The 72,089-nt window shown below is 48.4% G+C and overlaps 1 protein-coding gene and 1 pseudogene across 2 annotated transcripts; one reads left to right on the top strand and one right to left on the bottom strand.

Moving 5' to 3' along the window:
- Window positions 1-6,872: 6,872 nt before the first annotated feature.
- LPIN1 (lipin 1) lies at window positions 6,873-57,266 on the bottom strand. Of its 2 annotated transcripts, XM_057742505.1 has the most exons (20): window positions 57,023-57,219; window positions 56,230-56,325; window positions 52,560-52,867; window positions 50,246-50,371; window positions 47,966-48,073; window positions 43,972-44,101; window positions 42,328-42,643; window positions 41,134-41,227; window positions 40,318-40,508; window positions 39,147-39,240; window positions 38,337-38,406; window positions 34,698-34,790; window positions 31,559-31,638; window positions 25,933-26,059; window positions 24,575-24,723; window positions 24,137-24,223; window positions 15,763-15,915; window positions 12,867-12,981; window positions 11,510-11,613; window positions 6,873-8,295 (listed from the first exon to the last, which is right to left on the bottom strand). In XM_057742505.1, exons 1-20 carry the CDS (start codon window positions 57,212-57,214, stop codon window positions 8,136-8,138), a joined length of 2,793 nt encoding a protein of 930 aa, XP_057598488.1. In that variant the 5' UTR covers window positions 57,215-57,219; the 3' UTR covers window positions 6,873-8,135. The 2 variants fall into 2 exon arrangements, with proteins under 2 accessions (XP_057598488.1, XP_057598489.1); XM_057742506.1 differs by lacking the exon at window positions 47,966-48,073 and having other exon boundaries at window positions 57,023-57,266.
- Window positions 57,267-65,172: 7,906 nt separating this feature from the next.
- On the top strand, window positions 65,173-65,625 carry LOC130857698 (peptidyl-prolyl cis-trans isomerase NIMA-interacting 4-like; annotated as a pseudogene).
- The last annotated feature ends 6,464 nt before the right edge of the window (window positions 65,626-72,089 follow it).

The following is a 72,089-nucleotide window of genomic DNA, read 5'->3' on the forward strand; positions in this document are numbered from 1 at the left end:
ACGAGTGAGATCTCCTATGCGCACGCGGGACATGCTTGGTTTTAATGTCTGCCCTTTTTATATGCTCACGTTTTCATACACTGTACATTGACAGCCCTAAATTATTTCTTGTATCTGAATTTTTTTTTTTTTTTTTTGCCACACAGTGAGGGATGTGGGATCTTAGTTCTCCAACCAGGGATTGGACCCGTGACCCCTTGCAGTGGAAGCAGTGCAGAATCCTAACCACTGGACTGCCAGGGAATTCCCTGAATTTCCATTTTTGTACATTAGTTGATGATTTTACACTATTGTAAAAGGATGCTGATTGCCAGGTTCTGCTGGGAGAAAAAGTCAGGCCTTCTCTGAGGCCCAAGTCAAGGCCATTGTCCTCTCCCCACCCCCTCCCTACCCACCTCCAGAGGATGTCAAGGGTATCTCAGGAACCCAGGTCTGGAGATTTCGCATCAGCTGGGTGTTGCAGGGGTGAGGAGCTGGGAGCTCAGGTGAGATAGACACTAAGATTCCATTCACCTCCAGGTGTCAAGGTTAGATCCCTCCCCATCTTTTCTCTAGGTGCCCTGTGAATTGGAATAGACCTTGAGGATCCGGGAGCTGCTCAGCTCCCCTGCCCCAGTTCCTGTGACAGGAAGTGCTCATGGGAAGAAGTGCCAGGCCTGGTTCCCCAGTTCCTAGAAAAGCCATCCCAGGGCCCCCCAAATCCACGAGAAGGTTCTTACCTGACCACTCGCCAACTTTCTCCCAAAGCAAGCAAGACCATTCTTAGAAGTTTCAGAACAGCTTCGGCTCCCTAGAAACGAAATTGCCCACCTGCCTCCCTTAAAGCATGCAGAATGTGCATTTAGCCTATCAGACTCTCCCCATCGTTAGAGGGACGGCCGGGCTGCAGGTGCGGGAGGAGCTGCCCACAGGACCACTCCTCCCTGTTCCCGCTGGTGGGCTGGAGGGCTGAGTTTCTGCCATGTGGTAAGGGGTTGCAGGCCAGCTGGGCTCAAAGTGGGAGGCACATTCCCTTCTCCATGGAGCCAGAGACAGAAGGAATTTTCTAGTTGGGGGGTGAAAAGATATACTTAAACACTCCAATGAAACTTCGGGCAACATCCACAGCTTCTGTCATTTGGGGGAGAAAAGCTTGACCTGTGAGTGCCCATTTGATCCATTTGTGCTCCATCAGTCAGAATCCTGGAGGAGAGAAGGGTGATGGGCATCCCAGACCCAACCTCCAAGTATGCTGATTTTTTAAGTACCAAATGATGTCACATTATGTCCAAATGAAAATTCTATGGCACTTCGGAGGAGATTAGGATAATGGAATCTCGGTAGTGTATTCCCTGGCTAAACACCAAAGTCCCCATTTCCAAGGGTGCCCGCTCATCCCATCGGACAGTTTACTGAGGTGACCCCATCCTGTCGGAAGAACCTGCAATAGCTCATTAGCCGTCCATGCAGATGGAAATGGGTAATAAGAACGTTTTCATGACTGTATTTCGTAGAAGTCAGTGTTAATGACCATTTAAATGATGACCCACCATGCTCAAAAATCAAAAGACTCAAGCTGACCCATGAAACATAAAATGCAGATACTTCTACTATAAACCCAAATCCAGCATCATCTCACTAGCTTTAATACATCATTTTCTACCACATAACATTCAGGTTAATTTGAATTTCATGGGTGCTATAGTTTTATCTGCACTTAATTTTAAATGCATCTTGGTTTTATTATTGTATAAGGGCTACTGCTTTCTGTTTATGCATATTTAAATAAAATTATATAAAAATAATTTCGTTCAAGACTGTGACATTTTGAAGATCACTGTATTATTTGAATTGGAGGAAAGATGCTACATAGCATTTGTCCGCTTAACACATACTCTCTAATCCTAAGAAGTTCACCTATTTAGGTACCATAAACTGATTTCTGTAGAAAGTCCAGATGAAAACAATTTTACTGCATAAGAAATGCTCTTCATTATCACCCTCTGTGTACCACATGAAAGCAAGAACACGAACTTTTGTCCAGAACTAAATCTCCTTCAATAAATCCGAGGTTAACCGCCTCACACAATCAACAGGTACTGTTTATTTTTAGGATATTCCTGAAATATGAATCAGGGAGACAAAAGAATAAAAGTGAAACTATCAGGCCACTCTGGAAGGAAAAATATAAAGTTCCCAAATGAGTGTGTTCCTTGAAAATATAAACCATTTCTTCTTGCTTGGCTCTGTCATCCATCTCGGAAAAGGATGTTTTTACAATCAGAGCAGAAATATGACTGGCGCTCCTACATTTACATTTCTTTGTTGCAAAATGAATGTAACTTGTTCGGATTCCAGCAGTGGAGAAAGCGGCAGAAGTAGGGGTTACTTTCCAAAGTGAAACCTAAAACCACCATCTCCGGTGCACAAAAGGCAGAATGAGTCACCGGAAGAGGCTACTTGCTTGCAAAACTCATTAAAAGCAATGCAGGACTGAATGGACTTCCTGCACCAGTGAAAAGATCGCTGGCATCTGGACAGCACCTCAAGGCTCCAACAATCTACGGGAGGAAGGGAGGCATCAGAAATCTGGGCCCGGCCCAGGTCTGCTGGTTCACAGGCCCTCAGCTACCTAGCCTGGTCACAGGCACGATCTCCTCCCCACTGGCATCAGCGAACACTGAGATGCCCAGGAAGGTGGCTCAGGCTGGCAGCTGTGCATCAAAGGCTCAGGACCCCCTCGGGACTCAGTCGAGCCGCTGTATTGGGTTTCCAGGGCCCTCTCTCCCTTCAGCAGCTCCTTCCTATCGCCCTGACCAGGTCAGATAAGAATTCGATGTCAGCTGCTATAACACAGAAGCGGCTCCCTGGGAACAGGATCCGGGCCTCAGGTGTGTCCTCTGAACTTGCGCATGCATCGGAATCCAGGGGAGGGTTCATCCGCACAGACTGTGGGCCCCAAGCCCAGGCTTTGATTCAGGAGGCCCAGGGAGCTGCTTCCCAACAAGCATTCCTAACAAGCTCTGATGCTGGAGCCCAGGCCCTGAGACTACACTTTGAGAATCACAGATCTAAATGGTTCTTAGACCTGAATGACACACCGCCACAAACTGCCCCCTCCTCCAGGCCGGTTAGTGACGTTTGACCTTGGGCTGTGCCATGTGAAGGCCCTTCGGCACCCAAACGGTCCTGTGAGTTACTCCTTTTTCTCCCCATAAGCCCCCAACACACCTGGCTGGCCTCCAACACAAGCACTACAGCGAGGGGCCTTTGTCAGGACAGGACAACGTTTTTAAAGACTGAGCTGTCAAACCAAAACGGATTGCGCCCCCCGGTGGCCATCTGGGGGCCACTGACTTCCAGGGCCAACATCTGTCTGCTCGAATTCTGGCTTCCTGCAGGCACCAAGCCCTGTTGCAATGGTGGTGACACCCGCCTCCACTTGCCACTGCAGCGGGAGTTGAAAAGAGGGTCAGAAACAGGAAGGAGACTCTCGTGGCGTTTTTAACCACCTTCTTTTTTGTTCAGGGCAGAGACAGGATCCCCCCCACAATCCCCAGCCCCGTAGAAACAGGGAACAGGCCTTTGTGCAGACAGTTTTAAAGGGAGGCAGATGAATAAGAAGTGATGGGTGATGTGACAAAGCTCCCTGGAACAGCTGGTTAGGACAACACTCCTGCTGGATCGGGGAAGTCGGATTCCAGAGTTTAATTTATTTAAATGAGGCCTGTGTAACGTTCCTCCACACCTGTTCTCCTGTCCCAGGATTGTACCAGGGCTGCTTGATATTATTACCTTTTATAGGAAAGGTCACTCTGAGGTCCAAAGCCGGTGGCCACTGACCCATCGTCAATGTTCCTTGACACCCGACGATGTCACTGGCAAATCTGGTGGGGTATATCAGGGTTTGGAAACCAAGATAGGAAGTATTTTGAATATTCAGGTGATTACAGCTGAGACACGGGAAATTCAAGCTACCAAACTGGTTTCCGCTGCACACGTGTGAGGGCTGCCTGCACAACCGAATGGAAACAGCATAGCCTAGTGGTTCCACGGAGAGAAAGTGGTGATGGGCAAGCAGGTGGGGGTCGCCAGGCCCAAGACTGCAGTTTACACAATTTTTATTTTACAGATAAAAGCACCTACAACTTGAAATCAGGGTCAGAATAAATCTGTGCTGTTCAGCTCAATGAGAGTTTGTTTTGTTTTTAAGATACACAGGCATGCAGAGATGAACTGTTTGGATCTGGGCTTCATGAGGACCTCAGCCTAGTACCCTGTGCAGACATCTTTGAGGTATTTAAGGACCAATATTCTTACATTTATTCCAAAAACGCTTAGACTGATGCTCGTAGGTAAATCAATGGGATGTCTCAGGCATGATGAGAATGTGCAAATCCATAAGAATTTGGACGGTTTTCAAGTTATCTGGGTGAACTTGTCAAGGCTTTTGATTGATTTGTTCAAAACGAGAAACGAATAGGGTATACACAGAAAGAGGCCAAAAAACGAGGACAGTGGATGTGAGGCAAGGGAAGCTGTACTGTCTCTACCTTTCTTTTTTAATGTATATTATACTGTTTTGTGATCTTAAAAACCGTTCTAGGAGAACTCGAGGTATGGGAGGGGGCGGGAGGTGAAGGGGAAACTGAGACGAAGCGAGAGAGTAGCACAGACATATATATACTACCAACTGTAAAATAGTCAGTGGGAAGTTGTTGTATAACAAAGGGAGTCCAACTTGAAGATGGAAGATGCCTTAGAGGACTGGGGCAGGGAGGGTGGGGGGGACTCGAGGTGGGGGAGTCAAGGAAGGGAGGGAATAGGGGGATATGTGTATAAAAACAGATGATTGAACCTGGTGTACCCCCCCCAAAAAAAAAATAATAAAAAAATAAAAAAATAGTAAAAAAAAAAAACCATTCTGGCTGGGAGAAGCTAGCTAGTCACTCTTTACAGATGGCCAAGGGCCCACCTAGAGCAGACTGTGATACGCAAACTAGCTGATCCACAGCCAGACCTCCTCTGTCTGGCCTGTGCACCCCAGGAGGCACTGTTCCTCTGCCCTAAACAGCCCAGGGCCAGGCACCAGGCAACCAAGGGGCACCCCATAGCCTGGAGGCCACTGAGATGATTCACACTGGCCGGTCCAAAGCTAGGCCACTTGCCCTGCCTTTCCTGCAGAAATCCCAATAAAGGTCGTGGCCTGGGCTCCCCTGCCCCCCCTGGTGCTTCCTCACGTGGCCCTGCTGGCGAGCTGCCTCCCATTCTGAGAACCTGTGAGTATAATAAGCTTGGTTTCCCTGAGCCTCTCTTGTCTTTTCTCTTGTGGCTGCACCTGACTGCAGACACCCCATACAAGAACATGGAACAGCGCCTACCTGTGTGAGAGCCCCACGTTAAACAGGATTACAGGCCAGGCCTTGGGAGGAATCTCACGTACAGTGTTTACTGAACCCTCCCTGCTCCCGAGTCACTGCCATCAAGATGGGACAAGCCCAGGGGGCAGCCCTCTCCTCTCCGTCTTCACCCCTCCTTCCCTCCCAAGTGCACACAGAGCGTCAGTATTTCACCAAAGGCATCAGAAAAGACGGGCTCTTTTATTCCAAATATGGAACAGTCCATAAGTTTAAGAGGTTTTTTTTTTTGAGTAGAAAATATGCTTGATATCACACAGTAAGAAATCAGCAACTTACCAAAAACTATTTAAAATTCACACACCTGATTTTCAGAGAAGTCTTTCATTGGTCTCATTTATTACAATACATTCTAGTTTTGCATTCCAGCACAACGCAATGAAGTATTACAGTGATTCTGATCATCGTACCAGCATATACAAATACAGATCAAGTGTTGTAAATAAAATAGATTTAAAGGGGTGATCCAAACCTAAAATGGAAAAGGGAATTCTCTCTGAAGGTGTAATCATTTTCTCCAACGTACCAGGGGTGCACATTTTTCTTCATCACATGTGATGAACGTTTGTTGACTTGTCACTATGGAGGGAGCTGTTTCCATCGGGCAACTTTGAAATGTGTGGTCTACATACAGCACCCTAGCACACAGCTGTGGGGTCACTGAGCTACGGCCGTGTGAACACAGATAAACCAATGTGCACACGCGTGAGTGCTGCCTGGGCACAAACCTCATCTTCGGAAGCCACGCGGCAGGTGTGAATGTTACAGCCTCTCCAGGGGCCACACTCTGAACCTGACACAGACCCGAGAGTGTGACTTTCTGGAAGGTGTGCTATGTCAGAGGACAGCGGTGTGGAAGGTGAGGGTACATCAAAACGGGGGGTCCAAAGCTGCATGCCCTCGCGAGAGAGGACTACGGCTGGTCGTGCTGATGAAGGACGAACGCCCCGAGGGACACGTGGCCCAGTCTCACGGCCAAATTCCTCCCAGTGCAAGGGAGAAACTGTGCCGGCCAGCCTCTGCAGGCCCGTGCGCTTACACCTAGGTCACAGCCGTTAAAATTCACCCCAAAATACCCCCGTGGCAGAAAGAATGAAGGCAGCCTCTGAAGGTCCCTAATGAGCAAGCCCAAGTTAAGGCAGGACTATTTTAAATTATTTTTAATGCCTCCAAAAGGGCGGCTGCACATGCGGTTCCTGCTTCTGCGCAAACGTGCAATCAGCTACGCACAGGTGTTTGTGTTTCTCTGTGTGGCCACGCGGACGGCTCGGCAAAGGCGCCCGCGGTCAGCAGGGCCCACCGACGACAGCGAAGCCAAGCCTCTGGATTTTCTTTCACAGAAAGAGTAAAACTGCATTCAGCTGTCCGTGTGTGCCTCCCGTGACTCTGAGCATGCAATTTAAATAGGAGAGCATTTCAATCACTGGAGTAAAACGCTCTTTAAAAAAATAATAGTTTGAAAAGTAAAACAAAATCTTTTACCAAAATAATTCTTTCACTTTTCAAATTATTCTCTCCACAAGCCAACTGAATAAACAAGTAAAAGAAGCATCTTCAACTGACTTGAAGAATGTCACTTAAATGACGACTTATCCACTTGCTCTTAATCTGAGCGGGGCAAGCTAAGGGAAATATAAAGTATGACTCGTATATTCCAAAAGGTCAGTGTTGTGAGAATTACAAAATAAGGCTCTTTGGATGGTCTAACACGTATATCTTTTTAATGTACTACTGACAGTTATAATAGAAAGAATATGGCTAAAATGCTTATAACAGTAACCCAATCAGAGCAAAGTAATAAATAATACTATCTACAAAGAATATAATTTAACTTCTTCAAACTATTTTCTTAAAACCAACCGGTTTCTGTTGAGAGCTCCCAACAGAAACGGCCATCATCACCATTTGGCATAAGCTCTGTTCGAGCCCACATTTTCAGCAGCGCCTTGCTGGACAGGTTGCTGGCAGAGGGTCAAAGTGATTCGAAATACGGCCTTAGTAATATCTCCTATAATCCGAACTTAAGGCATTGCAGAGTTACAGGGAGCTGGACAAAGCGCATTCTAAACAAAACGTCTGCCACGGATGCATTAAGGCAAAAATATTCCAGCCTTTTGCCACAAAAATGAGGGGAAATATGCCAGTTATATAGGTTCGCTTTAACCAGAGAAATTAAAGAACTTATCAGCTAAACATCAGACCGGTCGGCAAATACTGCAAGGGGACATCCACAAGGTCAAGGCCCAGAACGGTGAGGTTTGGAGTCCCTTCCGAGATCTCGGGTTCAGGTCAAGGGACCCTCCACAGCCCTCCCACTGTGCACAGCAGACCTGGCACGAACCACCACACAGCAATGTGTCCCCACTCTCCCGGAGTCATGCTCGCCTGGCGCCCCTCCCTGGATCCCGTCATCCCAGGGACCCCCGGTTCACAGCCCATCCTGCCCACTAACTGCTCTGGCCTGGAGCGGGCTGGGTAGGGCAGCGCGGCAACGGGCTTGAAGCCACAACGGGGCACAGCCTCCACACAGGGACGCGCTTGATGCCCCACCCAGGACAGGACATACACCCTTCACACGCGGCTTAGAAATGTCAACCCCGACGAGGGGGACGGGGAGAGGCGTGCTCCTCGATTCTCTCTGCTCTTAAGTAAACGACTGCTCATCCCCAAACCTATCCTTTAATGAGGGGAGGGGGGCGCCCAGTCTTCACAGGATGTCAGGAGGTGGCCTGGAACGTTCTATGATGATGCAGAATGAACATCCTGGTTTTCAAAGGGTGGCGGTGGCTCTCTCCAAAAGGTGAAGTTACTGAACGTGTCTGAGCAAGGGAAGTCGGAAGAATGGCTCCTTTTCAGCAAGGGGAAAACGTGGTCGACCACTTCGCAGAGTCTCACGTACCTGGAAGGAAAATGGACAGCATCACCGTCTGTGAGGGACACGTGGCCACGTGGGACACCTGCACGCACCCCGCACCCTGCACTGGGGCCAGGAGTCAGGAGGAATCCACGACCCAGAGGAGTGGACCACGTGCCTAACACGCGGGAGACTGTTCTAGAATAATCCCTCACTAATTAATGGGAAATCAGAGAGTCTGACAAGGAGGAGTCAGAGACGGCCCCATGACAGACACACCACCACCCACCTGGGGCTGGGGTGGGTGGGCAGCAGGTGGAGAGAATCACAGAGAAAGCTCATCTTTGGAGCATCACCCAGGGCCCGCTTCACCATGCCATGAAAGGGCACTGGGCCCTGGGCCCTGCAGGTAGGAGACTCGGATTTGACCGTCAGCTCTGCCACTGACGAGCTGTGGCGTCTCCGGCAAGTGGCTTCATCTCTCTAAGCCACAGTTTCCTCAACTGTCAAGGGAGAAAATGAAACCTGTGCACAGCGTTCACGTGAGAATTAAATGAAATAAAGTATGTCCCAGGAAAATACTGTGAACTGATGCTCCACAAATTTGTTCAACAATAAACGGTTAACATTATAAAATAATTCGCCCTGGCTAATAATTAGCTTCAGGGAAAAAAGCCCTGGTTGGCACGAGGGTCAAGAAACCTGGGATCTACTCCCATCTTACTGCTGTGGGACCCTGGACAGGTGTCTTGCCCTCTCTGGGCCTCAAGTCCTTCTAGAATATGGACTTGGCCTGATCAGTGTTTCTCAATGCTCTCTGCAATACTCTCCCTCTGTGTTTTGTGTATTCCAAAGAAGATGCTGCATATTAGTTTCTGTGGCCTAGAACTACAAAAAGAAAGTTGTTGTACTGAATATGCATTTTCAACCTCTGGGCACCTCCAACCAGAAACTGCGACAAGCCCAGGCCTCTCTGCATATCCCCAGAGTCCTCCCTGACAGTCACCAGTCCCTCTCCAGTTCCTATTTGCTAAGAACCAGAAAGGAGTTTTGAAATCCAAATGCAAGGAATTAGCATGTTCTGAGGCAGAAAATAACTTTTAAATAAGGATGAGTGTGTGTATTTAATAAAGGACCTCCAAAGAACTTATGAGAAACATTGTGCTTACACAAAATGGGGAAAATCTCTCTTAATAAGCAAGAACTGTCTTTCCTGGGGATTAAGACAAAATTGTAAAATCCCCTCTGGCTTGTTTGAGTTCCGTGGCTCCAGGAGGTGGCCCTTCCCTGCAGGGGGTAGTTCACAGCTCATCACCAGGGTTCGGGGGCACCAGAATCAAACCCACTCCACCTGTGCCTCTCTCGGACCAACCCTCCACACACGGGCTCCTTCAAGGGCAAACAGAGCTCACGTGCTGGCAGCCACAAATACCAAGAAAGCAAGCACTGAAGCCTCCCCAGCCAGTGTGGGTCCCGGACTTCTCCAAGACAATGTCCCAGGTTCCAAGAGGCAAGCACCCACTTGGCTTTGAAATGGTGGTACAAAGCTCAGTGCCAGAGAAAAGCGTGTGCTTTCCTGGGAAAGGAGAGTCACTCTCCCATGGGAATAACCACATCTCCAGGTCCAGGGAGAAGAAGACATCATTCTTTGGTGAAATGTAAAGTTTTCTCCCACGAGGCGTGGACAAAGCGTGCATTTTCACCCCAGAGGCTCGGCCAACGGGATAACCTCAGACGCCTCCTGGGCAAAGCTCCATAGATGCTGGAGTCTCCCTTTCCACGCCCCTAATGATAAGACTTGCCACTCGGCTGCTGCCTGGGCAGAAACCTTTGCCATTTCCAGGCAGTGTTCCATCAGCTGAGAGTTCTTTTGACCCTAAATGGAAATCCACTATCTCCTCGAGACCGAGGAAATGCTTTCACGTGGGGAAACAGGGGAGAAGAGGGAACGGAGACATTGTCGAGGTGACCACTCAGAACTCGGGAAGGGGAGAAAACCACAAGGAAAGGGCCGGCAAGGCCTCTCATTCTAAAGGATGGAAGCAGGTCCTGGCTCCACCCTCCCCTCTCCTCCCACATATCCTGGGAACTGCTTACTTAGGTCCTGGCCTGGCTATGGGGGAGGGAGGCTTGGGGTGCAGACCCAGGGAGCCCTTTAGCCTGGAACTGTCCTGTTTAAGCTGGATTAGACTCCAATGCATAAAAGGATCACTTTGACAGTGAAAATCTGCCCTGGGGGAACCTAGTTCTCTAATCTACAAAAAAAAGAAAGAAAGAAAGAGAGAGAGAGAAAGAGAGAAAGAGAGAAAGAAAAAGAAAGAAAGAAAGAGAGAGAGAGAGAGAGAGAGAGAGAGAAAGAAAGAAAGAAAGAAAGAAAGAAAGAAAGAAAGAAAGAAAGAAAGAAAGAAAGAAAGAAAGAAAGAAAGGGAAAGAAAGAAAGAAAAAAACCAAAATACCAATCCCTGGGAAAACACTAGACCCAAACTCCCCCAGTCCAACTCCTCTACATGAGAAGGGCCCCAAGAGGCCCCCTGGGGTCACTCAGGCCAAAGGCAGTGTTCCAGGTCTACAGGGACCAGGCCAGCAGGGGTGCGGCCTCCGAAATGGACAAGGCAGGATGACACCTGTCTGCCTGACATCACCCAGCGGGCAAAGGTGAGGAAACACTCTCCACTGTAAGAAGTCAGGAACCCAAAGCGAGACACATCCAAGTCAAGGGAGACCCCCAGCCAGCCAGCCAGGAGGCCTCTCTGTAAACAATAACCCGGTTCAGCCCACAGCTTCGGGGAGAACGGGCTTCAGCCAAAAATACGAGAGGAATCCTTACAGTCACACAGCCATGTTTCTGGTGAGAATAGTATTACAGATCAGTATGCGAAGGGCTATAGAGGTTCCTCATCTTTAAATATAGCTTCTCAGGATATTTTAATTTGGTTACATTTCTAATTCGCAGTCTAGGCTTTCAAAGCAAATTTGGCAAATGTAAGCCAGTAGTTTTCAAATTCATGCCATTCCACTCTGTGGCAGCATCTAACCGCTTGCTTAGATTTTCGACCTAGAGGGGATCTGATTTAATCCAGGTTGTCCAAAAGGTAGGTTCTGGACAAAATCCAAGGAGTTAAAATAGGTTTTCCTTGTAGGAATTAAAGATTAAAATATAGGCACCAAAGGATTTAAAACATATACTGTTAACTGTGAAACACCACTCCAGGGTCAAGACGATGACGCAGCGATCCCACGGAGGGCGCACGATACTCACGAGGAGATGTTGGTCTTCGCGTGCTCCTGCACCAGCTCTCCTTTGGGATTGACAGTGAATATCCTGTTCAGAGACACTCCCACTTGCTTGTACGAGTACACATCCTATATTTGGTAAAGTGTTAATTAGAAGAAAAGAGTTCACTGTAAATACAAAACACGTGATTTTTCAGATTTGATACTAACATAGGCAGACCTATGAAGTGGGTTCAGTCCCAGACACCACAACAAAGCTAATAAAGGCAATCACACGAATGTTTCAGTTTCCTGGTGTATATAAAAGTTACGTTCACACTATACTGCACTAAGTGTGCAACAGCATCATGTCTGAAAAGTGTGTACCTTCATTAAAAAAATACTTTATTGCTGAAAAATGTTAACCCCCATCTGAACCTTCACCAAGTCCTAGTAGTTACATCACAGATCACTGATCCCAGATCACCGTAATGTATAAAATCATGAAAAAGCTTGAAATATTGCGAGAATTGCCAAAAGATGACACAGAGACAGGACGTGAGCAAATGCTGATGGAAAAATGGTGCCGATACACTTGCTCAATGCAGGGTTGCCACAACTTTCAATTTGTGGGAAAAAAAAAAAATGCAACATTTGCAGAGCGTAATAAATTGAAGCACAATAAAACAAGGTCTGCCTGCATTATAAAACTTCCATTAAGCTCAAACAATACCTCCAAGTAGTGGAGAGAAAGAATGTCTCTGGATGTGAAACCAGTAAGTCAGTTGTCCTCTCTGGGCCCCAGTTCACTCCTCTATTCAAGAACTGAGTTAAAAAGCAAACCACCACCACATGCCCTATAATTCTAACATTCCTTAAGGTTATTCTGTGACCCATTTTCTTGGGCCTGAGTTTCAAAAGCAGGAGAATTTTCTTACTGGGAAGTAAGTACTCAACTATATCCTCCAGAATGCTGAACTTTCCAGCAAATGGGGGAAATACACACAAAATCTCAAAGTATTACTCTTACCACAGGAAACAACACTCAAAACCTGAGACACCGAATTCACCTTTGTGCTTTGTGTGTGGTTCCTTCCGGTAGAAAGGGTCTAACTAATCCTATTTAATGTTCTTGTTTCACTAATTTAGCAAGCAATTTGGAATTTAAAGTTTCCAGTTTCAAACTTCAAACTGAAACCCACGAGCCCACCTTCAAACAAAACTACAGGCGGCGAAATAACGATGATCCCCTTGCCTTTAGACGCAGGCAAGCGGCTCTTTAGCGGTTATTTGTAGTAGGAGGGGTATCTGGCTTCACATGAAGTCTAGGCCAGCCTTTCAGATGACGGCTGTCAGAACAGACAGTAATTTCAAGAGCTCATGTATACCCGACTACTACTTACAGCCGGTCGGTTTCCAAAAGCAGCATAAAAGGGTTCTGTATTTGGAAAAAACAGGTTTTTGATGTCTGTCAAACACTGGACTTTAAACTTCTCTGGCTTCTTTTCGATCACTTCTCTGTTAAAACAAACAAATAAATAATGGGTCGCCACAAGAGTGTAAACTTCATTAGCATCAAACTACTTTTAACTGTCAAAGGTGCTGGGATACTAAGAGCATTTTCATATCTTCAGAGGTTAAATACATGTAAGTTGGTTAAGCCGACTGGACGGAAAGTGAATCCGTACTTTCAAGTCCTCCCACAAGGAAAACGCCCCGGGTAAGTGATTTCGCCAAACACCCCCACCAGTCATGCAAGGAACAAAGAATTCCAGGGCACAGAAAGAGAGAGAACCTCTCCAGACCTGTTTCATGATGCCAGCGTGACCTCAAAAACTAAACCGCAAGAGGTAGTAAAGTATGGGGAAAGTGTGGGCCAATCTCATTTGGGAATGCTGGTGCAAAAATCCTAAATAAGTAAAAAACTTTATTACAGTATATTAGGGAAGACCTAAATAAACGGAGACCTATACCATATAATTGACTTGGAAGATTCAATATTATAATGAGATATTCATTCTCTATTGGTCTATAGATTCACTGTAATTTCAATTAAACTCTCACCAGGTTGTCGTCTGTAAGTCTTTGTGGAAAGTGACTCGAACAGTTACACAGATGAACGAAGCCCAGAAAGAGAGGCACACATTTATGGGCCCTTGATTTACAACCACGATGACAAGTCAAAGCAGAGGAAAACGGCATCTTGGAGTCTTTTCAGCAAATGGTGCTGGGGCAACTGAATCTCCCCGTAGGGAAAAAAAATGAAAACGGACCCCTCCTGCCTTCTCTGTACAAAAATCAACTCCTGGTGAATTCCAGACCTCAACGTGAAAGACAACGACCTTTAGATAAAATATAGACCTTCCTCAGGCCCACAGTCAGGGAAGGCTTTGTCGACACACAGAAAGTACCAACTACAGGGGAAATGATCTGTTCAGCTACAAGAAACTCAGATTTATGTTCGTCAAAAGCCATAAACTGGGAAAAGATATTTGTAGCACTCATAACAAAGGCTACGTCTATAGAATCTATAACACTCTTACAAATCAAAAGGAAAATAAGGGAAAGATGTGTACAGGCACTTCACAGAAGAGGAAGCCCAAATGGCCAATAAACACGTGAAAACAGGCATTTCTTACCCACCAGACCAGCAAAAATGTAAACGGCTGACAATGCGTAGGCAAGAAAGCAAAGCCGACGGAAGGAACACTTTGCACGGTTTGCTGCTGGTGCACAAATTAGTTCAACTACTTTGGACCACAGTTTGCGATGGCCTGAGATGCCCAAATGTGTGCACGCTCTGCGGCCCAGCCATCCCGCTCCTGGGTGTATACCCTGGAGAAATACTGCCCAGGTGCCCCCAGAGGACACACAAGCAGCACGGCCTGAAGAGCAGAAAACCGGAAGTGGCTCGGGCACGCACCAACAGGAGAGCGGAGAAGGGGGCTGCGGTGGAGTCCAACGGGACCTACTCAGAAGCGGAAACGAGCCAGTTACAGCTACTCCCAGCAATCCTGGGAATGTAATGTTGCGCGGTAACAGCGAGTTCCAGAAGAGCCTACGATTCGTTTACATAACGTTCACAAATGGGCACAGTTAAACATACTGGTTAGGCGTACACATACATGTGCTAACTATGGAGAGGAGCAGGGAACCCAGGGACAGTGGTGACCATCACCACTCAGGGGGAGGGATGAGAGGAAGCAGGACTTGGGATGCAGTGGTACATCCTCCTGCTTTATCTGGCTCACGGGCAGGCTGGTGTTCACTGTTTGATTACTGGATGACCTCAAGGGTCCCTTTCAGCTTGCATATGTTACAGAGATACTGCAGATACAGGCGTAGATATAGATATTGATGCCCTGCACCTAATCGAAATGCAATTTAGATGATGGTGGTGATAACGGAGCCCCAGACGGAGTGTCAGAGACCCAGTGGCTGGTCCTGGCTCTGCATGGACTTCTGTGGACTCCAGAACCCTCCTTAGCACGACAAGGGCCTTATGTCTACATCTCTTATACACAGACACACGAGTGACTGTGTGATTATAAGTCTCAAACGTCAATCCACTGCTTTGAGAGCAGCGTGGAACACTGCCCTGGGCCCCCAGCTCCAGGGAGGCCACTGCTTTCCTGCCCCCACCCCAGGAGGCCAGCCTCAGTTAGCCTTGGCAGCCCTGAATGCGGACACAAACGAGAAGGGGAGTGGGTCACCAGAAATGGGCTGGTGGTCTGCTAAAATAAACAGCGTGACCAGGACTCAGAGAGGACACGTGTTCATTACAGGCATCCCCGGCCAGGCGGGTGGTGGTGGTGGCTGGCAGAGGGGCCGCTGAACCCAGCCGAGGTCCCTGATTAGGCAGAAAGCACGTCGATTCTCAGAGTCACTGAGACTCAGGCCAGCAACACAGGGAGAGGGCAGCGCCTCCACAAAGGAGGGCAGCACGTGCTAAGGCTCCAAGCAGAAAGCATCTCTCGGGATGACAGAGACGGTCCCGCACACGCCCCAGAACCCGGAGAGAACGAGGCGGGAGAGGAGCACAGGACAGCTGGTGATGAGCCCGCGGCCGTGGGCTTTCTCCCCAGGGCCGTGAGTAGCCAGCGAAGAGCCAGCGAAGGATGCTGATGGGTGCCGAGGCCGGACCTGCACTTGAGGATGAGTCTCCGGTGCCCACCCGGAGCGGAGATGCCGGATGGGAGGGCGCGTGAAGAGGCTACTCTGGCAACCCCTCCCAGGAGCAGGCGAGGGGTCCTGAGCCGGCCTGCGGGGGCGGGGCGGGGGCGGCGGCTGAGCCCTCACCTGTGCAGGGCGGAGAAGAGGCTGCTGGGGCTGAGCAGCAGCGGGCCCTGCGGCAGCACCGTGCCCCGCTCGTTGACCCAGTGCAGGTAGCCCCGCGTCATGTCTGCCATCCCGATGGCCCGCGCGGAGCAGTACAGAAACTTGTATCCGTTTCTAAAAAAGAGACGAAACGTTCACACTTCATGGCATCACACGATGGGGCCGTTTTGCACGCACAAACCCTGAGCCGCATCTGTTTCAGGAGGAAGGGCGTGGCTGTAACTGCCAAGCAAAAGGCCGCACTCTAGAAAACCTTATTCTCAATCAAGACAGAAGCCCGAACGCCTTTCCCGGTCGCTGACTGAGCACCTTCACGGCCTCACTTGGTTTAATCCTCATGGGAACCTCGTTCAGTAGCTGTGTTCCTCCCGCTTTACTGTTAGGGAAACTGAGGTCAGAGGCATCAAACTAGCCAAGCTGCCTGTACCTGGACCATTCATACGTCTCCATCTGGCTGTTCAGCTGTATCCTTTATGATACCCTGATAAGATAAACCGGTGAATGTGTTTCCCTAAGTCCTAGGAGCCACCATCAGACCTGAGGAGGGCGTGTGGGAACCGTCATTTTGTAGCCAGGCCAGGCAGAAGTGCGGGTAAGCTGGGGACCTACCACTTACGACTGGTGTCTGAATTTGGGGCAGCCTTGTGGGAATGAGCCCCTAACCTGCGGGGTCTGCACTAACCACAGGTAGTTAGTGACAGAATTAAACTAAATTGTTGGACACCCAGTTGGTGTCTGCAGAGAATTCGGGAATGGCTTCGTGTGACAACCCCACACATCTGGTGTCTGAAGTGTTGAGAGTGAAAAACAGATCATGGGAAGATTCTTCTATGAAATACAACTTTGTTACTTCAGTAGAACTACATTTCCCTTTTCTTGAACTGCCGAAAACTTGAGTCTGAAATGAGATGTGCTACAAATATAAAATATATATCAAACTTCAACGCCTTACTATATAAAAGACATCCTATACTGTAAGATACATCCCATTAAGAATTTTTATATTGAGTACGTTTAAATGATAATATTTAACATATTGGATTAAATATATTTTAAAAATTCTGCGCACCATCTACACACTGATATCTCCCAAATTCACATTCACAGCCCAGATCCCACTCTTAAGCTCCAGGGCAATATACTCAACTGCAAACCCCACCTTACTCATCAGATACACAACAGTATCTCCAACACATGCAGACACCCCACCTCAGGCGGTGGCACCCCCATTGGCCCAGATGTGAGGCCCACATCTCAGGGGCCCCCCTGGGTTTCTATTTTCCTCACAACCACCTCCACCCCCCACCCCAAACCATCAGCAAGCCCACTCAGTCCCACCCATAATGCTATGAGCCCCGTACCACCCTCAGTCCCCCCCACCCCCGCCCTGGCGCTGGTCTATACCTCCAGCAGGACCTCTGGCCTCTTTTCCCGCAACAGCCTGAATCATTTCCCCGCCCCCTCCCACCAAGTCTCCATTTAGAAAGAAGGCTTAAAATTTCATATTCAACTCTCCAGAGCCTTGCCAATTTCTCAGATATAATCCAAATTCCTTGCCATGACCCACAGAGCCACTGAGACCTGGTCCCCGCCTTTCTCTCCAACCCCATCAGCTCCCTGGCGCCTGGCTGGACACAGGTGTCCTCCCTGGTCCTCCCACCTGCCACACCCCTTCCTGCACCTGCCGATCCTGCTGCCCGGACACTGTTTCCCCAGACCCTCGGGCTCGCCTGCCCCTCACCTCATCCAGACCTGTTCAGACAGCACCTCCTCGCAGGCACTCCCTCGTCCGCCTATGTGATAAAACACACCCTCCCTCACCCTCACCCTGGGCACTAAGCCCTTGCTCTGCTCTCTTCCTCACACGGTGATGGCTAACATTACACGACAGCCCCTTGTTTGACTGTGTCCCATTAATCCATACTCTCCCTGGGGATGGAGACTTTGTCTTCTTCCTCACTGTAACGCCAGCCCCCAAAACAGTGCTTGGACCTAAATGTCCATCTACAGATGAATGGATAAAGAAGATGTGGCACATATATACAATGGAATATTACTCAGCCATAAAAAGGAATGAAACTGAGTTATCTGTAGTCAGGTGGATGGACCTAGAGTCTGTCATACGGGGTGAAGTAAATCAGAAAGAGAAAAACAAATACCGTAGGCTAACGCATATATATGGAATCTAGAAAAATGGTACTGATGAAGCTAGTGGCAGGGCAGGGATAGAGATGTAGATGTAGAGAACAGACTTGAGGACACGGGGGCGGGGGGTGGGGGGTGGGGAGGGAAGCTGGGATGTAGTGAGAGAGTAGCATCGACACATACACACTACCAAAAGTAAAACAGATGGCTAGTGGGAAGCTGCTACAGAGCACAGAGAGATCAGCTTGATGCTTTGTGAAGACCTAAAGGGGTGGGATAGGGAGGGTGGGAGGGAGGCTCAAGAGGGAGAATAAATGGAGATATATGTATACATATAGTTGATTCACTTTGTTGTACAGCAGAAACTAACACAATACTGTAAAGCAATTATACTCCAATAAAGAAAAAAAAAAAACAGCGCTTGGCAAGTAGTAGACACTTAGTAAATCTTTGCTGAATTAGTAAATACAAACTACCCACTTCCTATCCGACTTACTACTCCACCGTGAATATTTCACGCTGGCCAAAGGACTTGTCTTGAGATTTGCCTAATATGATCTTTAAAACCAAGAAATAGGAAAGCATTAAGACGAAGAAAATCTAGAAAATCTCAGGTCATTTGGAATACAGGGATGCATCTGAAAATCAAGCCACCTTTTTAATGAAACATCTTTGTATCTGAGCTAATTCATGCAATCTTTTTTTTTTTAATCACTATTTCTGTATATAGTTCTTCACATCAAAGTCCTAAAAGCTGCCACCTGCAGGGGTCTGAGACGCTAATTTTATTCAAGGCTTGATTTGCAAATACACTTCATGGCTTGATCCTGCCACTGGCTGTCCTCACCACGCAAGTGTTCTGCTTCAAAGGCCGTTACTATACTTAGCTGGGAAACCAGCTCGAGGACGTCCTCACGGGAGGAATGCCTGCTGGTGGCAGCAGGGATCACCTTTCCAAAGCCTTCGCCCCCGTGAACACTGCGTGAAATATCCAGTGTTGCCATCAGTCACTCAGGTGGCACTGTGTCGCCAAAGCTTACTCTCAATGGTGCCCTCGTGGGTAAGACCCTTTGCTCAGAAGGGCAGCCAGTAGCAGGACACACGGGGCACACCCACCGGGCACACCCACCGGGAACCCTGGAGCCAGGCCAGCTGGGGTGCTCAGGGGCCCAGCACAGCCCCACCCTGAGGGAGTAGTGTCGTGGGGACCACGTATGACGGAAACAAGATGTGGGACAGAGCAAGGTGGCCACGAGGGGCCCCGGGGCAGGAAGGACAGCCCTGCCTCAGGAGGTACCAGTGAAAAGAGGTGAAACACACACACGTGGGTCACCTTATCCCTCTAACATCTCAGCAACTGGAACAGGGCTCTGGGGAAGCACCAGAGACAAAAAGAAAGAGCATCATTCCACGTCCAGATACAAATGATTTTCTCCTCTTGTCCCGATCTCTACATCCCTCTTAGGACACCTGGCCTGCAGAGATACTGAAATAGGTTGGAAAGATTATCTTTGGGTAACCTTTTCCCTCTTTTACTTAATTTTCCAAGACCAGCTTCTATATTGGAATTTCTCCACTACTGACATTTGAGATGGCCAGATAAATAACTGTCGGTTGTTGGGGGCGGGGGGTCCCCGCAAGCTGCCTCCTTGTAGGATATTTAGCAGCATTCCTGGCCTCCGTCTACTACCCGCCAATGGCGCACCCCAGTCCCGGCAATCAGAGATGTCTCCAGACATGGCCACGTGTCCCATGGGGGGAAGAAGATCATCATTGAAAGCCACTGATGAAGAGCAAAGGGATCCCTGTAGCCCTGTCTGCAGCCCATAAGAAAGGAAAGCTCGGTGCCAACTCAGGCTTGTTCTCAGCCCGGGCTCCATGGCTCCTGCCATCTGGAGCCAGCCAACTTCGGAGTCACGTAGGCAGCCCGCCCTCTGCGGGGAGGGGGGGCCCCTTTCTGTGCCCGCACCCCCGCATACCTGCCCATCTCTCAGCCCCTCCTGCCATTCCTGCTTTCACCTGTGACGAGCCTTCCTCTTTCAAAACTCTGCTCATCTGATAAGGTTCAGTGCCACCTTCTCACTGAAACCTTTGATCCCTCAACCCCTCCAATCAGAATTCACTTCTCCTTCACTATGTCTATAAAATCTGCGTCTCTCATTACACCCCCCGCCGCCGGCGCCTCCTTACGGGGGAGTGCTGTAGGTCTCCTGCTGGGTCACAGGGTCTCCGACGGGAGGGGCGCGCAGCACCCTGGACAGCACCCAGAGCAGCGCTGCCCCCGCCCCCCACCCAGTGCACAGCAGGTCTGCAATCAGGCTCAGCGAATCCTCGGGGTTCTCAGGGAAGCTTGGCTTGGAACAGCACGCGCGCGCGCACACGCGCACACACACACACACACACACACACACACACACACGCGCGCGCGCGCGCGCGCGCGCACGCGCCTGTGATTTCAACCACACAACCCAGCAGCGCAGCACTGCGGGCCTAGCAGGGACCCAAGGGATCGTCGGACCCAACTCCTCACTTTAGAGGTGAGGAAGCCAAAGCTGGCAGTAGGGGACGGGTCTGAGGGTCTGCGGTGGGCCGATGGCTGTGGCCCCTAGAGCCCAGGTCCCCTGACGCCCTCCCACTTGCCACACGACCCTCTGCCTTCCGGGCAGAGAGTGATGACGCAGTAACCCAGGAAGACCCGCTGTGGGCAGGAGGAGAAGAAGGATCGTAACGAGTTTGCTAATGACCACTTCCTGTCTGCAGCAGCCCAGCTTCAGATGATAATGTTCCCTAGGCCACAGATGAACTAATTTATCTACGGAAACACAGGAAGCATTCCTCTCACTAAGTCATGGAGACAATGATTTCTGGTTATATGAATACAAAAATATTTACCAAGCAAGGAGAAAATTAGAGCAATTACTGTCCATACGTAGCCCCACAAATCCCCACTGGCTAAAATGATGTAGATATTTTAGGAAACAGTCCTTCTTCACTTTCCTTCTACTTACTGCGTATGTAAGCTTGAATACGAGGGAGTCTCATATCTCGTCTATTTGTATCTGCTCTAGCTCTTTTTAATCAATAACCAAGTCAGCTTTTTAAAATCAATAACCAAGCATCCTCTCTATGAACAAGGTAATAATCAACCTGACAGATAATTTCTCATGAGCTGACTTATTCAAACAAATAATTACATTTGGCAAAAAATAAATAAAATTGCCCTCATTTTCTGTTGTTTCCAGGCAAGTGGTAATCTGCAAGACCGGTTTTTCCATTAGGAAAATATTGCAGTGCGTATAATTGAGGTGGTACCCAAATTCAAGGAAAGCAGCATCAGGAAAGAGTGATCAGTCCAAACTCCTCAGTCAAATGGCCTCTTCTTCCCGGTACCCCATCATGGTAAACATTTCTCTAAACATGTCTCCAGAGAATCACAAATATGACAACAGCAACGACCTCCTTTGCCACTTCTCAACTCCTGCCCCTCTCCCAGCTAGGGCTGCCTAAGACTTGGGGAGGAGGTGGCGTGTGAGACGCTGCCTGGATGGGTATTCGCTCTAACCAGCAGTCAGCTACGAAAGCCGACAGCACACCCAGCCTGGGCTAGGACTCTGTGATGCTACCGAGGCCACCAAGCCAGGCCAAGCCCTTGGGGATCAGGAAAAGCCCAGAGGAGGAGGACATAGCGCTGCCCGGGGCACCGATTCTGGCCTGGAGAGGCTTCGTGAGGACCACGGGGTCTGAGCCAGGCATTACAGGCTGAAAAGCTGTGGGAGGCAAAAATCAGAGGTAAAGGCACACCAAGCAGAAGCCATCACATAAGCAAAGGCGGGAAGATGGGAAAACGAAGGATGGGGTGGGGAACAGTCAGCCTGGATCCAAGCAAGAAGGTCTGGGGAGAAGCAGCAGAAACTCAGGAACTAGCAGAAGCTGACCCGAAGCTGCAGGGCAGAGAGCCACACCCAGGAGAAGCCTGCCCTTGCTCCTGTACAGAGCCGCTGGAGGCCACGGCCAAGCTGGGTGGGGGCCAGAACATCACTGATCTAACCGTCCAGGTGCCACTGAGGACACGTGTCAAACTCAGTGAACAAGTAAGTGTCAAGCTCCTTGCTCTCAACCAAAATGAAAACATAGCAAGTACTTTGTACTTCCCAGATCCTCACCCACAGGTCAGACTCATTCTAAATCAATCCAGCAAACCGAAGAATGATCACGCATTCTTCGGTACGCTACTCTATTTTTCAAGAAGGTACCTGTTCTACGAAAACCCAAGAGAGACACAAATCAAAACCAAAAAAAAAAAAAAAAAAAAGGAAGCAAAAAACAGTGCCTTTTTTTCTAACCTTACAGTAACAACAGGAATAGATTCACGTTTCAAAAACCAAAATGAATCAGGCTATGAACTCCTCAGTATCCTGACCCACAGGGGTTTCTTTCAACTAAAAATACAGACAGTTTTTCAGTGTCAGGCCGGTCAAAGCAGCTCATCAGTGGATTAATCCTTCGTAGCAAAGAGTCAGCCGTAGGGAGGTTGTAGGGAAGGCCCTGCACACACCGTCCACGGGAGCGAGGCCGGGAGAATCCCTCAGGGGCAACTCGGGAATATCGGCCAAACCTGTCCATGCGCCCGGCCTCTGACCAGCAATTCTACTTCTGAGTGTCCACCTTTCGGTGACCCTTTCCAGTTAAGTGTTGTAACTTCTTATTTATATGCTCATGATACATAATAAGCACTTTCTGTAAACGCTTATTGCATCATTGTTGGAAAGAGTGAAAAACTGGAAACTATCTACAGTGTTCACCAACAGAGGACTAGTTAAATGCAGGATCGTTTATCCATAGCATGGAATTTTGTACCACAGTTAGGAAGAATGAAGTAAACCTTACACGTAATGAAACAGAAGAATATATTAATAAATAGTCGTGCAAATGAATTTTCAGTACAGACAGAACCAAACTGGTCACCACAGTTCCACTTGTAGAGAATGTACTTGTAGCCTGTAACTTGTAGCTTGATGGCAGGCCAGGAGGAAGATGTGACCTTTGTACTTTTATATTCTCTCATTTCTCTTATTTTCTTTTAAGGAACATGTATTACTTTTACAATTTCTTAAAGAAGAAATCTAGAAAAGAGAGGTCAAACCAATAAGCTAGGCATCTAAGAAGTCAGAAGCTTTGAATCCACCAGGACAGAAAGTCCTCCCAGGCACCTCACCACCCCCTCCCCCCAGCCTGGAGCATGAGGTCCAGGAGGCCAGAGGACTCAATAAATGCTGGATAAATGAATGGGTAAGGAGCAGAGAAGTGTACTTCATTCACTTGTGCCCAGGGTACTGGCAACTGTCACCACTCCCACCGTCACCACCACCGTGGGCCACAGGTGCGAACACCATGGCGGAGTCCCACAGCCCAAGGCACCTCCCGGGCCTAACTAACTGGAGGACACAGAGCAGTGCAGGGAGAGGCTTCGCTTATGTGGGAGACCCTAGTCCACAGAAAGATGGAGAAAGTGGGACTAAGCACCTGCCGATGTGGCGGAGGGGGAAACCCCAAGGGGTCTGAACCCTGGAGACAAACCAGAGCAGAAGCACTGGACTTGGGGCTGGGCCGACCAGGGTTTCAGTGAGTTCTGCCCGTTAGCAGCTATGGGAATTTGGACCAATTGTTTTAACTCTCTCAGCTTAGAAATGATGCTATTTGCTTCTCGGAACTACTATGAGAATTAAGTGAAGTGACACACGTATCCGACACACGAGAGCAACTCAAGATCTACCCTCCCACCCTGCCGTCCCAGGTACAGCCCCGCAGCAGAGCAGTCCCCGGACCAGGTGGACAGGATGTGCACTGCTGGCTGGCCCACAAAACCTGCTTGGAATCTGGACCTTTTTCAGCCTAAAATAACTCCCTTGGTCTACATCAGACTACCATGTCCTGACCTCACTATCTGTGCCATCCCTCAGTATGAAGTGACCCTCAGCCCATCCCCTAAGGCTGCCACCGTCTTCCTCCTGTGTCAATTTTCAATACCCAGACCACTTCCTTTCTTGCCTTTTGGTACTGAATTCAAAATTTGAGGTTAGCAGGATTCACCATGAGCTCAGGACCCTCCCTGGCTGAGGGGCGCTGTCTTTGTAAGTCAGCCCAGCAGCCAACGTTCACAGTGCCGCGTGGATGCTGGCTGTGGACTTACTGGCTCACTTTATGGTATAGCTTGGCGATGCCCTGGTGGGTCCAATCCTTCCCAAGGGTGGGCAAAATGTGGCCAAGAGTGTCTGATCTAAATAAAAACAGAGACAAGAAAAATAAAGTTAAAAGGGCATCACAAAAGGGAAAAAAAAAGTCACTGATTCATCACACCACACATGCCTCATTAAAAAATGCAAATGGGATACATGACGTGCTCTCCGGAAAGAAACACCAAAACTGAGCAACAACGTCAGGGAGCCGCTATCCCAGAGGGAAGCGACCCCCGAGCCCCCACAGCAGCTGTTTACTCCAAGGAGCTACGGCTCCACGAGCAGCACCGATGGCCCCAGAAACTGAACTGCACGAGCCCCCCGAGGCCCCAGAAAGAGGACACGCGGGCTCCAGGCCCGGGGCTCCCCCGGCCCCGAGTCAGAGGACCCACCTGGTGATGGTCCCGTCGATGTCGGAGATGATGACCTTGTCGTCCCAGTCCCACAGGTAGATGGTGCCTTCACAGCGGCACGTGCCCTGGTACTGCGTGGTGACGCTGAACACCACGTCATTGGGGCCGTTCTTCAACTTCAGGCTTTTCTGAAAGACGTGAACTCTGTGTCCGCTGGAGGGCAAGGCCACCCTAGGCCACCGTACAATTCTTTCCCTGTCCTGCTCTCGAGGAGGACGGTTCTTTCCAGGACTTGGGCAACCTGAACCCCAGTCCCCCTCGCAGGCCCCGTGCAGCCCGGCTCATCCACGTCCCCCGGGGGCAGTGACCGCCTCTGGAGGTCACCACAGGAAATCACAATTTCAGACTGGACGCACTTACTAGGCCACGGCTGAGTATGAAGGGCCATGACTGGGGAGACGAAGCCAAGTCGGGTGTGGAAATACAGTTCCTGAACAGCCACGGGCACTGATTATTCACGCACGCGAACTGCAGGAAGGCAGTCTCAGTGATCAGGCACAGCTCACATCCAGAAGCACAGAGGCCAGACCCCAGGAAGGCACACCAGATTCAGAAGGCAGGTCTGAATCTCTGCGCCAGGGCCCTCGAGTGCAAGCCAGCTGGCGGCTGAAGTCCAGGTCGCCCCCAGTGTCGCTGGCTGCGGCCACCTGCCACGCAGCTGCTGCACTGGGACTGCTGGCTGCAGGGTGTCCGGCCTGCCCACTCTCTTTTCCCATTAAACACTGTCACGACTAAGGCTGACCCCCACAAACTCTCAGGACAACGGCAGAGCACAGATACCTGCTCACTGTCTGCTCGTAGGAAACAGGGTCCACGAAGGAAGGGCCTGACTAAAACTGGTGGTACAGCCACACAGAAGAGGACACTGTGATCAGGATGGCCCCCTGCTACCTGAAGCTCTCTGAATCCCATCACAAGTGCTCCATTCCCCCCAACTCAGAAGATGCAGTTGACTTAACAAACATCTCTGGAGAAGCGGAAACAGCCCTGTGAGATTTTGGTCCATCAGTCGTTTACACCTCAGGATAAATTCACACCCTCAGGCCACCTTCCTCCAACACTTGAGGACAGGGGCCCCCAGGGCAGCGTCAGGGCAGACACAAGGGAAGTGATGCCAAGGAGCCTGCCTGGACAGGAGGTGACATGGTGCGTGAACAGGAGGCACCCAAAGAGGGACGTGAGGTTGCAGAGGGCGGCAGGCACCCGAACAGAGAAGGTGTTGGGAAGAAACGGGAGCCAGAGTGCGGGGGCGACGCCCGGACCGGAGAACCGCCTGCATCCGGGTGGCCGTGGCTGGACCAGAGCCTGCAACACGGTGGTGGGGACAGGACACTCACCAGCTGCTCTGACGTGAGGCGCAGGGTCTTCTTGTAGCTGACACTGGAGAGCAGGGGGAGGTGGCCTGTGCTGGGCGGCTGGGCGGCCGCGTGCTCCTCATCACTGGAGGATGACTCATGCTTTACTCTGGAACACACAGTGATGTAACCGCCAATTAGGAAGTGCATCTGGGCAGCCATTAAAAATGCATTAGGCCGGGATCGATGATGGAGTCCATCGGGTTTCTCCCGGTGCCGTCTCCGGGGTGGGTCGCTCACCAGATGCCGTCACTAATCCCATTCATGCGGCTCCTGCATTATTCACCGGGGCTGCCTCTCCCCATTCACGTCCCTGTTATCATCACTCAGTTTTAACCCAAGAGGCTCCCCCTCCTGACCAGCGGGGTTAAGCTCCCTCCTGGCCTCAGAGGAGGCTCACGTGCCCCCTCTTCCCCGTCCCAGGCTGCAGGCCAAGCACGAGGAGCCCAAATTTTCTACACATCCAAGCGGATCCGTTCCCTGTATACACCGCTCCAAATGCACAATTCCAAATAACAGGGACACTCTAGGCTTTACAAACAGGAGCCCGGGGAGCCAAGGAAGACGCCCGGTCCTCCCCAGAACCCCAGGCAGGCTGCCCCAGGAGCAAGAGCTGCACCTTATTCACGGGCACAGCATCCAGCGCTCCGAGCGCGTCTAGACTTCTCCACGTGGTGGGGGCTGGGAGGTGCGGGGTGGGGGGGAAGCAGGCTCGCGTTCTCTAAACAGTTCACATAAAGCATGTCAGCAATTAGCTGTCCCCTTCACTCTGGCGAAGTCCCCAGCCCAGCAGTACTAGACCTGCTTCCCAGCACCACTTTCTCTAAAAATGCCTGAACGCCGTTCGAAGTGCTTCATAAACGTTCGCCAGGCTAAACGGAGGGAGCTGAGCAGCCCCGGGGCAGGCCCGGCCCGACTCCCCAGGCGACTCCCCAGGCGCGCCTCCCCGCAACGCTTCCCGCTCAGCGCATCCCTTTATGCCAGACGCGCGCACACGGGGCTCCACCTTATCTCTGTGTCTGGGGGAGCTCCCACCTCGTCCTCCTGCCCCTTGTCTTCCCCCTCACCCCCCTTCCCTTCCCCCTCACCCCCCTTCCCTCCCACCAGTAAATGATCAGCTATCTCCTCTGCAGCCTGCTGCTGTCTTGCCCCATGTGCCTGTTCCAGAAGCGGTCCCTACAACCCAATGCTGCCTCGAACTAGGGCAGGCGAGAGGGAAGACCCCGCTACACGGCACCCAGTTTCTGTGCTCTTTCTACTGGCTGTTTCCACGCCCAGAACGAGCCACCCCCTCCCCAGGCCCCTGCTCCTGGGCCCTACGAGGGGAGGCCTGCGGGCTGCGGGCTGGTGGACTGGAGCTCACGTCACCAATGCTTCTGGGCTCCGTGCCAGGCGTGGAGGATACAGCAAACAGCCTGGCCCCTGCACCCCGGGGCTTTTTGTCTAACCAATCACAACACAGCAGGACAAGTGAGACACCAGGAAGGCAGTGGATGTCCTGAGAGCGGCTAGACCAGAGGCCCAGGAGCTGTACAGAGTAATCTGGGCTGGAGTCAGGCTTGGTCATCACAGGGACACAGCCCTGGTGAACGAGTCATGGGCACAGGTGACTATGTCCACGGAGACAGAGCACACAGCCTAGAATCCTGGTTGGTCCATGGTGGGGATAAGCTGGGGGCGGGTTCTAGGTGGAGGGGAGACCTGAGAAGCCCGGGTTTGAAACCCAGGAATTTCAGGCTGTGTTAATCCGCTCAGACTATTTTCTTTCAGACTTGATTTCCTCATCTTAAAGTGCAAGGGAGCAAACGGCATCCCACCCTCCAAGAGATCCCAGATGCGGGCAGGTAACAGACAGAAAGAAGTAGACCGGGAGACGTGAGTCCCAGGAAAGACTTCACAACCACAGAATTCCTCTCTGGGCCTCAGTGGCTCTTCTGTAAAATGACACAAAAGTCCCTTCCCCTGCCAACCCCAGCCGATCCTACAAACAACCTGATCCTTCTGAAGCAACAACCTAGAGGTTTTCAGACAGACGGGTACATGTGGTCCTAGAGTCGAGGAGCCTGACCAGTGCCTGGGTGCGAATCTGGGAGATGAAGCTACAGGCCCCTCACTGAATCAGAAAATGCAAACTGGAGGGAGGGAAATGAGTTCCAAATGTGAACCGAAGCTCTCAGCGACAACGGACTGACGTGAGCCTCTGCTGGTGGAATGCGGAAGCAAGGCGGAAGACCTCTTATCTCCATCTGCTGCTTTAAAACAAAACCCAAAACCCCTAGATCGGTGCAGCACACCCCGTTTGAGGGAGCACATAAAGGAAAACACAAATACAGAGACTGAAACGGGAGCTGCACGTCTCAGCTGGTGGTGCCGGCTCAGGGCGAGGGCACAGTCACCCGTGGACTTGGCTGTCCATGGCCCTGCCCCCGACTCCTGCAACGGCGACTCCAGTCCTTAATGTCACCGGCTTTGCAGCGTCTGCAAGAAGCGACAGAACAAAACAAAAGGGCTCATCTCACTTGAGCGCCTGCGTTCAGCCGAGGAGCTGTGAACAACACTGAAGCTCGCACTTGTCAGGGTACAGTTTTCCATGGTATTTTAATGACTTGCATGGTGACAAGCTGTTTGCTCAATTATGAGACTTCAGGGACCGTTCTGTCAATCACATGTCTGTCAATTAGGAAAGCATGCCAACACTTTTTTCAGTCAACTGCATGAATCTAATTAGGAGACTAGGATGCCAGTGAAAATGAAAAGATGTACACCGCTCAGAACTTTACACGAAGACTTTTCAAAATCTCAAATCCTTTTCGCGAGAGTCAATTCTTCATCTTTCAGGTTTCGTAAAGAAATGTAGCATGACTGACTCAGGGTGGTCAACAGTCAAACTATTCCTATCTAACTGGGCAAAGCACTTCTGTCAACATTTGAGTAGGATCACATCAGATACTAAGAAAATCCAAAACGCTTCAAAAGAACTGGGTCAGCCCATGTTCCAACCTGGGAAGAGCTGCAGACGCACCCTGCTGCCCACCCCCACAACCCTCGGCCCACCCCGTGGCCTCCGGGAGCCGGCACGCCACTGGAAAGGAGAAGAATACAGACCCTGGACCAGCCGCTATCGTGTTCCGTCCCTTCGAAACCTCTCCGAGCCCCTGGCCGCCTCCCCCAGGTCTCACACTGGTATATCACAGGCTGGATTTGGCAGACATCCTGTGTTTGGCCCCTACTGTGGAGCATAATTTTACAGCATTTGCAGCTGCACGGTTCGGATGAGCCTGTGTCCTCCAGGTCACCACAGAGCCACCCTGCTAACTGCAGGCACAACCCGTGTGGCCTTGTTGGGTTTTACGCTCTGGACCTCCTTTCTCATGAAGCTGCTGTGACGATTAGATGAGCAAACATCTGCGGTGTGGGTGTCACCCTTGTGCCCGTTTCACAGATGAAGGAGGAGACACCACGGGGCAGATGAATTCGCCAAAGATCACAGAGCAAGGTGACAAAGTCCCAGCTCATGCTGCTTCTTCTGCTTGGAAATTACTGCAGGACAGAGGGGTTCTCAAAAAGAGTCCCAGGAGAGCAGGGCATTTCCAGGGCAGCCAAACTGCCAGTTTAAACTGCTTAGGACAGAAACGTGGCTTCTTTGCTTGTGTCTCCTTCCCTGGCTGCTCTGGGCACGGACATCATTCTTGTTCCTTTGCTCAGATACAGAAAGGAGTTTGCCCAAAGCCAGGACTCCCAGCCAGATCTGCCTGACCCTGAAGTCTGCCGTATACTGCCTGCCGCAGCAAGCACCTGCTTACCCAAAACCCCACTGGCTTCTATCCTAAGTGCCTCCTGCACCCCCTCAGGAATGCACATCCGTAGCCCAAGCTCCACCTGCCTTCTCCCTTCCAAGCTCACTCAAGGCACATTCAAAATTCCAGGTCGGGAAGGTATCCAGATAACCGTGCTAAAAAGCCCCTCCCCAGAGAATAAGCCAGAGACGGAGGATGAAGAACAGAAAAGATACACATAAGCTCTTCAATCCTACTCCCTTCTCCAGTGCAGACCAGCAACGGGGCAGGTGGGAAGGAGCAGTGCCAGGGCAACACCAGGGGGAACAGAAAGGGTGTCCTCTGATAGCATCTCAGCCTAGAGCCGGCCCCGCCACGTAGAGTTCTATCAGGTCCTGCACAGTCTTTTCCACAGAGGACAATAAAGAAATCAGATTGTTTCCTACTTGACACCTACATGGGTTTCTATTTCCAACAATGAATTCTAGAATTAAAATAGTTGAAGACACAGAGCTATGGCCAGGAATCCATGGACTTGAAATCTAAGCCCGCCTTCCCTATGAAACAACGTATAGGGAAAATCTCATCAGTTCAGAAATAGCACATTTAAGACATGCCTGCTCTATATCAGGCAGTGGCTTGGCCTCCAAGCTATTAAAGGATGGAGATGTGCATCTTGCCTTCAATGAATATGTTAGCATCTTCTGCCTGCTAAGTAAGAAACGCAATCCTGGGTTTCTTAAGCACAGGAATACCATAAGGGCAAGGTCATATGTCAGGTTATTATATTGGCTCTGGCCACTCAGTGTCAACATGTAATAACACCATCAAATTAGTGGGTGATGGCACTGCCCTCAGAGTAATTATCCTCAAATCCCATACAAGTAGGCTACCCTGAGGACAAAACATGACTAATATGGAACTGCATTATCAAAATCTCATATCTCCTGGGCTTCCCTGGTGGTGCAGCGATTAAGAATACTGCTGCCAATGCAGGGGACACGGGTTCGAACCCTGGGCCGGGAAGATCCACGCATGCCACAGAGCAACTAAGCCCGTGCACCACAACTCCTGAGCCTGTGCTCTAGAGCCCGTGAGCCACAACTACTGAGCCCGTGTGCCGCAACTACTGAAGCCCACGTGCCGACAGCCCGTGCTCCACAACAAGAGAAGCCACCACACTGAGAAGCCCGCGCACCGCAGTGAAGAGTAGCCCCTGCTCTCCGCAACTAGAGAAAGCATGTGCGCAGCAACAAAGACCCCCTGCAGCCAAAAATAAATACATAATAAAATAAATCTTTAAAAACAAAACAAACTCTAATGTCTCCTATGCCAAGTTAATATGAACCCCTATCAATACTCAGAAGACCATCAATATAACTCCTGGTAAGTATCCAAACTATAGAGAAAGGCGAGCTGCTTCGGAGGGAAACTAGTTTTCACATCACTGATGATGCCGTCACCCACCCTCCTCACCATCATTTACCACGACCCCCACCACCGCCACCACTGCTGTGCCCGAGGGCTGCACGTGCCAAGACCACGAGGAGTGCTCCTCACATGATCTCATGGAAGCCTCACATTTACTTTGGAAATTCAGTATCTAAGGAACAAACGCTTCCATCTGCTTCGTGGCAACCTCAGTGTAAGTAAGCTGCTCCAAGTCACTGTGTCAATGACAAAGCCAGGCCTGGGCCCCCAGTCTGAAACCCAGGTCCGTCTAGGTCCAAGACTCAGGCTATTCGGTGAACCCGATCACCGTCTGCTGGCCATGTGCCTTGACCCTGGACACAGAAAGGAGCCACGACACCCCGAGACGACTGGCGCCGTACCTGGTGGCCATGCCCAGCTGCGAGGGCTGCTCCCCGGTGCTGTGGCTCTTTCCCGCCAGGCACTGCTCTGGCTTACTCTCCTGCAGAGAAAAAAGACGGAGAATCACGGACACACCAAAGGGAGCCGACCTACACAACCGCAGGTGTTCTGTGATGGGCTCCCCAAAGAACAGGGCAGGGCCCCAATGCCTTTCCCAGTGGCACATCCTCCCCAGGGACGGTGAGTCCTAGCTAGTCCTTTGCTTAGAAGTCTACAATTAAGCTGAGAAATATTTGTGACAAAAATAAGTCTGTTTTCCATAAGTGTTTGTGGCACCAAACCAAACTCCATAATCACTGTAGCTTATGCAAATGCTTTATCAAGGGCTGCTTGGATACGCGAGGGCTTTCAAAATATTTTCTTATAATTGCTGATAGAAATGCCTGAAAATATTTTCACACCATATTTTGCTTGAGAAAAACATGGACGCATTCTCTTTCTTCATACTGCATGCTCTTAATAGAAGATGCTCCTTTGATGCACTGGAAAGAGCTTTGGAATTCTAAGAGCTCTGGGCCCCATCCTGCTTCTCTAGCTTAGGAACCTCGGGTACATCGTGGAAACTTTTGGAGCCTTGTGTCCTCACCGGCAACACAGGGGTGATGATATGCATCTCCTAACGCTGCCATGAGGACCATGGAGACACTGCACATAAACACAGAGCCTGGCCCACAGCAGGCAAGGGCGGAGGAAGACATCCGCTAGCCCCACAGACATCACAAGAAGTCATCAGAGGCCAGACAGATGTGTCAAAGGACAAAGGATTTACAATCAAATGTCATGATCTGTGGTCATCTGGTCAGGAGGTACGTTGATGTTTTTAATACAAATAAAGAAAATAGGTGACAGAAATAATACAACAGGGTGACCAGCTTAACATATGATGGGTGCAAGCTACTTTCAAATATTCTTTAGCTTTTTATAAACACACAAATAACTGATGTGAGAGCAGGCCCAGCAATGTTTAATCTATCTACTGAGGCAGGTAACTTAGCTGCCACTGTTAACAATTCTTTATTAGACTAGTTCAAAATCTGTATCTATCTGAAATATATTTCAGTTTTTTAAGAGATATTTCATAACTCTTCCTTATTTCATGCCAGCATTCTCCTCAATTCCAACTCCTGCGGCTCTGGATACTCTGCAAAAAATAGGTCTCTGAAATAGCCTTCTGCCTAAATTCTAGAACATTCTGGTCTCTAGTAAGAGAATCAGAACGGACCCTTATGCTTTAAGTCTCCTAAAGTAAAGCATATGCTTGCTCTGACGTGTTTATACCCCTGGGAGCTAATGGGACAGTCAGTAAAGCTGAGGCATGCTAACAGAAAATGCCTGATAACAGTTTTATCTTGATAAAACCCTTCCGACAGACTCTTTCACTTTGAACTGATGAAATACATAAACTGAGCTCCTGGGATTTTTTTACTCTTATAATAACCAACTTGACTGTTGTCCTTGGGGTTTCTTCATGCTATGTTCCAAAAGTATAATCAGAATTCCCTCAAATATCTGCCGAACCCCTGCTCTGGGTCCAATACGGGTGCTCGGGAGACCACAGGGATCAAAGCCACACGTGGTCTCTGCCTTCATGGAGCTTAGGGTAGGGTCTGGAGGGGAAAGGGGTGTTAAACTGTCACACTAATCAGCATCTAATTATAAACAGTGAGAAAACCTGTGAAAGAAACATTCCCAGGCAGGGCTATGAGAGCGGAGAACAGCAGCCCAGACTACTCTGCCAAGAAAGGGCCACTTGAGATGCTAGTTAATTAAGTGAAGAGGGACCAGAGGGGTCCTAAGAACACCAGGCAGAGAAAATAACACATGCAAAGGTCCTGGGGTAGAATGTACTTTCAGCCAGTGACACCCAAGCACAGAGGGCAGGGGGAGAATGGCAAAAGATGAGGCTCTACAGGGAGGCAGGGGCTAGGCTACACGAGTCCTGCAGACCACGTTAAGGATGTTGGTCTTAATTATAAGAGCCCCGGGAACCCATTAAAAGCTTTTAAGCAGGAAGGAATACGTTGGACCATTATACTAAATAGACCAGTGCAACTACAGAGAATGAGGAAGAGAGGGCAAGAATGGATACAAATAGACCATTTGGAAGCAATCCTAGGAGAGAAGATGGCAGCCTAGATTCGTGGGGGCGGAGCTAGAGAGAACTGGAAAATCTGAGCAGTAGGTAGGATGGGAAACTGATGGGAGGAGTGAGGGAAGAGGAAGCACCAGCCTACAGATGGACGGGGGTGCCATTTCTGACCGTGGTGCAACAAAGGAAGAACTCTCGAGAGAACCATCGGTTCGACTTAGCAATGACGAGCCTCAAGTGCTTGAAGCGTCCACGGGGAGACGCTTAGCTAGTGGCTGTTTGATAAACAGACGTGGAGTACAAGACAACGTCTTCTTTGTTAATAAAAACGGCGTCATCGCGTGGGCGTGGGTGAGGCTGCCTAGGGAAAAACAGGCAGTCGAAGCAGAAGAGAAGGCCCTGAGACAACCCTCGAGGACCCACTTATAAAGGGGCTGAACCAGAGGAGGAACAGCCCCGGGGGAGGTGGGGGGAGAGGCCAGGTGGGCACACCGGCATGGAAGCCAAGCAAAGAAAGTGCTTCCAGAAATAGGTTGCGAGGTTGGCAAAGATCTGAAAAAAATAATAGGCGTTTCTAGAGGTGGAAACCAAAGCCAACGAAGGGAAATGACTAACGGGAAGGAGTCTATGCTGTAAGTCTACCTCATTAAAACCGGTCTCACCAGCAACAGGAGGACATTTAACTCAACGAAAAATTCTGTTGTAAACATCAGGTTGAATCTCTTCCTTTTACAGATGAAGACGCGTTGCAGAGCGGGAGGGACCTGACAGCGATCTCCAGGCTGAGAGGCAACAGAGCCAGGAGGTGCCGCCAAGTCCGCTCACCCCTCCGGGCCCTTCTCCATCCCCCTGCATTTGGTGCTGCCTTTGCCTACTTTGTGGCAGGCCTGATTCTTGCACACTCACGGTGATGGCTTCTCTCACTGACACATGCGCATGAGGACAAACTCCACTACACAAAACCAAAATTCGCTGAGCCAAGTAGAAACACTCTTATTTTCCAGGCTTACCTCTTTGATTGTGGTGTTTCTTCCTCTCCAGGAAAACCACCATCTTCCTCCCTTTCTGGGCATCTTATCCCTCATGATAGATTCCACCGTGGCCTGTTTTAAATGGATGGTAACATAAATAATGGAACCAAAAAAAGATCAACTTAGCACTTTCAAACCAAAAGACACGCACATGCAAATAAAAGTAAGATTAAAAAAAAAAATCAGAGAAAACACAACATACTATTTGTGGATCAAAAATTTTCAAGAAGCAAAACCTAATGGCGTCCAAAATTACATTAAGGTAACTTAAGCATGAAGACTTAAGAAGATGTTAAAGGAATAAACAAACAACAAATAAAATACAACACAACAACAACAGAAAAAGAAAGCATTGAAAATCATTAGTGATTAGTCAGACCAGAAGTTTTCAAATTAAAGTGGTTTACTGATTAAGATACTGTTATTCTCAATAAGATGATTATAAAATAAAAAAATGAAATGATTAACATGGGGCATAGGGTAAACAGTTTTAAACAAAAGGTAAAATGCATATGATCTTTTTAGTAAATATAAATTTCCAAATTTTCGTAATCTGGAATACTAATAGATGCATTTGATTTAAAAGTTCAAGTATTAAAAAGAAAATTGATACTCTTGCCCTAAATAAATGCAAGTTGAGTAGGAGGAGATTAAATGTTAATTAATAATTTTTTGTCAATCAACTGTAGTTTAATAAAATAAATTTTTAAAAAATAATAATTCTCTACATATTTCCAAAGAACAAAATAGCCATCTTGAGGCGTCTTCCAGTACCAAGCTAGATGTACCTAATTTTCCTTCCTTGGTTTAACAAACTATCTGATAGCTGATACCTCAGCTAGTAATGAAAGAAAGATTTAAGTCTTTCAACCGAACAAGTTGCAGGTAAGTGGGAAGATAAATAATTCATATTTAGCCTGAAGTGTGCCTCTTTTCATCATTTTAAAATCCCTACCTGACACAAAAGAAAACCTGAATACACCAAAAAGCAAATCATGCATACCCAATTCACAAATAGGACAGTTCATAAAGATGTCATTTACCCCATTCCTCCTATTTCATCCGTAAATATAACAAAAATCCAATTTAAAAAACCAACAGGATTATTTTCAAACCTAGACACACTGATTCTAAAGTCCATTTATAAAACAAACAAAAATCTCCAAGAAAACTCAGAATCATAAGTAGGCACGAGCTTTAACAAAATTTACTTTATTAAAATACATTTAACAGCTACAGTATTTAAAAGAATACAGTGTTGGGACAGGAATAAACACATTGATGGAACAGAAAACAAAGTCCAGAAATAAATCTAAACTCACAGAGGAAGGTGGTGTATGATAAAGTTGTAAGTGCCTATCAGTGGGAGAAAGAGTTACACAGTGGGAGGTACTGGGATACTTAGGTAGCTATGCCAGACCCTCTCAGTTGCCTCCCTGGGTGAACCACCCCCTTTCTTTTTTGCCAGCACGGCCAACACTCTGCTCGAGAATCCGACTACACTGTACGCGATGTTCCAGGAAGGCAGGCTCGACTCCAGGGGAGGAAATGCGATTGGTCTGCGCACTCATGGCCAGTCCACTGTGTTGCCAACAACTGGCTTGGAGGTGATCACGTGACCAAGCTGTGGCCAATGAACGTGAGATGCCTGCCTCTATCCTTCCTATTTCGGATGTGGCTGTACAAGGAGATGATGGGTTAAACAGTCATCTTGGGATCATAAAGGCGAAGCCAAGAAAATCAGAGAAGCTCACCCAGATTCATCACACCTGAAACTACCAACCTCGAAGACTCTTATTATGTCAGATAATACACCCCTATTATTTTAGCCACTTGAAGTCATTCTGTTTCCTACAACCAAAGCATCCCAATTCAATAACCAGCTGAAGAAAAAAAAAAAAAAAACTGATTTGGTTCCTGATACCTCACTTGTGACTCTCAAAATAAATTCTGGACAGAGCAAAGATTTAAGAAAGTACTAAAAGAAAAGACAGGACGTATTTTCACAAGTTTTGGAAATGGGAAGCAGGGCCATTTTAAGTGTGATACAAAACCCAGCAGCCACAAAAGAAAAGACTGACAAATTCTACATATAAAAATAAATCCTATAACAGACAAACAACAAAAACAGAATCCAAAAAGTTACTGGCAACCTGTAAAAAGATTTAGAACGCCTACCACAAAGACTAATTTCTTTAAGTTCAGGAGTCATTTTTTTTCTGTGAACTACAGCCTTTACAACTAAATTCCTATTGTATTGGTCTTTCTTCTTATTAATTTGTAAGAGCTGAGACACGTAACATAAAAATTTGTCCTGGGCCATCAACACTGTGCAGAATCTGCCGAGGACAAAACCCACTCTGGAGAACGTGCCCTCAGGCCAGTCCACAAAGAATACTCACAGATAAGGCACCACCAAGGACAAGGTCACAGTCCCAAAGTACGCACACACGCAATCACAAAGGAGACAGCGGGGACTCAACGAAGTCGGATTAGACCTTCAGGAACCTCAGACATGAGAACTACCTGATAGACCACAACACCCACAGCAGCACAAAACACTTCCTAGGAGTATCAAGGATGCAAGTGTGACACGTGGCCTCTGCAGTAAAAAGAATGTAGCATTCGGCAGAAAGACCTAATACCGGAAAACGGTCAATTCCGGCAAGGCCCGGGGAACCGGCAGGGTGAGGATGTGGGCACAGCAGGCCGCAGCAGTGCATCTGCTTCTCACCCTGCCTCTTCCCTGCAGCTGCTCACCTGCGCTCAGGTGCAGCTACGAGCTGCCCAGAACCTGCATGTGCTCCTCCTCGGCCAGTCGGCCCAGGGCCTGCTTCCCGGCTGAGGGATGCCTCATGCTAACGTTGGCACTTGGTATCTGGTACGGCGCCTCCCTGCACCCAAGCCTGCCGCCTGCTCCCACCCTTCACCCTTCTCCCCTCATCGCCCTTGGGCTCAGACGTCGGCATCCATCTGCTCTGCCCCCACTGTGTCCCTGGCGCAGCAGGTGCGGGGACAGGAATCCTGGAGGCAGGGCTTGGACCAGCACTGCCTCCTCCATTGGGAGGTTCTGCCTTGATGAGATTAGGGGGAAGGACCTTCAAGGTGCAAGAGAGGACTTCCTTGGTAGTGCAGTGGTTAAGAATCCGCCTGCCAGTGCAGGGGACACAGGTTCAATCCCTGGTCCAGGAAGATCCCACATGTTGCAGAGCAACTAAGCCCATGTGCCACAACTACTGAGCCTGCGCTCCAGAGCCTGCAAGCCACAACTGCTGAGCCTGTGTGCCATAACTACTGAAGCCTGCGCACCTAGAGCCCGTGCTCCACAACAAGAGAAGCCGCCGCAATGAGAAGCCTGTGCACCACAACGAAGAGTAGCCCCCGCTCACCACAACTAGAGAAAGCCCATACACAGCAAAGAAGGTCCAATGCAGCCAGTAAAGAAATTAAAACAAAAAACAAAAAAAGGTGCAAGAGAGACCCTGACGTTTACACCCATGAACTTCCCAACAGCATGGTGTAATTAACCTCGTGGTTTCTAAGATAAAGGCGCGATTCCAGCCCCCGATCCACCAGCCATCAGTTCCGGCCCCTATTCTTCTTCACGTTGAAGCTCACCTTTGGCAACGGCTTCTGGAAGGCCTGCATCGCCAGGAGCAGAGGTGCCGCTGTCGTCCAGTTATAGTACCTGACACGGAACAATGGAAAGACGTCAGAAGACCAAGATTCAGACTGAGAATCCCATGCCCTGAGACGTGGTCATGGAAGGTTCTGGAACTCCAGCTGGGTCCTTAAAGAGCCTAATACTGTGGTCAACACCCCAGGCCGGCCCCCACATGCCCCGCCCTGGCAGGAGACCCTCCTCCATCCAAATTCAGAGCAGCCACGCCGGGGGGGCCAAGCGGCCACCATGGCAGCAGGACAGATGACGTGACGGGTGACCTAGTGGCCCACTGAGAGCAGCCCCTGCCCCGCTGCGCATCAAGCCACCGACATGCTGGGGCACTTCGTGCCACAGTTCCAACATCTGTGGCTTCCCCTTAGAGAGAAAAGTTTGCCAACCGTCTGTAAAAACACATGCACACCCCTTGACCCCAGACAATGAAACTTTCAAGGGGTGTGTGCACGGTCTACTGTGTGACACTCGTGCACCATACGGGCCGAGCCCCAGAGGCCAGGGCTGTGACGTCACACCTCCGATCATAAAACCTGCTGCAGGTGAACGTAAACCCCACAATATCCAGTTACATAAATGCTGTAACTATAGAGTAACGCTGTATCTTGCCAATAGTGAAGAGACAATAATAGATTTTTAACAGACTTAATTTTATATATTTCTAAGGGTTATTGTCCATGTCTCTACAGTTGAGAAACTAAAGCTGAGACGTTATCACACAACAGCTGCTATGACGTTTGGTGGGAACTTACTTATTCCCGATCTTCACCACCAGATTGGGGTCGTCAATGAGGGCAGGGTTGTCCGCAAACTGCTGATATGACACGGCTTGTTCCAAAAACGCATCTGTGAAAGCAAGTGTAGGGGAAAAGGGGAAAATATAAGGAAAATTTGGTTCAAAAACCAGGCTTGTTTTTCACTCACTCATATTCACAGGTATTTTCTGAGCATCGATGCATTCCAGCTGTGCAGGTGATCCTATAAAATCTGTTTGTAAAGGGGGTTTCAGTCAGTTTTGAGGGCCACGTCGGCACATAACTGAAGGGAGGTGGGGGCAGTCGGAGGATGGGCCAAGTGTAGCCTCAAGCAGGGCACACACGTGTACGTGGGGGCAGGCGTGTGGGGAGTACAGTAAACACGCAGAACCACGTGAACGGGGAGCAGGGCTCGAGGTCTGGCCACGCGGGTTTAAGTCACGGTCACTGGCGTGACCTTAGGCAAGTGATTCACCTGCCCAGGGCTCAGTTCCCTCACCCGTGACGTGGGGAGAGGAACCCCACCCACCTCCTCGGTGGTCATGAGGATGGACAAAGTCACAAACGAAAGTGTGGCGACCTGCCCAAGGCAGATGGGAGAGACTAGGACTCATCAGCTGGAATGGCTGACTGCATCGATTGGGGGTCTTGGGGCCACCTCACCACATAACTGGCATGAGACACCGGGAAGCCACTGTCACACATGGGGGGGGACTATGAACTAATTCATCACCTAAGCCAACCCCGAGACACCCTTCAGGCGCAGCAGGGAGGCGTCCCAGGACTTGCTCAGACATCCCGCCCCCCTCCAGCATTTCTGCGCACTTTCACTTGCAACACACTGTGTTCTCCCAGTGTTGCCGCTGCCGCCCTGGGACACCCCCGCAGGACGGGCACACGCTGTGCTCAGCAAACACGCCTGACAACTAGTGACCCCAGCGGCCTCGTGGTCGCCTGGAGCCACACGTGACCCACAGAACCCTGAGGTCAGCCAGCCGCCAGGCAGCAACGTCTGGGCCTGAGCAACAGCGGGTCACGTGCGCTCCTCGCATGGCGCCAGAGAAGCTCGCTGGTGACCTGAGCTCATTCCCGGAGCCCAGGCTTCAGGCTGTTCCGGCCGGCAGCCACCAGGGGGCGCTCCTGGCCTGAGGACCGGCCCTGGTGGTACCTTTGGTGATCTCCCTGTTGTCACTGAGGCCCCCGCACAGGGAGATGGCGATGGACGGCAGGTCCCTCAGGCCGTCCGAGGTGCTCTCCACGCCACTGTCCACGCCAGAGCTGCCCACGGACTGCGGGGACTGGTTGGCTGAGCGGGCCCCATTGTCGTTGGCGTGTTTTGTGAGCCCAGAAGGGTCTCCGCTGGAAGGAGAAGAGCGAAAGGGGCTGTGAGATTTCCCTCACTTCGGGTCTCACACGGACATCAAGGGACTCTGGCAACCAGAGGAGCAAATGATTTCATCCCAGGACAGCCCTTCAGTAAGGCACCATGACAGAGACACACAGGTTAAATGAATGACCTTAGGAGAGAAAACAATCATCTTTAGCCTCTACACCTCCCTGCATCCTCCCCCAGACGCACTCTGTCACACCCTCCGAGGAGTTGGCCCTCCCTGCAAATCTCGGGAGAACTGAAGATGGGCCCCTAACGGCCCCAGGAGACTCTCCCCTGGGGAGGGACAGGGCCATAGAGCTGTCCGCTCTTTGCCACTGATTTGGGATGCAGGCCACTGACCACAGCAACGTCACCCTGGTGTCATCAGGGAGATGGCCTCGTGCCTGTGTTCCCGCTCAGAACTCAGCCCCAGGGGACACACCCACACACTCCATCTACAGAGACCGTCCACTGCTTTTACTGCTTGCTTCTCAGAGTAAAACATGAGCCTAGCCTCCTGCAGCCTTTTCTTACTTTCTAATCAAATGTAAGGACTTCAGGATTAATATTCAGGTTACAAAAACTGATATGAAGAACAAAAGGAACTTTTACTTTTTGGGAAAATACAGGGCAGCGACTTCAGGATCCATGTCTGTGAGGTCATCCAAGTAGACGCCGTCGGCACCCAGGTGTCTGCTTCGTTTGTCTGAAAGAGCAAACGGGTCAAATCAGAGCACCGCTCTCCCGGAAACAACCTCACGGACGTCAGAGTGTCTCTAGAAAGGGCACTGGGGCACAGGGTGCAGATTTACTCAGAAGTGGCCAAACTGGCAAGAAGCCCAAGAGCTAGACGTCAGCAGTACAGCATCGCTGTCGTCGGCCGACGGCCCAGGTTCACGTGCGGCTCACACGCTCCCCAGCCGTGTGGCCTGGGCAGGTCACGGAACTTCACTGCGCCTCAACTCCCCAGCTGGGACGGGCCTGAGAGGTCCTAAGCACTCAACACATCGACACGATTCCCGTTATTATTATTATTATTGGTAGTAATGCTATTGGGTTTGTTATTATTTTTACTAAACAATAACGCTTTCATTAAGCACTTCCCCATCAATACTCTGACACACGACACCCTAAACAGCGCACCGACGGCCCCCAGGTACCATGACTGCAGCCCTCCAGTTTACTTCCGCCAGAGAATTACATCACACAAACCTAGAACAGGGCACAAAGGCACACGGCTAACAGAGAGACTTAATATCGTTGCTCCAGACAGGCAACCAGGGGGACATTCAACCACCTGTGAGTAGCCCCCACTATGTGCAACCCCTATGCTAAGTACCAAGGAAAGAGGTAAACAGACCAACAAGATGCGTCACCTCACAGAGCACGTATGTTCTAGTAGGGAAGTCAGGCAAAAAAACACACAAATGATCATTTGAAATATCACACAGAAATTAACACAGGGTAACGCACTAGAGAGAAACTGGGGGGGGGGGAGGGGGGGCACAGATTAGCTTCATCGTGGATGTCTGGTTCAGTCCCAGCCTGTGCTGGACCCCAGCATCCCTGACCTGTACCGTGGGGGCCGGGGAGGGTGTGCTCACCACACCGCCCCCGAGGCCTCCTTCTGGTCGCATTTTCTACGACTACATTCTGAGAACTCACATATTCAGCAAAAGGGCACGGACTAAGCAGGAGACACGTCCTGTTTGCACTTTGAAGTATGCTGAACTTTGGGGGCAAGAAGCTGTAGTTTGCAAAGCCCCACGTTCGCAGGAGGGAGATGGGACGCGCCGGCGTTCTCACCCTTTTTCCTAGAAGGCGAATCCGTCTTGCTGGCAGCCGGGACGGTGCTGGCAGAGAGGGCTTTGGGCTCTTCGGTCGTAGGTAAAGGCGGGGCTGCCGCTCCTAAGGCCTCCACGTCTTCCTCGTTCATGAACTGCATCTCCGTCTGCGGCTTGTTCTGCTCCAACGGTGGAGGCACAGGAGACCCTCTGGCCAGTGTCGGCGACTGGTCACTAAACGCGTCTAAAGACGCACTGTGGATGGCTTGAAAGTGCATTTCATCACAGAGTTTTCTACTGTTCAACGGGCTGGACTCTTTCATCTTGTGCGGAGATGACTGCATCAAAGGGCAGGGAGGGAGGGAGACAGAGAGAGAAAGAGAAAACCTAAGTCAACCAAAGAACAACTGGGAGGTAAGGATCTGCAGAGCCATCCCCACACCTGGCAGGACACGGTGAAGCCTCAGGAGTCACCTGGTGATTCCCGTACCTGCCAAAAGGTCTGGAAACCAAGGACAGTACTTCCAAAGCAAATGAACTTTCATACAAAACATCCATTGCCTAATAGAAGTGCGTGAGATTCGTAATGGAATGCAAACATCCAGCGGGAGAATGGGCAGTATGTTCATGCAACCCGGCATGTGTAGCAATGAGAAAAACAAGTGAATTACACATAACAGCCCGATGAATCTTGCAAAACTAAGCTCTGTTGTTAGAGTCAAGATCGGGTTTATCCCTGCGGCGGGGCGGGGGGGGAGGGTGGTCAGCTGGAACAGTAACTGCAAAGGGTCGGGGGGCTCCCAAGTTCTGATGTAGTCCCACTTCCTGGTCTGGGTGCAAGTCACGTGGACATGTTCACAGTGTGAAAAGTTATTGATCTCGGCACTTAGATCTGGGTATTTCTCTACATGTGTGCTATACTTCAACAAAGTTTACCCCCAAAATGTGAGTGAACAAGGGCCGATCGGGTAACTGGTGCACACGAGTGGGAAATAAGCATTTCTGATTCTACCTCTCCAGGGAGTTTCCAGTTATGGACAAGGTTTATCCAAACAGAAACCAAAATGTAACTTGTGGGCCAGAAAGCGGCACAAGGGTATGTATGTCTGTATCTGATCCCACAGCTTCGGGCACAAATGAAAACAATGCAACAGTGGATCTGTGGTCGGAACTGTTTTGCCAGGAGAAGTGATGGGTCTGCATTTTTGTGCCGTTTCTCCAGCAACAAATGACATGAGTTTGTAAAGATGGTTGCCTGGGTCAGCGCTACCGCTTGTGGGCAGAGAAATCAGCATTTTCCGTGAAAGCTAAATGTAACCTGGAAAGGGAAAAAACCCACAACTTCACCCTCAACCGACCTCCTCTCCAAAGAGCTGCCCTTCTTGAGTCGTAACAGCAATGCTTTCTGTCTTCACTCACTCACTCACTCACTCATTTATTCATATCACAAAGATTTCCTGGGGATGCAAGAGGCTGCATCTTCCAAGGGTCTTACAACATTATTATAAGAAAAAAAAACCAGCTTGCAATATAATAATATAATTCAAGATTCTTGTAACACGTTGGAATATGAAATAAAGTTTTTTGAAAGAAAAGACGGTGCCCATTTCCTGTTTTTAGAAACTACCTTTGGTGAGTGGCAGAATTGAGGGGGGAGACAACGTACCTTTGCGGCTTGGGGCAATTCTCCCCAAAGCCAGAGCATTTCTAGATTATTCTTCTGCAGCGTCCTGTCCACAGACTTGCTGACCAATTCTGAGTCACTTTTAGGTGTTGAAGGTCGGGAAACCGAAGGACTTAAGAAAACACAAATGCATGATTAAAGAGGGAAAAGAACCTTTTAAAACTGTTTTTGGTTCAGAGAGCCCAGAAAATGCACCCAACCCACCACTGCCTTGTCCATGGCTGTGTGACTATCCCCTCTGTGGCCACCAGGGGTCGACAAAGGGAAGGCGCGCCCAATTTGGGTAGCTCTGTCCCAACCTGCCATCTAATTCAAAGTAAAGATGAGAAGAAGCAGCATTTAAAAGCAGGAATTGAAAGAGAGATGAAACAGGAAAGGGAAGAAAAGATTCTGTTGCCATCTTTCCCTGCTTCACCCTGACCTCAAAGCTCCTGCAATCCCAATTTCCAAAGCAAGCCTCTCAGCTCTCAGACAGCTGCAAGATGATCCTGGCCATCTCAGACATGCACCCATTATATCCTATATTGAATATATTTATAAGCCTGCACCGGCTTTGAAAACAGGGAAACTGGTCAACTTTAAACCAGATGCTGGATGCCACCAATAACTCACTAATGTGGCCGAAACCTCCAAGCTGAGATTTTGCAAAATATTACACCTTCCAGGAATACTTCAAAGATTCTTATTTGCTAAGGCTCTTCCTACAACAACACATCATGATGCTTAATTTTCAGACCAGCTTTTAAGTGGTTATAACTTGCATTCGCGTCTCTACGTTTTGTACGTTTTCGCTCCTGAGCCCTGAGCCATCATGTTTCTGTCCAACCACAGAAACCATCAACTTATCTACAGAATTCTCAGAGCCTTCTAAACAAGATACGAATGAGAAAAAAGACCCATTTAATTATCTCTCGTCTTCCATCTCCTGCACCATTTCCTCTAAGTAAGACCACAGTTTTAAATGACGTGAGAAAGAAGACCCCGCAGTTTTCCTTTTGCACCTTCTCTCACACGCCTCACACGGTCTCCCCTAAGTCAACTCCTCATCCATGTGCTTGGTCTCATTTATCTGTTCGAGTCAGATGTCAGCTCTAGGTGAACAGAACTTTCCTGTCAGGACACAGAGAGCTCGTGGAGGACACACAGCTTGTCTCAGACAAACAGGGGCCCCTAATGGCTAAACTGATCCTGGCTCTCTTTAGTCCAGCCATTCGGACAAACAGACTAAACACTTCTCTCCATCATTTCACACTGAGGTGGACACAGGCTGGTTCCTCCCCTGTGTGGTGCCCACTGCCCTGCATCCACGCAAACGCCACGTGGCAGCCCTCGGGCTCTGCCTGTCCAGTCTGCGGAGAGAAGGACCCTGAGACAGCGTATCGTGGGCATGTAAATGATGGGACACCCTTACACACACACACACACCCCCATACACACACACTCGTGCCCATAAGGAAGGAGTCCCCTGAGAAGGAACGCTGGGCCCACCAGACATCTGAGAGGTAAAGTATCCATCACGTCCGATCTCTCTTGCTTCCTCTACCTTCCTAATTCTGCTTCTCTCCAAAGGGTCGATGCTTTCCTGGCACCGAAGTGTCCAGAATTACATGTTCAATATCAGTGAAGTGTGCGAAGGGAGCGCTGTGGCCTCTGCAAGAAGCCTTTGTGCCAACAACTGTGACCTGGACCACTCTGTCCAGAGGCATCACAGGAGCAATCCATCGTGACTGGCTTCCTACCCTCCACGGTGCAGCACCCAAACCTCAAATCATTTGTTTAAAAAGAATATAACTTACCTACATTTTGTTATAAATTCTTTGGAACAACACACTGTCTTACCCGCTGCACTAAATGAAGTAAAGCCCTTTAGACCAAGCCTGCTCTGGAGCTGGGTGTCGGCAAGCTTTTTGTCTAAGAGGCCAGGGAGCAAGTATTCCATCCAGGCTTTGTGGGTTATGTGATCTCTGCAGCAGCTGCTCAGTCCCGCCCTTGCAGGGCAAACGCAACCAGAGACAATACCCAAACAATCTCGCTCTGCCCCGTGAAACCTGACAGAAACACAGGGTGGGCCGGATTGGGGCCACAGGCTGTAGTTTACTGACCCCCGCTCTAGAAGAATGCAAACGCTGAGCACAGTTCTCTGTCACCCTGCCCACCTCCAGAATCCCTAATATTCTGATCCTGTGATGAAAGCTATTGGCCACACGCTCTCCACAGAGGCATTCATATTCCCAGCGGACCCAGGCCTGTGTGAGCCACAAGCCAGACGTGCCCCCTCTCACATTCACGTGCCGCCACAATAAACGCTGCTCCCTCAGACCACACCAGCCTCTCAGAAGGATGCTGCACCCAAATACACGGGCACAGTCTGCGCTGCTTGGTGAGGGAATTCACAAAGACAGAAGATGAATTAGGGCAAAGACTCCCAATGCTGCATGAGATTGATGAGAAAGGTGATTCCTAAATGTCTAATATGACTACCAAATAGTAGACTTTTAAGATAAGGGTTGTTCAAAAAAGTAAGCTTCAAGGTCACCGATTGATTTGCATAAATAATGCATTTACTAGCCAAAATAGTTTTCAGCATTTTTGCTGAAATCCCAATTAGGGACATCCGTTGGAACTGCTCACAACTTAGCTGGCCTCGTTTTAAAATGGCCTTTCTTCTGCACAGTAACCTGTGAGAGAAGTACGTCTTGAGATCTGGTTCTTCGATCACGAAGAAAAACAGTTTCCCAGGCAGAAGCTAATCAGAGCTTCACTGCTCAGGTTTTTGTATAAAGCAGGCAGGCCAAAGCGCGGGCAACGCTGAGGGAATGGAGGCAGGGATGCAAGGCCTCTGCACCAAATGAAAACTCTAACCTGGGACCCCAACCTTTAGGTCCATCCTGTGCTGCTCTCAAACGCTATGGAAACATCTGATCACGTTACTCAGAAAGTCTATAAGCTATTTTTTTTAAGAATTTTTTTGACCTGGTCCATTGTTACAGTCTTTACTGAATTCGTTACAGTATTTCTTCTGTTTTATATTTTGGTTTTTTGGCCACAAGGCATGTGGGATCTTAGCTCCCCGACCAGGGATCGAACCTGCACTCCCTGCATTAGAAGGTGAAGTCTTAACCACTGGACCACCAGGGAAGTCCCAGAAAGTCTATAAGGTATTCGATGAGTTATAACAGTAACTCTCCTTATGCTTAAGTGACATCTTAAAAAACTCTCATAAACTTATTTGTTGAACAACCCCAGAAAAAAAACAAAGATCATATTCCTAATTTTCAATTCATTTTTCTATTTTTTAAGCTCTTTATTGGAATATAATTACTTTACACTCTTGTACCAGTTTTTGAGATACACCAAAGTGAATCAGCTGTATTTATACACATATCCCCATATCCCCTCCCTCCCGCGACTCCTCCCACCCTCCCTATCCTGGCCCCCTAAGTCACCACCCATCATCAAGTTTATCTCCCTATGTTACGCAGCAACTTCCTACTAGCTATCTATTTTACAGTTGGTGGTGTATATATGTCAACGCTACTCTCTCACTTCGTCCCAGCTTCCCCTTTGCCCCCTCCCAATCCCGTGTCCTCAAGTCCATTCTCTGCATCAGCATCTTTATTCCTGCCCTGTCACTGGGTTCATCAGTACCTTTTTCTATTTTTCAAAGCACTTCACAAAATTAGAATTCTATGCTTAACCCTAATTTCCAGAGAGTCAAATTTAGCATTTAAAAAAAATCTAAGCATCGACAAATGCTTAAAATGAAAGGTAAAGAAATAATCTGTACGTATTTTCTTCATAAGTAATTTGGTTAGTTGGTAAACTAGATTGGTAAGAGTTAGATCTAAATTTTCACTTCATAGAATCTACATGTATTTTCCATAAGTAATTTGGTTAATGGCAAAACATATTTGTAAGAGTTAGATCAAAGTGTTTATTATCAAAGACATCCACGGTGGGAAAATAACCCCTCTACCTTTCCGAAGCGTGGAAGTGGGAAGATTGTGGAGGACAAGAGCTAGAGAGACCGCCCTCGGCCGCAACCGCCAGATGAGGGGGGGACCTCCTGCAATCTACCAGGCTACTGGATACCACGTGATCCACATTAAAAGAAAGAGAAATCAATAGGTCAATTCAATTAAACAAAATTTCTTATCAGCTATTTGACTACTCTCCACAATAACATCTTTAAGAAAGTGAAGGGTATCTAACATGAGCAGAGGACCACATGCTGAAATCACGAAGAAATCAACATGAATCTTCTGAACCACAACAACAGGAAACTGCCACGACATCCATTTCACTTTCTATTTCACCCGTATGCCCAGAAAAGATTGCTTTTCTCGGGTCAGAATTTAGTGCCTAATCAAATGACTGATTCCAAAAGGCTTGGTAATTTGGGCTGGTAACTGTCTCTTAAAAGAAAACACATAAACCCAAGTATGCAAATATATCCATTTATCCTACTTTGTAATTGCATTTAAAAGTGGCCCAGATCACCTAATCTGACATAGTCATTATTCTGGATTCATAGAGCAAAACATGAAAGACAGAGACATATATTCAGGATTGTGTTTAAAATATTTGTTTTAGATGCCTAAAATGAATGTAGAGTGTTTGAACAGATTTTTCTACCTGTTAGTGGTTTCTAAATATTCCACACCATTTTCTTCCTAAAGTACTGTGTCTTTCCCTCCTTAAGGTTTATTTAATGCCACAGACCTAGGGAGAGAATACATGAGGTTCTAGCAAGGTCTTATACCTGCACGGTCCAATATGAGAGCCACAGGCTACGTGTGGCTATTGAGCATTTGAAATGTGACTGGTCCAAACTGAGATGTTCTGTACATGTGAGATACACTGTTCAAAGGCTTATGAAAATGAGAATGTGAAACAGCTCAGTAATGTTTTAAAAAAACTGAATACTTGAAAACATTTTGGATATACAGGATCATTGAAATAGATCATCAAAATTAATTTCATCAATTTCTTTTCACTTCTTAAGTATGGTTACTAGAAAATTTTAAATTACTTATGTAGCTAGCATTATGTTTCTACCGGACAAGGCTGGACTGAGGACAGACAGACCCCCACGAGGGGACTCCACAGGTCCCCAGCCCCACCCTAGTTGACGAACACTCACTGTCACAGTCCTGGCTGGAAACCAGGCATGTGATGCATCTACTTTACTCCGACCTCAACTTCAGCGTACGGCACTGACCATACGGTCTCATTAACGAGATTACTCTGGTCACCCTGGAACTGGGAGTGGTGTCTATGTGAGCCTGGCTTCAGGTGGGAAGACCTACAGCACATGCTAGGGCTTAGGGGCTCAGACACCTCCACTTTAGACCAGAAGCAAAACACATCAGGAGCACGAGTAACCCAAGGATGTCACTGTCACTTAGATCAGTGCTTCCCAACCTCTTTTCCATTCTCACCACACCCCGGAGACCTTTTTGTTCCCAGTGGCCCTCCCTCTCCCATGAAAGTTTAATGCCATGGATATGTTATGTATCTACTTATGTACCGTGGCCCTTTGGAGGCCACACACTATTATAATATCTAAGATTTTTTTGCCACCCAAGAATCAATTGTTGTCCCAACAGGGGTGATATTATCCCTGCCGAGAAGGCATGCTTCAGATCTGTCCCCTCCCCAGTCCTGAAAATTGCTCAGAAGGGCTCCCATATCCTCAGCGGTTTCACAGCCTTAAAGGCTCTCTGCACACAGTCTCCTCTGCACACCAAGCAACACTGGTTCTCCAAGTTGAGTCCAGAAGTCTAGGGCCCCTTGAGAGTTCATTTCAGGGAAATCAATATTCTTGACTGCAGCAGGGGAAGAAGCATCCTTCTCATAGCCATGGCTGACCGCGGGGGCCCCCAAAGCAACCTCCCTGCTCTTAAATCTCACTTTAGGGCTCAGTATCCAGAAAGGCTCTGTCACCTGTCTGTCCCTGCTGACAATTAGCTTTACATAGCTTAACAAGTGGTTTCCCTTTCAGGGTCACCTGGGGAAGCTAAGAGCCGTATCTGCAGTTCCATTTTGCTCTTAGATAAAAGTTTATGATCTGCAGGTGTTCTGGTTTTAATCCTGATCTGTACCTCCTACTCTAAACTGCATTTTTTCAGGTTCTAATTAGTTTCACTTTTTATTTAGATTTCACTATTTTATTAAACATGTTTCCTGTGACTGATGGAATCAATCCTCTGCGCCAGGACAGGTGAACACACCCATACACACACCAGCCACTCACCTGGCGCTGGGCGACCACTCTCTGTCGGAATTAGGGTAAGATGCTGACTGAGGGTAAGTCACGACTGGGGAAAGGTTTTCCTTGGGGACATCGTCTCGGAACGGAGATATATCACTAGAAAGAGTTCTGGAGGGGAAAAAAAATCAAATTTAAAGAATTATTAGCAATAGATTCACAATAAAAGCAAATTTCCATTTTTCCTTGAGTATCGCTAATATTTTGTAGGTTAACACGATCTCCTTTTAAACCACCCAGGCACATTCCAGGCAGTGAAGAGGGAAAAAGCGACTCAGAAAAATGTTTTGTGTGCTCATGCTTTGGCTGAATTATAAATGTAAAACGATTTTGTTCACGAACTTGGACTCAGACGTGGCTCGATGACCACGCTGCTCGTTATTCACACCGTAGCACCTGCAAAGTTGTCTTTCACATTCATCTCGCAAAAGACTGGGAGGTAGATCGGGCCCGAAACTGGACCCAGAGGGTTAATAAAACTCTTGCCATGCACGAGTGAGCTACCAAGTCCCCAGATGGCCATACACAGAGAATGTTTCATCTAGCGGAATAAATAAATGTCACAACCAATTGTATCTTATAATTACAACATGGTTGCAAATCTACCTCCTTTCAGGTATAGCATGCACAACGAAATACGATTCACTATTTCACTCACACAGAGGCCACCGGTCTCTATTTTTAGGTGTTTTTAGGTGTTACCTGAAATATCTAACACTGAGCTCTGGGACTAACAGCCCCACAGGGAAGGGAGCTGTAATAAGCCCATCCACCCAGCTTCTGAGCCCCCCGCAGAGCAGAGGCCGCAGCTAGGAAAACCAACACTGCCAATGCGCCTTTACTTTCAGCCAGGAAAAACAAATTCCATTCTAAGTAACAAAGCAGCAGGTTAATCCTGATGTTCCTTCTCCCTCTTTTTCTAAATTGAAGTATAGTTCATTTACAGTGTTGTGTTAGACTCAGGTGTACAGCAAAATGATTCAGTTATCCATCCTTCTCCCTTCTTTTGTGTTACCAAGACACAAAAACAATGATCAAAAATTACACTGAATTACATAAACATCTGAAATACCAAATATTCTCTACAAATGAGTTTTGGCTTCTAAAACTGGCATTTTTCACCAAAACAGTAATACACAGAAACAGAATTCCACCACCCTATTAAAAGCAAAGAAAAATACAACAGGTGTCCATTCAACTTTGGGCCTCATCAAAATTGAAAAGTTTGCTTGTGAAGAAATCGGTGACGTTCTACATTCACTTGTGGCCCTAAGTCTATCACAGATCAGCCCTCGGCTATCAATCAGCCCAACTGCCGGGCTCACAGCTGGTGCTCAAATAAGTAAGCAGGTTCTGAAACAATGGTTTCGTGCATGAAGTATACATTTGCTGAGCTCCTGTCTCTTGGTTCTGATCTGGAAAGCTGGAGTTGTCACCAAGGACGTCACCAATCATCCTTCGGTCACAAGCTATATCCCATCTTTATGCTACTTTAGAATCGGGCGTGCAGGATTCCAAAATTCAGCCTCGAATGCATTAACGGAAGAATAAGAAATTCTGGGGGAAAAAAGTTTATAAGAGTCATCCTACTGCGATCCTACTCCTGGGCAAATATACGTAGAAAATCATAATTTGAAAAGATACCTGCACCCCAATGTTCATAGTAACAGTATTCACAATAGCCAAGACATGGAGGCAACTTAAATGTCCGTCAACAGATAAATGGATAAAGAAGATGTGGTACATAACAAATAGTACTCAGCCATGAAAAAGAATGAAATAATGCCACTTGCAGCAACATGAATGGACCTAGAGATGATCACACTAAGTGGCATAAGCTAGACAGAGAAAGACATATATCATATGCTATCACATACATGTGAAATCTAAAAAAAAAAAAAAGATAAAATGAACTCATGTACAAAATAGACCCACAGAAATAGAAAACAAACTTATGGTTACCAAAGGGGAAAGCAGGAGGAGAGATAAATTAGGAGTTTGGGGTTAACATACACACACTACTATATACAAAACAGATAAACCACAAGGACCTACTGTACAGCACAGGCAACTCTATTCAATATTTTGTAATAACTTATACGGGAAAAGAATCTGAAAAAGAATATATATACACATATATATGTATATATATAACTGAATCACTCCTGTACACTTGAAACTAATGCAACGCTATAAATCAACTATACGTCAATTAAAAAAAAAAAAAAACAGGATCATCCTAAACAATGAACTCACCCAGCTCTAACTGAGGCCCTCCCTCTCCCCCACGTTTATTTACCTACTGCTGTCCAGCGGCTCGGCCTCCTCGTCCGAGCTCATCTCTATGGGGAACATGTCTTCATCCTCGGACGTGTTCATGTTGTCGTCCCTTTTCAGGCTGTCCAGCTGCGACTTCCTCCTCCTCTTCCTTCGCTTCTTCACTAAAGAGCCACTTGAAGGGGTCTCGCTGGGAGGTAAGACCTGGGCTGACGTGTTGGGGTCCAGGCTTCTCATCCGATCCACGGAGTTCCTTTTCAGCTGGGACTCCATCCGCGAGGCTCCTTCCGACAGGATCGGGGAGGTGGCCAGGTGCATGGGGATCACCTCCTGAAGGATGGAAAACATTTCCAAGTAGGAGCCTCAGTAGTTGGTGTTTAAGGAGCGGGATGGTGCCCACAGCCCGCCAGTGTTAATTCAGGAGCCCAAGCACTGCCGGGGAGGAGGGGGGTTGGGGGGGGAGTGGGCGTGGTGGGGGGGACAGGGTGACCAAACGTCACAGCGATCTGGAGACTGCCAGATTTGATAGGTGGTTATAAAGTCAACAAGTCACTAAATGCCATTTTGTACTGAATCCTGCGTTTTCATAATTATAACAAAGTGAGGTGATTATCAGTTTCTTTGGGCTCCCAAAACTCAACTTGATCTGAAATTTCCAGGGAAAAGAGGAAGAAATGGGCTTGGAGTCATCACATTACCCTGGAAACTGGAGTCTGTTTTGCACTCCAGTGGGGGCGGGGGGGGTGTCTAAGAGAAAATGTCTGTGTATTTTTAACATGCACTGAATCAAAATGATAATAATTTTTAAAGAAAACACCTGACAGTCCCCCCACACTGCACCCCAAGTGCCTGCCTGCACCAGAGCACACCTAGGAATGTGGTTGTCAAGTCATTAGACATCGACCCTCTTCTCTAAAAAAAACAAAAATAACAACAACGACAAAAAACCCCAAGCCTATCAATTAAGTAGTTGTTTAATAATGATTCACCAGTTTTTTCTAAACTATAGCAATCATTTTCACTATATTCATGAATGACTCATTTCTTATGAGAAACCTGGTAACAGGAAGTAAAGGACAGCCATTTCACCTCTGATAAGCTACTGGGATCTTGGGCAGAGTCACTTAACTTCTGAGTCTGTTCCCCTCATCAGAAAAATGGAAATGATAATCCCAACCTTACAGAGCGGTGAGGCGAAGTGAAATAATGTAACTGCTGTACATACAGCCTGACACCTATGCTGTAACCTCACAGGCAAACATGAACAGATAACAATAGGAAACAATAGGAAACAGGGTTAGCACAGCAGGAATCAGCAGCTCTGCACAGGAAGCTCCGGGAGATGTCGTTTCGTCTGCCTGGCACTGTGACAAAATTGAAGAAACAAGACGAGTTTCGTGCTTTGGAAAGTGTGAAAGCTACTAGTGAACTCTATTCTCCTCTATCAGGAGAAGTAACCAAAATCAATGAAGCACTAGCAGAAAATTCAGGACTTAAGACATCTTGCTATGAAGGTGGCTGGCTGGTCAAGATGACACCAGCAACCAGATGAACTAACGAGTGAAGAAGCACAGGAGACATACGTAAACTCTATTGAGAAGTGAAAATGGAACCCCTACATACTTTGAAAGAAAATCTAGGGGGAAAAAAAGGAAAGAATATATACAAAAGAGCAGGGATAAACAAACATGCCGCTAACAGTTTAAAGTAGCTCAGAGAAGGACTTCCCTGGCGGGCCAGTGGTTAAGACTCTGTGCTTCCACTGCAAGGGGCACAGGTTTGGTCCCTGGTCGGGGAACTAAGATGCCACACGTCGCTCAGTGAGGGCAATAAATAAGTAAATAAAAATTTGGTGGCTTACAGAACATCAAATAACGTGCTGCGCATGCAAAATCCACATCTGAGGGGCGAGGCTGAGGCTGGGAGGGCTGGGAGAGACCATCACAGCTTTGGGAAGACCAAAGGGAAGCAGAGCCTGGGATGGTTTTGTCCTGAAATTGAACCTTCATTGTAGAGTCTGGAGCTATTTAGAGCTCTTCCTTTATATCCAGGCTATCTTCCCATAAAGGAACTAGTTCAAGTGGATTTCACTGAGGAATCACTACATCAGATCCCTTCAAAGTGGCTTTTTCGGTGAATGAAAGGATAAAAAGCAATGGTCTGTCTTAGAGGAAAACATGGGGGTAAATCTTCATGACTTGGAATTTGGCAAAGGATTCTCAGATGTGACAACAAACACACAAGCCACAAAGAAAAAACAGATAAATTGGACTTCATCAAAATTTAAAACTTTTGTGTTTCAAAGGACAACATCAAGAAAGTGAAAAGAAACACACAACGGGAGAAAATATTTATAAATCACCTATCTGATAAGGGACTTATATCTAGAATATGTAATGAACTGTCACAACTCAATGATAAAAAGACAAATAACCCAGTAAAAAATGATCTAAGGATCTGAATGGACACTTCTCCGAAGAACACATACAAATGGCCAATAAGCACATGAAAAAATGCTCAACGTCATCCGTCATTAGGGAAATGCAAATCAATACCATGATGAGATACCACTAGGAAGGCCAGCATCACAAAGTCAGAGAGCAAATACTGATGAGGCTATAGACAAACCGGAACCCTCGTGCACTGCTGGTGGGAAGGGAAGATGGTGCAGCAGCTTTGGACAACAGTCTGGCAGTTCCTCAATGTTAAACTCAGGGTTACACATTCCACTCCCAGGTACATACCCCCCGCAAAATGAAAATACATGTCTGTACAAAAACTTGTACACAGTGTTATTCACAACAGCCAAAAGGCGGAAACAAACCCAAGTGTCCACCAACAAACACATCCAAAGATAAACAAAATGTGGTATACAGATACAGTGGAATACTATTCAGCCACACGAGGAATGAAGTGCGGACACAGCCACACACGGATGAATCTTGAAAACGTTACAGTACATGAAAGAAATCGGGCACGAAAGACCAAACTCTGTGATTCTATTCAGATGAAAGTGTGGATTAGGGAAATATATAGAGACAGAAAGTAGATTGGTGGTTGCTTAGGGCTCAGGGTGGTGGGGAGTGAAGGGTTTGGGGATGCGGAGGTGGCAGCTAAACGGTACAGAGTCTGTTTTGAAGTGATGAAGCTGTTCTAAAACTGACTGTGGTGATGGTTGCACGTATCTGTGAAAATACTAAAAAACACAGAATTGTACACTTGAGATGGCTAACTCACATGGTATGAGAATTATATCTTAATAAAGCTGTTAAGCGTTTTTTAATAATCAAAAATATTTTCAAAAATATTTTCTAAAAGTATTTTTTTTAATAATAAAAAATAAACGTGATTTGGTCACTCACTAAACAAAAAATGTGAACATTTCAGCCATCTGAGATTTGACACAATATGCTTTGGAAGATGGATTCAGGCCGGTGTCATTCAGCTCCTGTCTCCCTGAAAACAGGGAGCAAACGCGCCAGGACGGGACTACTGAGTCCTGCGTGGACACAGCACAAACTCACCCTGTGGCTCAAATCCCCAGGACAGGTAAAAAGCCGCTTTTCTCCTCTGCCACCACCCACACAGCCGGCACCAGCACCCTGTCCACACACGCTGCCACCGCGGCTTGCAGATAAGCGCTGCTCAAAGCTCGAAACTCGGAAGTGAGCATCACCACCCAGCCTTCCTACCTGATCGTTGTCAGCCTCTTGAACAAAAAACGCTTCTCCATTATCTCCCAATTTCATGTGCAAGTCCACTGATTCCCCGTTGATTTCTATGTCAACCTGCAGGAAAAACATACGTCACCATGACAGGAAACCTCATGGCGCATGACCAGGTCCCTACACACACTTCAGTCACATACGTCCCCAAAGTGTCCCCAAAGTCCCAGTGGGTCGATCTGGTCCATCAAGATACAGTCTATCCCGCCCCACCCCCCTCCCCGGTCCATGCAGGCTTGTGACTGCCCCAGAAGGGGAGCACAACACAAGTGAGGCCGTGTGGCTTCCCAGGCACGGCCAGAAGAAGAAGGCAGAGTCCGCCCGGTTCCCTCCTTGGAAGACGCTTGCCCTTGCAGCCCGCCACCACGTTGAAAGGAAGCCCAGGCCACATGGAACGCCCACGTGGACACATTCTGGCCGACAGCCTCAGCTGAGAGTCCGGCCAAGGGCCACCAGCCGAGTGAGCAAGTGCATCTACACAGAATCCCAGCGCCCAGCCCGGAGTCTTCAGCTGAGGCCCCAGGCGGCAAAGAGCAGAGACAAGCCAGCCTGCGGCGCCCGGTGTGGATGCCTGACCCACAGAACCCCGGAGCTTAATAAACAGTTGGCTTATGCCACTAAATCTTGGAGAAATGTACACAGTCATAGAAATCAGAACAGTCTGAGTTAGTATTTGTCAAGTCGGGGGCCAGCCCTTTCCAACGGAGAGCTAAAACTCAGGGCCTGCGAGGAGCTCCGGATGCACAAGGCTGTCACGTACCACCTTCTCTCGGGAGCGCAGGACCCCCATCTTCCCGAAGCGGACGTGGAAGGGCGAGCACTGCAGGCTCCCGTTGGGCTGGCGGACCACGATGATGTCGATGCATCCGGACAAGGTGGCAGGGTTCAGCCCCTTGTAGAGCTCCTTCACGGTGACAAACACCTGGCCCGCCAGCTGCCCGACGTAATTCATGGTTTGAGCCTAGGAAACAGAGACACAAGCAAGACACACAAACAGTTAATTCGGGGCAGGCTCTAGAGCCAGGCAAGGTGGACGTGCACACACTGCATGCCCGACTTCGCACCCTGCGCAGGGCATTCTGCTCCACTGGAATGGGCCCCACCCCCACCAGCGCCCCCCACCCCAAACCCTGGCCACCCCAGGAGGCCTGATCTCAGTCATCACTGGGCTCTTCCCCTCTGAGTCCACGGTACTTGTGGCTGTTACTCTGTCATCACATGCAGGTTTTACAGCCCAAACCTGAAGACTCTAGAGAAGAGAGACTGTGTTTGATAGCTCTTTATATTCCCCACCACGCCAAAAAGATTACGCATTTAATGTTAGTATTTTTTTTTAATGACTATTTGTATTTGAGAAGGAAAGAAAGTGACTTCCACTTTGAACGCTTTCCATCTTGGTCCTTGCCTGCCTGCCTGGTGCTTTCACATTTCAAGGGATATCTGTGCTCAGCTTCTGTTTGTCTGCCCAGCTGATCAAAGTCCACTCAGCAAACAGGCAAAGCCTCTGTTCCACGAGGGGCCTGGTGCTGGGAACACAGATGGTAAAGACACAGACCCCGTCCCCTGGATTAGGGCTCAGGAAGGAGAGAAAAGGAGAATACACGTCTGTGTGGCTGTGTCTGCTCTGTTTTAAGGAGATGCTGAGGGAGTTATGACCAGGGCAAGAGGAGAGCCATCCCAGAGGATCCAGCAGTCAGCGGCCGGGGAGGAGGGCTGGGATGCTCCCGGGAGAGGCAGGTGGACAGGACGCTGCAGGGAGAGAGATGTGCGCAGAGGCACAAGGGGGCGGCGCCCGCAGCAGAGAACACACAGGGGGAGGCCGAGAGCGGACACCTGCCAGGAGACTCGGACTGTGCTTTGTAGCAAATGAAGCCATCAGGGACTCGGGAACTACGAAATGACAATTTGACCCGTGATTTAGAAAGAGCATCACAGTAAAAATGTAGAGAAGGCTGGCAAGAAACGACACGGAAGGCAGGAACACCTATCTGTGGCTGTTGACAATGGTATGGACAGGAAAGGATGCCAGCCTGAGAGGCGGCAGGGACGGAAGAAATGAGGCAGAGGGACAATCAGAGAGATGCTGGGGCCCAGAGCACCGGAAGGCGCTGAGCCCCGGCCCTCCTCACAGCTGGGGCTCGATGGCCACCCCGGTGTGACCCACGCCAGATCAGCTGCCCAGCTGGCCTGGCCTGCCCTCCAGTATCCTGTCACCGCCCGATGTGACTCGGACACTCAGACTGGCCCGGCCTCCCTCGGGGACGTGGCTCTGCTCAGTGGTCCTTCCCCTCCCCGGGTCCTTCCTTCTGCAGCTCCAGCTGCACCTACACTTCCAGGCCGAGCCCAGACCCTCGTGTCCCCTCCTCTCTGCACACTCAACACTTACGTGGACTCCTGAGGCCATGTGGCTTCAAGTATCGCCTGAGCACAGGGAGTTCACACAGTGCGACTCGCCCTGCCTCCCTGCCCACGGGCCCCGATTCCTCGGGGACCCTACCTAGAGGCACATGGGATCACACCGACCCCACCCACCCCAGGTCCCTTACGATGACTCCAGCGACCACCACAGCGCGTATGCACACCTGGCCCTGACTAACCTCCTTTACACAGCGTGTAACTGTGAACGCTCTGGCTCTGATGCGTCTATTCTGCCATGTGGTTTTCCTGTCACTCGGTGAAGCCAGATTCTCCTTGTGGCCAAGAATCAAGCCTTGTCCTTTCAAGTTATAAAAAAAAAAAAACAAAAACTACCTTTTACAAGCCTCACCTCGACCCCTATGACATAAGCAGAAGTGATATTAGCATCCCCGCTTCACAAACAAGGAAACTGAGGCTCAAAAGTGGTCGGTCAAATGTCCTGCATGCAAACAAGAACTGCTGATTTAATTCTAGTTTAGAACAAGCCAGAGACCTAAAGCAGTGAACAAAACCTTCACAGAAAAAAGCATGAGAAAGTCCTCCGGCTCCTCGTACAATTTTAAATGACTCCCTCTGGATGGATACACTTCCTCCCTCAGAGGAGGAAGCAAGCAGACCTTCTGTAAACACACTCGGATGCACAGACCTGCCTCCCTAGCTGTGCAGCCTCCACCACTAACCAAGGCCCAGGTACGTAAATGCATGAGATCACGCACGTTCTAAGTCCGTTTAGTGGTGCAGGTTAACTAACTTCATGCGAAAGGGGAAGCGGAACAGTTTCCGAGCAACATAGAAAAGGATTGTTTGTAACCCCGATACTTCCTCTAGGGAATCATTTTATAAAAGAAATCATCACCACAACAGTCAACCTAGATTTGAACATACTGGGCTCAGAGAGAGATAAACTTTCATTGCATAGCAGTGCATGCGGTGTAAATAACATTTTCGTACCATTTTTTTCATAGACATGGCCCCGTGGTCACGTGATTCTCACAATACCCCTGTAGGTGTGAGGCCTTTCAGATGGGAAAGTTGAAGGACAAGCAAACGTGCAATGCAGCAAATGCCCAAGATCACAGTCCTGGAATCCCGCCTGGGCTTTGGTTCTGTTGAGCCCCCCTCCCCTCCCCCACGGCTTCTCACCCTCACATGGGAGCCATGCGCACTCTTGAAGGAGTGAGCTCCCCGCCAGCAGTGAGGTCCAAAACCCAGGCCAGCTCACTGCTCCGCTGGCACCGCTGCTGAGAAGACCTCAGGCCCTGCCGGCTGGTATTTTTTATTCATAAGAAAGAGAAAGCTCATAACTGGATGGTATTACCATCTCTGCCTCCTAGCTTCTCATCTGTAAGATAAGGACATCAGCCTAGGTGACCTGCAAGGTCCAATCCCACCTCCAACCATCTGAAGATAAAGGCTGCCCTCCTCAATCCTTAGCAACTGGAAGGGCATCTTTAATAATTTAAATGAAATGTGGCTCTGTGCTCTTGTCCTCGAGAACAAAGCATCCCTCCCCTCCTAACAAGTAAATTCCAGGTTACTGTGCAGAATCTGACAGTTCTGAAGCTGGCAGGATCCTGACTGAGTTGTTGTCCCAACACATCCTCGTTTTAAAGAAACAAGCCCAGAAAAGGGAAGTGACTCAGGCCGAGCTTCTCCCACAGCAGAGACGGAGCCGGACTCAGATTCCTCGATTTCCAGCCCTGTGATCTTCCCTGTGCGCGGGCCATGGGACTGGCTGGTGTATATTTCCTACCACAAATAATCAGAAATTGCTATGATATCTTTAGCTCCTCCTCTGTTGAATAACTTATTTGCAAATCTGAAAACACCTCCACTTGGAAGCAGAAAATCTGTCCCATAAACCTTAACAAATGACAGGGTCAGGGCCCCACCTGGCAATACGCTTCTAGGAATTGTCCACGTCTACACCTGGGGCTGCCAAAACTGAGCACTGAGACTTTTTTATAAGGGAGAACACTACCACCTCACGCCGATTTGGATGGCTACTACATAAAAAGCAGGAAAAGACATGCATTGGTAAGGATGTAAGGAAAATGGAAGCCACGTGCACCGCTGGAGGAAATGCAAAATGGTGCGGCTACAGAACACAGCACGGTGATTCCTCAAAAAATTTAAAATAGACCTGCCATATGACCCAGCAATTCCACTTCTGGGTATACAGCCAAGAGAATTGAAAGCAGGGTCTCAAAGAGATATCTGCACACCCCTGTTCACAGCAGCATCATTTCCAATAGCCAAGAGGTGGAAACCACCCAAGTGGCCACGGATGGATGGACGAATAAGCAGAATGCAGTATTATATACACAATGGAATACTACTCAGCCTTAAAAAGCAAGGACATTCTGGCACGTGTTACAACATGGATGAACCTTGAGGGCATTGTGCTAAGTGACATAAGCCAGTCACAAAAGGACAAATACTGTAAAATCCTACTTATATGAGGTACCTAGAGCAGAAAAACCCACAGAAACAGAAGGCAGAACGCTGATCATCGGGGTGGGGGCGGGGCAGGGGAAGTTCGTGTTTAACGGGGACAGAGCTTCAGTTGTGCAAGATGAGAAGAGTTCTGGAGCTGGATGTGGTGACCGCCCACCGTGTGAACAGAAAACCACACGCATGTACTCATGTTAACTCTACTCAACTGCTCACTCAAGGGCGGTTAAAAGAATAAATTGTACGTCATGTGCATTTTACCACAATTTTTAAAAATGCTTATTACAAGGTGGGTAAAGGAGAATACTGTATTAAGCAGGACTCGTTTCAAGAAGAGGAACATTATTTGGTTAAAAAGTCTCTTTGAGCAAGAGCTTGGGCCCAGGTCACCTCCCAGGCTCTCCTTGACCTTCCCCTCCTCCCGGGTCTCTTCTAAATACCTGCCGGAGAATATGTAGAATACGGACCGAATGCAAGAACCAGCCAGCTGGGCACTGGTTCCCAAGCTTCACTTTACGTCCATCAGTCCTGTCTGACGTAAGAGGCTCAAGGAAGAAGACAACTTGATGTCAGTGAAGAAGCCAGGCTGAGGGGAATGTCTGCCCTGAAGACAAAAGTGCCTTCAGAACCTCAAGAGTAGCCAAAGATAAGCAAACTCTTCACAAAACAAACGCTGAAATTTCCCGTTGAACAGCTTTGAGACACCTGTTCTCCACTCACCCCATTCCAGGTTACTTTCCAGTCTCTTGATTTTAATCTCAGAATTTGGCAGGAAATACCTGCTTCACCTGACAAGGCCTCACTTACCACATGAAGCGGGATTCCACAACCCTCGTTCAAAAGTTTTTCAAGGAAAGCTGAGCCAAATCTCCAAAACCCCCTCTGGCCAAACTGGGGTTCTCCAAGCTGTGCTTAACTCTGAGGTTAAGAAACAGGTTAAGTATATTTTTCCCAACGTGACATCTTCCAGCTTGACCTGGAATAGTACTAACTTTCTAAGATTATTCCATGTAATTGGAATACTGTCTTTCCGGATACTCTTCTCTGAGTTAGAAACCACGGCAGTACTCGTATCAGCCCCAAAGAGAAAATACAGCACAGAACACAAAAATCCAAAAGAGTATTCCCACGTGGGGTTCTATCTACAACATTAATAATAAACAGCGTCTTCAGCTTGAAGAGCATCAATTATTACAACTAAATACGGATCAACCGGTTTGCAAGGCAGAAATAGAGACACAGATATAGAGAACAAACATATGGCCACCAAGTGTACACTTTAAATATATGCATTTTATTGTATGTCAATTATATCATATCTCAATAAAAGTCCTTTTTAAAAAAAAAAACTAAATACGGGGCTTTGAATTATTTTAGACCAACCCCCTTAATCAAAATTCAGGAATCAGTCTCGCTCATTTATTAGGCAAGTGGATAAAAGTGATTTTAATTCCCTTTCCAGTTCTCTCAAGGAGACTATTATCGAAGGCATGTTATCCAGGAAATAAGGGTTTCTCCATTTTCATATTGTGGGTGTGCTCCCTGGCAATGACACGGTGATGCTATGACAGGCAACATCCAAAGCGGAGCTCCTCGTCCCCAGGAAGGCTGGGGGATCGGGACTCGGGGCTGAGAAACCCCACCTTGGCAAAGGTCAAAAAGAGTGCAAAACTCTCAGGATCACCATTTGTGTTAAACCTTTCTCACCTCTACATCTCTTCCTACCTTCATCCCTTTAAGTCCTGCAAGAGATCTACAATCACTCCTTAACCTGTATCTCCCACCGCCGCCTCCGTGTCCTCATCTGCATGTCAGGATACCGTGTGTTCTGTGAACTGAACCTCCCCCGGGGCCTCCTGTTCAGCTAACACCATTGCCTCCTACCTTGGGCAGGTGCTTGATAAATGCAGGCTGCCGCTTGTCAAGTGGCTGGAGAGACCCCACCCACCAAGCCATCTGCCCTCCTTGAGGACAAGGAGAGGGCCTGCTCATCTCTAGGCACCCAGCCTCTCACGGAGCACCTGGCCTGTCTCAGGGACCCAGGAAATGTTGCGGCCACACACGACCACGTTTTCTTTAACTTCCCAGGCTGCCTTTGACTACATTCTTCAGCCTTTGCCAGGAGCATAATCTCTTTGTTTATTAAGCTAGGTACCTCTGGAATGATCTGAGTGAATTAAATCTATATGGGGATTGTCTTCCAAAAAGTGAAAATGCTTCATTGCTTGGGAACGCTTTTGCATGGGTTCGATGGAAACAGAGGATGCACGATCAAAGCTGCCTCCACACGAATATACAATGGAAAAAAGACAGCCTCTTCAATAAGTGGTGCTGGGAAAATTGGACAGCTACATGTAAAAGAATGAAATTAGAACACTTCCTAACACCATACACAAAAATAAACTCAAAATGGATGAAAGACCTACATGTTAGGCCAGACACTATAAAACTCCTAGAGGAAAACATAGGCAGAACACTCTATGACATACATCAAAGCAACATCCTTTTTGACCCACCTCCTAGAATCATGGAAATCAAATCAAGAATAAACAAATGGGACCTCATGAAACTTAAAAGCTTTTGCACAGCGAAAGAAACCATAAACAAGACTAGAAGGCAACCCTCAGAATGGGAAAATATAGTTGCCTATGAAACAACGGACAAAGGATTAACCTCCAAAATATACAAGCAGCTCATGCAGCTTCATACCAAAAAAGCAAATAACCTAATCCACAAATGGGCGGAAGACCTAAATAGACATTTCTCCAAAGAAGACATACAGATGGCCAACAGACACATGAAAAGATGCTCAACATCACTCATCATCAGAGAAATGCAAGTCAAAGCCACAATGAGGTATCACCTCACACCAATCAGAATGGCCATCATCACAAAATCTGGAAACAACAAATGTTGGAGAGGGTGTGGAGAAAAGGGAACTCTCCTGCATTGTTGGTGGGAATGTAAGTTGGTACAGCCACTATGGAAAACAATTTGGAGATTCCTTAAAAAACTACAAATAGAACTACCATATGATCCAGTCATCCCACTCCTGGGCATATACCCAAAGAAAACCATAATCCCAAAAGAAACATGTACCATAATGTTTATTGCAGCACTCTTTACAATAGCCAGGACATGGAAGCAACCGAAATGCCCATCAACAAATGAATGGATATAGAAGATGTGGCATATATATACAATGGAATATTACTCAGCTATAAAAAGGGATGAGATGGAGCTATGTGTAATGAGGTGGATAGACCTAGAGTCTGTCATACAGAGTGAAGTAAGTCAGAAAGAGAAAGACAAATATTGTATGCTAACTCACATATACGGAATCTAAAAATGGTACTGATGAACTCAGTGACAAGAACAAGGACGCAGGTGCAGAGAATGGACTGGAGAACTCGAGGTTTGCGAGGGGGCGGGGGGTGAAGGGGAAGTTGAGACGAAGCGAGAGAGTAGCACAGACATATATATACTACCAACTGTAAAATAGATAGCCAGTGGGAAGTTGTTGTATAACAAAGGGAGTTCAACTCGAGGATGGAAGATGCCTTAGAGGACTGGGATGTGGAGGGTGGGGGGGGAGTCGGGGGAGGGGGGGAGTGCGGGGATATGTGTATGGAGACAGATGATTGAACTTGGTGTACACCCCCCAAAAATAATAAATAAATAAATACAATTTAAAAGCAAAAAAAAAAAAAAGCTGCCTCCATCCTACTCTTATCACATTGAAGCAAACGCACGTCCAGAGTGAAGGACCAGGGCACAGGGCAAGCCTATTTGCTCCCGGTGACCATCACGGTGGGACAGGACAGGAGCGGTGGCAGGTGGGAGGATGCGAAGCTGTGTCGGAGAAGGGGCTCCCCTTACCGGGACACAGATGGCCCCAGGGCTGTCACGGCCACGTGGGTAGGCACAATATTCTGATGCCTTACTGAGGAATGAGGAGACAGGTCATCACATAAAGAGAAATGAGGAAACGTGCTAGAAGCAAATGAACAAGAACTACCGAAAACAGGCTTTGTACGGCAACGGAAGCCGTTGAGAGTTCGACGGCAAATTTCGGAGATGCCACCAAAAGGAAAAAGCGGTTCTGGAAAAGGGGGAAAAGGAAAAGCAGGCTCTGGGAGTGAGAGTTCTGACAAGAAGGCTCAGGGTCCCAAAGGTGGTGGCGATGCAGCCAAGGTCAGACAGATTCTGCGTGAAAAACATGGAAAAATCCTGGAAGCCATGGAAACGTTAAAGCCTGGGATGAAATTCAATGAAGTGGCCGCACAATATAGTGAAGATAAAGCCAGGTGAGGGGTTGACTTGCGTTGGATGACCAGGGGGTCCATGGTGGGACCATTTCAAGAAGCAGCATTCGCTTTGCCTATGAGTGTGCTGGATAAGCCTGTGTTTACAGACCCTCAAGTTAAGACAAAATTTGGGTATCATATTATAATGGTTGAAGGGAGAAAATACAATTGCATGAAAGACTGAAAAAAAAAAGAAAGAGAACTATTGAAAACAAATTCCCTAACTATACTAGAGTTTCAGCAAAGGCTAACCTGTGGATCATCTTTGAAAGGACATCCAGAATGAAACAGAATTTCAGGCTCTCTGAGAAAACAAATTCTACCGCCCGTATGATGTTAACTTTTTGTGCACTGGCACTGCCACTACCGCCCCCCCACCCCCACCCCGAGACCAGTCCTTGTTTTCGTGAGGCTCTCCAGGGAGCTGCAGGTGCAGCCTGGGCACGCATGCTTCTTACCTACACAACATCCAGGAACTCCGGGAGTAATTAGTAGAGGTGAGAAGACAACATGATGGTTGTGAGAAAGATTTAAATGGGCTTAGAAAACCACAACGGGGGCCTATCGACTTTGGAGAGCAAGGAATACTCCAAAGCCATCAGACCCAACGCCCACCCGTGGGTGCTGCAAATCCTTAGCAGACCACTAATCACTAATACCACGTTTTCCTGAATCCCAGGCGAAAGACCACGCAAGCATCCACACGACATTTGTTCAGCACTTCACAATACATGAAACTCCTTTGCATAAGTGAGCTCATCTGATGCATCTAAGCAACCCTGTGCAGTGCTCAAGACTGACATTATTACCCCATTTCCAACGAGGAACTGGCGTACCGGGCTTGTGCGGTATTCAGGGCAGCACAGCCGGTAAGTGGCAGTGAGGAGTGGAGGCCAGGTTGAATCCCTGGGCCTCCCGGTCCTGCTATGCATAGCTCTGCCTCCCCCATCTCGCTGGACAGAACTGGTATAAATGGGTGAGGCCCAGTTAAAGAAAAGCCGGTCGTGTGGCTTTAGCAAAACAGATGGGAATCGTCTAAAGTCGGATACTATTCAGCATGTGTTTACAGGGTATCCAGTGCTACACAGGTGATCCGAGATTGTAGTTAAAGTCAGAATCAGAGAGAGGCCATTCCAGAGCCAGGGTGGAAAGCATAACCTATGAGACCAAGCTTCTAAAAGAACTGACTCAGAGGGAGTGAGCTCACTGCCAACAGGGGTATTCAAAGAAGCGAAGTCATGATCTAACAAACAGGTTGTAAAGGCGATTCAAGAATGGGGCTGTAAGCTGAGGATTCTCTGCCCTGGTCATAGCAACATCATGGAATCAAGTTCTCACTGCAAGCAAGAAACCAGGAGTTTGGAGTTGGTTTTTGGTTTCAGGAGGTTTTTTTTTTTCAGGGAGTGGGGAAGGGAAGCGGGGATATAGGTGAGAGTGATTTGTTTTGGAATTTATGGTGTCCCATCATAAAAACTTCCAGACGTGCACACACCAAGGTGCACACAACGACCTCAAAGCAGCTTAGCAAGTCTGGGTATGAGGGGAACAGGGCTAAGGTTCCAAAGCAGAAGAAATTAAAACAGGAACTGTTCTCTCCCAGGGACATAAAACTAATGAAGACAATGCCCCAAAATAAATTCACTGCAAACGCAGTTTAGATAACAAGCTCATAACACATTTCTTGACAATAAACAGGCCATGAAAGATAAAAGATAAACACGTTTCTTGACAATAAACAGGCCATGAAAGATAAAGGGTAAGTATGAAAAGTAGAAACTGCACAAAATTGCGGGTGTGGACAAAAAAAATGTTGCCTGCCATTTCAGTAAGCAAATAATGTTGCCTGCCATTCTGGTAAACAATGAAAGTTGCCCTGCCATCAGGCCATCAGCCCCTGCAGCCACCCCAACGGTACACCCTGAAGGGAATTCAGCATGGAGTAAAAAGGATACCGATTCTAGACAGTTCAGATGTATATCAAAGGAATCATTTCAATGAGCCCAGACTCTTGCATCTTCCCACACCAGACAAGCACTGAAATCATTTACTTGAGATGCCTGGGTTTTTGTGATTAGCCGTCATCTTTTGATGTTCAACTACATTTTTTGTTTTCAGCAAAAACTCCTCTATATCCTGGCTCCTCCCTTCCCTCTTTGGAACACCCAGGCTAAAGTCCTCAGTAAGGTCACAAATAAACATAACTCTCAGCTTTTAGGCTGTGCATGTATTTTTTCAGTTAAAAGGGGTCCGAAGGCCTGGATGTGACCGCCTTCCTCCAGCATCTGCAAGCTGTGTGCACGGGGGCCAGGTCCTCATATGGCCTTTCTGATGAGGCCTCACCGGCTGTCATCGCGAGGGATGAAACAAGGTGATGACTCTGAACAGGTCTTTGTCCTTGGAAAGCACAGGCCCACAGTTCAATGACTACTGTCGTTTCTTCCCTGAGCAAGTGACCGCGTAAGTCAGACTCAGCGGTGGGCTCTGGATGGGATACTTTCACCAGTATCCACACCCCGCTCAGCCATCCCTCCTCAGGGCTGCAGAAGGTCAATCCAAAACCTTGCCCCACAGTCCTCGAGGCCTAACAGGTCAAACCTCCTCCTTCAGTCAATCTGGGATCTGAAGACACCTTTGGACTTTTGTCCTCAGAACACCTCATCACTTCCTGGAGCGAGGCTGCCAGGAAGCCACCACCTGTGCACGCAGAGGTCAACGTGTACTGTCACCTCTCCCCTCACAGCAGGTGCCTAAGGGACTCCTGTGGAATCTGGGTTTAAGGCACACGCAGGGAGCATCCTGATTGGAAAAGCAACCCAGCGTCACCCGGGGGGAGGCCTCCAGCTGTGTGACACTGTGACCCGCAGGACTACGCCCCCAGAGACCCAACTAGCTACTGCTCTCCAGGGCCAACCGACACCGACAGCTGATCAGTGCCCCAGCCCGTCAGCTACGCTGGTCAAAGGAGCACATCTGAGAGACTTCTCAGTACCACTGGGTGGGTATTCACTGGCAACAGCAGGCGAAGATAACAACACAGCAAACCAGGGTGACACAGACCTTTAAACCCGCTGTCCACTTTCACACACTGTTAAGGCTGATACACGGTCCAGAGGGTGACGATAATAGTTTAAATTGTTTGCTTCGTTATCATTACGATGCAAGGGATACAATTTCCCCATTTTGCAGAGAAGGAAACTGACTTTAGAGTTTTATAACTCGGGCAGGGTAAGGGGTGGAAGTACTATCCAAATCCAGGTTCAGTCTGTATCCGATACTGTGACAACCCTGCCAACCTCCTGTAATGACTTGACAGTCCAACCTACACGGGGGGCGGCGCACACAGACTTTAAATTATATATGCAAGAAGGTATAACACACAGCATTTGAAAATATTCCCTTCTCCAATGGTGAGGGCAAAATTATCCACCGCAGTATATTTTAAGAGTTTTATTTACCGGTTTGGAAGCTGGTCTGCTTGCTCCAGGCGTATGTCTGTGCTTGCCGGGCGGTCCAGGAGAGGCAGACCTCTCCAGGCGGCACACGCAGGTAAGCAGAAGGTGCTCGGGGCAGGCGCACAGGCTCAGCTGAGCCCTGCCACCAGCTAATAGTCAGGGCCACACCCCAGGGACCTTGCAGCTCCAGAAAGGGTCTCACTGCTTTTGACTTAACAAAGAAAAAGGGCAAAGACATTTTACTAGTAAAATCTAAATTAAATACTCATGGATAAAACCTTCTCCTTTTTATCTGGATCTACCTCAAGTGCCTAAATGTCGTCTCTGAAGACTGGAGATCAAGCCAATCCCCACCCCTTCCCACACACACCCACTCCCCCTGCACCCGGCAGATCACACAAACGCTCACCTGTGCCCTGCGCTGGGCTTGGCACCAGCCAAGGCTAATTCCTGTCCTAAGAAGCTGAAAGTCTCACATCTTAACTGGCTCAGTTATTGAACAACTGAACGTGCATGTCCATTTCTCACCTTTCTGAACACTGAAGAATTTCCTTGGGAGAGTGACCATCTGTCACTGGGTGCATTTAAGCCATTTAACTTATATTAGTTAGGGTCATTCTTCCTCAAGGACACGACAGAATCTGCCTCCCAGGAGTTCTCCCCACAGCTCCCTGAAGCCTGGGGATGTCTCTCTCTTCATCTGAGGACAGCTACATGACTGCCCATGGCGCCCTAACACTCTAGCCGGGCCTCAGAGGGATAGGTGGAGGGCCACCTCTAAGCACATTTCAGACCCTGTCTCCATGTCTGGGGTCCACATCTGAGGTCTGACCAGCTCTGCGTAACAACACAAATATCGTGCTGCTACCGGGCTGGCCAAGACCACCTTCACCTGGGAGGTTACAAGATAAACGCTGGTTTTCATACAAAGCATTAAAAAAAAAAAAAGACAATTTCTAAGAAATTCCAAAAATGATACCTAAAAGGACTTACACGGAAATGAAGCTGGTTTATAAAGAGCACATCTTCCTCTTGCTATTTATATTAACAGCAAAGAGGAAGTCTTCTTTCAGAGCACTGTGCACTGATATTTATCAGTTGGCAAGGGTGATAAATTACACATAAATGACGTAGGTGCAGCGTGATGCAAGAAAAACAACACCAGGAGTCCAGGCACCTGGGTTTCATCCCCACCCCTGCCACACTGACAGCACAGGTCGGGGCAAGTCCCTGCCCTCCTGGCCAGTCTGGACTAGGTGAGTCCACTAGCTCCACGTGTTAGTCTGACCATCTTGAACGGAGCGCTAAGAGAAACTTCTTACACAAGAGAGCAAACTTCTGCATCCGTCAGTACCGCTGGGCATTCGGGGACTTTACTGGCAGGCCAGTGTTCTTCAGGAGACACTCTCCTCCGTCCAAAGTAAGAAAAATTCACTAGAAAAGCTCACGATGCTTTTGAAGAACTTGCAGGTCAGGCTAATACTCCCAGACAAAAGTGATGAAGCAGCAAAACCAGTCCACCCTGGGGTCCCCACACCAAAGCCCTTTCTGAATTAAGCAGGTTCTGCTCATCACAGCTCAGCTCCAGGCCATCCTGCAGGTCGCAGGGTATGGCGAGAGGCGTGGGGAGCGAGCGTGTCCCGGATGCAGGGGGCTGTCACTCTGCAGAAGTGAGTCAGGAAAGTGGGCACCCAGAGCAACTCCATACACTCAGGAAAGAGAGAGAGAAGGCGTCGGAGGCCTTCTCCTCCTTCAAGGCCCCCACACGGCAGGAGAGCCCCGCACTCTGGGCACAGGGCAGATGCACAAACACACCCACTATCCCAACCTCGTACGGTTCGCACGGTTCTAGAGGGCAGCGCTGCTAACACTTGTCAAGATGAAGTAATGGAGGTCTCATGACTTCTCACCTCACTGTTACATCAGAAAAATCAGCATTTCATCCAAAATCGGCAGAATCCTTCTCCAGGGTTCACAGATTGCCAAGAAACACTGCTTTTTGGAACTTCTACCAAAATCCCACACCCCAGCCATTGCTCTCGTAACCCCGAGGGTTTGCTAAGATCATCCACCTCTAGAATATTAAGGTCAGTTTAAGATGGCCTCAGACCAACCCGATAGAAAAATGAGCAAAACAGAGAGAGAGTTCACAGAGAAAGAAGTCCATCTGGTCACTGATGTATGAGAAGATACTCAGTCCTATTCGTAATTTAAGATGTGCAAATCAAAGGAGACCTTTCAGGTGGTCCAAAATCAAAGCATTTTGTAAAAACCTGAGGGCTGGTGAGAACAGGAAAAAAACAAACCCTCACCACTCCCTGCTGGTGGGGTAATAAACAGGGTTAGCATTGTGGCAGTAGCTGTCCTTTTTTGCACACACCAGTAAACTCCAGCAATGCTTCTGCTGTAAGACCCACGTACAAAACAGTAATCAGGGCACTGATTATAACAAGGAAAAGTAAAAACAAATATCTACGGGACTTTGGTTAAGTAAATTAGGGGCCACCCACAGCATATAATTGAATATTATGAGGCTGTTAAAAAAAGAGAGAGAGAAGGAGAGGTAATTCCCCAAATACTACCATGAGAAGGTATATATACTGCAAGAAAAAAGTACAAAAATATTTCTAATATGAACCCATTTTTAAGAATTACATTTACACATATTCTCATATGCACAAAAAAATTATGGACTGATGTACAATACCAAACAAGGTTCACAGGCCCTGGGGACCAGGCCTGGGGAAGGGGAGGAGACCTTCACTTTTCATCATGAATATCTCCCCAGTGTTGGTTCCTGGGTTTTGTTTCCTACGTGTGCATGCATTGCTTTAGGGTTAATTTTTAAAGACCTCAGAGAACGGAGGGAGGGATGGCAAACTCTGGCTGCTCAGTGTCAGGGTCTCCCCAGCACTGAAACCGCTGAGACAGGAGGGAGGAATGGGTGGGGGCTCCTGCTTTGGTCAGAAAGGTCAGATGGGTGACCGCTCCTCCAGTGTTGGGATCTTGCAACGCTCAGATCTTATAATCCCATGTGATGCGTGTTCTCAGGTCCCTGCCAAGGAGCACAAAAGGCCTGGGTTGTGGAGGGTGGAGGTGGCTGAACTGCCCAGTGGCAAATGTGCTGGCAAAATAAGCCCAGGTTTAGACCTCGATCTCCCTGCTCTTAACCACATAACGTGGGAATGGAGCACAG

This window comes from Hippopotamus amphibius, chromosome 7 (genome assembly GCF_030028045.1).
Source record: "Hippopotamus amphibius kiboko isolate mHipAmp2 chromosome 7, mHipAmp2.hap2, whole genome shotgun sequence".
NCBI classification, from domain to species: Eukaryota; Metazoa; Chordata; class Mammalia; order Artiodactyla; family Hippopotamidae; genus Hippopotamus; species Hippopotamus amphibius.

Coding starts and splice junctions, on each gene's coding strand:
- LPIN1 (XM_057742505.1), bottom strand. CDS start 57,214: ATGAATTACGTCGGGCAGCTGGCGGGCCAGGTGTTTGTCACCGTGAAG. Junction 15,916..24,136: donor CTATACCATAAAGTGAGCCA/GTAAGTCCACAG, acceptor TCTCTTTTTTAG/AAACGGATACAAGTTTCTGT. Junction 8,296..11,509: donor GCGAAGACCAACATCTCCTC/GTGAGTATCGTG, acceptor TTTTCCTTCCAG/GTACGTGAGACTCTGCGAAG.